We start from the raw sequence: 69,641 nt of genomic DNA, 5'->3' as shown, positions 1-69,641 counted from the left end.
GGAATGTCATAAATAAATCCCTGGACCTGTTCCAAGAAGAATTTCAAGGCTTCTCTGCGTGTGTGTGTGTGTGTGTGTGTGTGTGTGTGTGTGTGTGTGTTTTCAGAAACACAACAATTTTACATGCTGCTTGGTATGCAAACGCCTAAGCAACCCAGGGGGGAAATGAGGGCTGGGCCCCACAAAGAGAAGGTAAAGGCAGGATCAGGCCAGACTGGGTCAGGCAAGCAGCGGTTAACAGCTAACAGCGCAGGTCCCAGCCAGCTCTGTAGCTGGCTCCGATAACCTGGCTCCCAGACACCCAGTCGGCCCCAGGCTCAGGTTGCTTAGCCCCCACCCCCTCGGGTTTGGCAGTATTCTCCACCAGGTTTTCGCAAAGTGCTGGGGTCTTAAAATAGCATAAAGGCACACACACTCAGACGCTAGTGTCAATTGCTGTACCACAGAATGATCAAAAAGGAGGGGGAGTGGAGCGGGGAGAGAGAACTGCAGGGCATCTTCCTGAGCAGAGAGCAGTGTGAGTGTGAGGACAGGTTGAAGACAGGGGTGGGCACTTGGTGTGAGGAAGGGGTTGGAGGAACAGGCAGGAGAAAACTCCCAGAAGGCAAGAACTAAGAACTTCATTCGAACCATTCCCAGGGCCTAGCCCAGTGCCTGGCACATAGACATCCAAGACAGAGACATCCAATACATGTTCCAGGGTAAAGAAATGATGGCTGGACACGTGGGTTTGCTAGGACATAAAATGATAGCAATATAGTTCAAGTTCAAATAGCAAAATTAGAAATGGGTGTCCCAAAGTTAGAAGATTCTATCAATCAGTAAGTATTTACTGAATGTCATGAGGGAAATGGAAGTGGTAGGGATTGTGATCTGTCTGGGAAGAAGACATGAACACACCCAATAGATGGGGGGTGGGGGGTGGGGTGGCTTCCTGGAGGAAACAGACCTGAGCTCCTTCTAAAGGCAGGGAAGAGTTCCTTGAGCTGGTGTTCTAGCCACGGCTCCTAATCTACAAGACAAACACACTCAAACCAGTGGAAGTGAAAAGAGGATTTCCTGGAAAGATGCATGGAAATCTCAAAGAAATGTACTGTGGAAAATACAGCCAAATCTCAAGGGATGGGAAAAGGCAGAGGGCTGGGTATGTGCTGAGGACTGTGACTGTGGGCGAGGCTGGAGGGCATGTGTGCACACACGCCTACCAGCAGGCATACCTGGGTAATCTCTCTCCCTCTCCGCCCCCCCTTCTCCCTGCCTCTGCCCCCTCTCTTCTCCTGGCTCTCCCTGCTACCACATGACCCAACATGGCTTCCAGGCACTCCTCTGTGGCACCCACCACCATCGAAGTAACTTGGTTTCTATGCCTCGTTAGTTCAAATGCTCATGAAAGAGCAGCTGATTAGCTCGGCCAGTTTATTTTATTGCTTTCCCTTGGTTCAGATGCCCAACCCTGGTGCAATCATCTGTGGCCAGAGGGCAGACTGTGCACTCACCTAGGAGAAGGGGGTGTAGGCAGGTGAGAGCCATACACTCTTGTCATCCCGATATGAAAGCGGAAGCAGGCACGGGAAGACTATGAACTGAACGAGGAGGACGTGTGTGTGTGTGTGTGTGTGTGTGTGTGTGTGTGTGTGTGTGTGAGAGAGAGAGAGAGAGAGAGAGAGAGAGAGAGAGAGAGAGAGAGAGAAAGCCAGGACAATTGGGGAGCTGTCAGGGCTAGAATTAGCTGGTGACCTTGGCCAAGTTTTCTAAAATCTCTCTATGTCTCAGTTCCTCATCTCTACAATGGGTGAATAGTAGTACCTCTCTTATGGGCTTGTCATGAAAAGTAAATGAATAACCTACGTAAAACTCTTAGGAGGGTAAATGGTCAGTCTCTGCACACTATTTTTATGTGTAGGGGAAATATTCTGGATGGATATCATGTAGAGGTCTTTTTTTTGGGGGGGGGGTACAGTGAATTTAATTGATAATGGTGCATGGCAATGTAGGGCTTCCTAAACCCCTCTCCTTCTGCAGGGGTTTGGGATGGGACCTGTGGGGGTCAGGAGATTCTTGGTGCGTTGGGGGATCGATCTGGAGCAAGGACTCCCCAGCAGCTGAGGGCCTCTCTTCCTCTTGCTGGGGCTGGTGGTCCAGGGGGCTCTCCTTGGAGGCCTTGTGGACCATAAGGTTCACTACCCTGTTGCTGTAGCCAAATTCATTGTCAAACCTGGAAACAAGCTTGACAAAGTGGTCATTGAGGGCAATGCCAGACCCAGCCTTGAAGGTGGAGGAGTGGGTTTCACTGTTAAAGTTGCAGGAGACAACCTGGTCCTAAGGATGACCCAGGATGTCCTTGAGGGGGCCCTCTGACACCTGCTTCATTACCTTTTTGATGTCATTGGATTGGTCAGCTTTCTCCAGGCAGTAGGTCAGATCCAAACCCGACACGTTGAGGGTGGGGACATGGAAGCCCAAGCCAGTGAGCTTCCCATTCAGCTCAGGAACGACCTTGCCCACAGCCTTGGCAGCACCAGTAGAAGGAGGGGATGTCCTGGACAGCCCTTTCGCCATCATGTCACCAATTCCCAGAGGGGCCGCCCACGGCCCTCTGGGTGGGTCATGTATCCCTCCATGATGCCAAAGTTATGGATGATCTTGGCCAGGGAGGCCAAGCAGTTGGTGGTGACAATCTTGAAGGAGTTATCACACTTGTCATGGTTCACACCCATCACAAACATGGGGGCATCTGCAGAAGCGCAGAGATGATGGTCCTCTTGGCTCATCCACACATTTCTGGTACTGCTATTGGAGCCCCAGCCTTCTTCAAGGTAATGACGACACCAGTGGACTCCACGATATATTCAGCACCAACATCACCCCATTTGATGTTGGTGGAATTTCACTCCTGGAAGATGGAGATGGACTTTCCTTTGATGACAGGCTTCCTGGTCTCAGCCTTGACTGTGCCTTTGAACTTGCCATGAGTAGAATCATACTGGAACATGTAGACCATGTAGTTAGGGTCAATGAAAGGGTCATTGGTGGCAACAAAATCAACTCTGCCAGAGTTAAAAGCAGCCCTTGTGGCCAGGCGCCCAATAAGGCCAAATCCGTTCACTCTGACCTTCACCACCGTGTCTGAGGGTTGTGGCTGGCACTGTGCAGGAAGACGCGGCTGTCTGTGAAACAGGAGGAACAGAGAGCTTCATGGAGAGGTCTTGATGGCCAGTTTTGGATCTTCCTGTACAAGTCACTATCTTCTCTGAACTTCAGGTTCTCTCTCTGTAAAAACAATGGGATCAAACTAAATACTTTCTAAAATCTGCTCCAGATTTAGGATGCATTCATTTGACTGGGTGTTATGGGTCCATACAGAGCCTGTGTGTTTTCAATAAGTCAGACGACAAAATGAAAGGGACCTTCTCGGAACACAGTTATGCGAGGTGTGCCTGGTAACTACAGGGAGGCATGGCCAGGAGGTAGGGCCGTGGTAGCAATAGCAGTACCAGAAATGTGTGGTATGAGACTCTGGACTGTGGCTTCACTGAGGGCCTGGAGAAGAGGGGGGCCAGATAGGCAAAAGCTCAGAGGTTCAAAACAAAAGGAGAATAACCAGGAGAGCCATCCTGCTTGGCCACTGGGCATGCCGGGATAGAAACTGAAATATGAATCATCAAGGCTGAGGGCACCAGACCTGTTTACCAAGGAGGCACTGGGGTAGAACAAGGTCAGTGTGAGGGTTAAAGAAAAGAAAGGCTTGCCTCTAAAATCATGCAATGGCCTCTGGAGCAGAAAGTGAACAAGAAATGCCTCAGGAGGGTTTTCTTCAAGATGGAACAGCTCATCCCCATCCCAAGAGCCCACTGAGCACAGACTGCATGCTGCTGACCACATCAAGTCCCTGATGCTGACCAGGGCCTTTGGGCTTCTCGGGCCGGTAGCAGTCCCTCTAACCAGCTTCCCATCCTCAGCCACTAGTCACATCAAGTTCAAGTTCCTTCCATTGCCTAAGCGGCCCTCCTTCTGCTTCCTTCAACTTCCTGGCCCATCTGCTCTCCCACCAGCCCCTACACCTCACCTCCTACCCCTTCAGCCTCCAAATATCTCCTTTTCTGGTCCCACCCTGGGTTGCTGGCCATTTCCAGAGGAAACCGAACCATCAAACAAAGAGGCATGTCATGACCTTTGCTCTCTGTTTTGCAACCCTAGCCTAATGCCATCTTGGCAATCACTTCCTGCTTTTCTAAGTCTCTGGACACCACTCCATGCTCCACAGTGGCTTTTACAAATTCTCACCCCTCTCTTAGAGCACACCCACCATACATGCCATCCTGCCTCCTGACCATATTGTCACAAAGCAGATGGCCATGACTGAAAACATCCAAGTGACCCTCTCATGCCTAAAAACTTCTTTGTTCACCTCTTTCCTCAAGCCTCCAAGAGGGTAATATTCTCCTCCAGGCCATAGCTACTCCCTGTACCTCTGGGTCTTGATCCTGTGCCCTCATCAACCCTGGGTTCTGGTGTCAGCACTTACTCCTTCTTCCTGTGTCTTTGAGTAACTCTTGGCTCCTTTATAATGATCTGCGTTGCAGTCTCTCCTTCTTAGGAAAGCAACAAAACAAAGGAAATACCTCTGGGATCTTGTGTCCTGGAAATCCCCTTTCCTCTCTTTCTCTTGTCTAGTTTAGAAATCTGTACTTTTAAGTTGGATTATGTAGTCTATTTATATTTATTATAATCATGGATATATTTGAATTTATTTTCACCATCTTATTTTGTGCTTTCTATTTATTCTGCCTTAATATTATCCCTTTTCCTTTCCTTTCTTGCCTCCTTTTGGATTATTTTTATCTCATTCTATTTCCTTCCTTCGCTCACCCTGGGAGTTTTTCTTCTATTAGTCAATATCTGACAATTGACAAAGTATACACGAATTCATACACAACTTATACATTTCAATTAAGCTCTAACTTTTAAAAGATATTTTCTCTGGGCATACAATTCTAAATTGACTGTTATTTATTTGTCTATTTGTTTGGATTTAACTATGCAGATTATATTTCTTGGAATTTTGCCTGTGAGGATTCCTTGTAGTCCGAGTTGAAGATGGGTTCCTCTGAAAAGGGTTTGCTCTTCTTCCTTCCAGGTCCAACCAAGGAGCACCACCAGCCCAGGATCACTTGAATCTAAATAGTGTGTAGTTTTTCAAACCACCCAGGTAGGGTGAATGTGGAATAAAATTAAATCATGAAGGCCACCTGTGGGTTATGAATCCTCAATGAAGATTTTTTCCCCCCCATTCTCACTCAGAGCCAAGATCGAGGTCAGGCAACTTCCCTTCCAGTCTTCTGGAAGAGTTCCTAGTTCATTGGTCACATGAGGGTACTATCACCCTTTGTGGGTCACAGCTTTGTGCGGACGGTCACTTATTAGACTGCCCACCTTGGGCAGACCTAGGTTTTGTGTCTTGTCCCCTGTATCCAGCTCACCTTAGAAAACCAAGGTTCAGCCCTGGCTGGTTTGGCTTACTGGATAGAGTATCGGCCTGGGTTCGATTCTGGTCAAGGGCACATGCCTGGGGTGCGAGCTCAATTCCCAGTGTGGGGCATGCAGGAGGCAGCTGATCCATGATTTTCTCTCATCATTGATGTTTCTAGCTTTCTCTCCCTCTCTGTTCCTCTCTGAAATCAATAAAATTATATTAAAAAAAAGAAAATAAAAAAATAATGAAAATCAAAGTTCAAGTTCACCTGGTATCCAAATGTTCTCAAGGGGAAAGCCAGCTTTGGTGTTCTGCTCTTCTATCTTTGTTCCTTAGTTTTGACTTGGGTGTTCTCACTTTCTAGCTGGTTTATCAAGCATTTTGAGTTGTTTCTTCAGCAGGGAGAACGTGGCCTATCATTCTGAAGAAAACCCAAATCTCCCCTTCCCATCACAGCCAAGTTCTTTTAAAGAATAGATGACCGAGAGAAATCGAAGATGGCGGCATAGGTAAAAACCGGAGATTGCTGCCTCCCACAACCACTTCAAAAATACAACTAAAACACGGAACAGACATCACCCAGAACCACAGGAAGGCTGGCTGAGTGGAAATTCTACAACTAGAAGGAAAGAGAAAAGCATACCGGGACTCAGAGGAGGTGCAGTGTGGAAGTAAAATACAAAGGTGCAGAGGTGCATGCGGAGCGGGCTGGCGGCTGAGGGCGCGGTTGTCATTTTCAATCGGGAGGGAGTCTCAGGCTCTGAGCTCCAGTTCCAGGTGAGCCTCTAGGGACACAGACTCAAACGGGAGAAGCGGGACTGTCTGGCATTGGTTGGAACTCGAGGGCAGCTTTCTCTCCTAGGGGCTTGCAGCGATTACCAGGACATTGAGAAGCAAAGCCTCTGAGGGCAAGACTGAGAGCAGCCATAACTGCTAGCCCTGCCCTGTTGATCCAGTGGGACCCGCTCCACCCAAGCCCTGCAGGGAGGCTTTTGCTGGATAGCCTAAGGCAAAGGCTAGATTAGCACCTCCCTAGAGATCCAGGAGCCAGGAAGCCCAGAGGTCAGAGTGGGACCATCCAGTTTGCAGCTCCGTGAAAACATAAAGGACACACTCAGGGGGAAGACTCAGTGAGCACCAAAGCCCCATTGAAGCAAGTCTTGCCCCAGAGGGGTGTCTCCAGCACAGAAGTTCTCCCACTGCAGACACAGCTGATTCTCACAGCCAATTGGCCTGGAGGCCAATTCCTCCCAGTGATACCTACAACAATCAAGGCTTAACTACAACAAGACTGTGCACAAAGCCCACAAAGGGGTGCACCAAGAGTGTCCTCCTCAGGTAATTGGGGAGACTGAACCACTGGGCCCTAGAGGACACTCAGCATAGAAAACCACTTTATCAACACAGGGAAGCATAAAAAATGCGGAGACAAAGAAAAAGGACACAAATGACAGAAATGGAGGAAAGCAAACTACTGGATATAGAGTTCAAAACCACACTTTTAAGGTCTTTCAATAATTTTCTAGAAACTGCCGATAAACTTAATGAGATCTACAAGAAATCTAATGAGACCCTCGACATTGTGATAAAGAACCAACTAGAAATTAAGCAGACACTGACTGAAATAAAGAATATTATACAGACTCCCAACAGCAGACTAGAGGATTGCAAGAATCAAGTCAAAGATTTGAAATACAAAGAAGCAAAAAACACCCAACCAGAAAAGCAAAATGAAAAAAGAATCCAAAAGTATGAAGATAGCGTAAGGAGCCTCTGGGACAACTTCAAGTGTACCAATATCCGAATTATAGGGGTGCCAGAAGAAGAGAGAGAGCAAGATATTGAAAACCTATTTGAAGAAATAATGACAGAAAACTTCCACTACCTGGTGAAAGAAATAGACTTCCAAGTCCAGGAAGCACAGAGAACCCCAAACAAAAGGAATCCAAAGAGGACCATACCAAGACACATCATAATTAAAATGCCAAGAGCAAAAGACAAAGAGAGAATCTTAAAAGCAGCAAGAGAAAGAAACTCAGTTACCTACAAGGGAGTACCCATACGAATGTCAGCTGATTTCTCAACAGAAACTTTGCAGGTCAGAAGGGAGTGGCAAGAAATATTCAAAGTGATGAATGCCAAGAACCTACAACCAAGATTACTTTATCCAGCAAAGCTATCATTCAGAATAGAAGGTCAGATAAAGAGCTTCACGGATAAGAAAAAGCTAAAGGAGTTCATCACCACCAAACCAGCATTATATGAAATGCTGAAAGGTATCCTTTAAGAAGAGGAAGAAGAAGAAAAAGGTAAAGATACTAATTATGAACAACAAATATGCATCTATCAACAAGTGAATCTGAAAATCAAGTGAATAATCTGATAAACAGAATGAACTGGTGATTATAATAGAATCAGGGGCATAGAAAGGGAGTGGACTGACTATTCTTGGGGGGGGGGGAAGGAGTGAGGGGGATGCGGGAAGAGACTGGACAAAAATCATGCACCTATGGATGAGGACAGTGGGTGGGGAGTGAGGGCGGAGGGTGGGGCGGGAACTGGGTGTAGGGGACTTATGGGGGGTGGGGGAAAGAGGAACAAATGTAATAATCTGAACAATAAAGATTTAATAAAAAGATTTTAAAAAAAAGAATAGATGACTTTCCGTCTTGTTAAGCCTTCACCTCCCATTCACGTGTAGCCCCCTGAAGATAGGCCTCCACACAAATTTCCAGTGAACCTGCTCAGGTAAACATGACCAATGGGCTTCAAGTTATCAAATCCTAGACACGCTTTGTTCCTCATTGCCGGGAGCCGGTCCATGCTTGCTGTTTCAAGGGACCTGGCATATATATGGCATACTGTTCTTAATATATTTGCTCACCTTCTTGGCACTATGTATTTTAACCAAGGTCTCTGAGAAAGGTTGTTTCCCCAGGTAGGGATTTTCCCCTGAAGTTAGGGAGGGAATAAAACCTCTTAACTAAATGCCAGGCGGGTAATTAATCACTTTAACTATGAACAATCATGCTTAAGCTACATAATCTTTACTCCCTGGAATGGAGATAAGAAACGCCCTAACCTTTGGAATAGAGATTGATAGGATTGGAATCAACTGGTATAAATACAGATGTAAGAACACAGAACTTAGAACACAGAACTTAGAAGACAGAACCAAGAGAGACAGAACCTACACACAGAACCTACACAGAACCTAGAGACAGAAGAACTTCGCTGGAGAGAATATGGCAAAAGATCCTGGACAGAAACTGACAACAGAACCTAGAGACAGAACCTAGCGAGAGAACATGGCAAAAGATCCTGGACTGAACCTGACTACAGAAATTGGCAAGAGAACCTGACTAGAACCTGGTGACTGAACCTGGCTGGAGAACCTAGAGAACCTGGCTGGAGAACCTAGCGAGGGAACATGGCTACAGAACCTGGCTGGAGAACCTAGAGAACCTAGCAAGAGAACATGGACACAGAACCTGGCTGGAGATCCGAAGCAGAACTTCGCTGGAGATCCAGACCAGAACTTGGCTGGAGATCCTGGCTAAGCTGCTGATCAACTGAACGCTGTCTCCGTGTCATTCCTTCTTCGCCGACTCTGTCCACACCTTTGGGGACCCCTGGACCTGCTGGGGTTGGACCCCGGCACCTCATCTTACTTGAACCCTTCTCAACATTAGATACTGCTGATCTCTTGAAAACCTCTCCTGCCTTGGTTCCTTTTCTTTTCAGGTTCTCTTCTATTTCTCTGATGGTTCCTTCTCTGTCTACTTTGCTCCTGTAGTATTGATGTACGTCTAGAATTCTCTCACTGCCTCCCTCCCCCCACCCCGAGTTGCTGAATAGGTGTTATATGCTACTGACTTCCAAATCCATATCTCCATGGCTCCAGGTACCTTCAGGAGGCCTCAATGCCCAGTGGGGGAGCTCAACATCTTCCCCCAACCTGCTCTTGCCAATCTGCTAAACGGAGCCACCAAGCAGCCGGGCAAGTCAGGTTACCCTGGAGTCATTGGGGGCCACCCTCATCTCCTCCTCACGCCTCCTATCCAATCGCTCTTGCAGTTCCTACCTCTTTAAAACCTCCTGAACCTATTTCTCTTTCCCATTTCAATTGCTGCTGCCTCGGGTCAGGTCCACCTCCTATCTTGTCTGGGCTACTGGAATGGCCTCTGGTTTCCTTTCTCCAACCATCTGCACAAAGTTCAAGTTTATTTGGATCAGCAAAGCGGTCTTTCTAAAACACAGATACGGACACTTTCGCTCCTAGCTTAGAACCCTTCTAGTGTTCTGGAGAATAGTGTACTTCCAAGTATAAATCCATGTCTGTCTGTCTCTGCAACACTACCTTCAGCTCCCCCACCATCCTGCTTCACGCTGCACTCCCTGGGTGTGCTGCCATGCTGCTCACCGTTCCCTTAAGTGCCAGGCAATTTCATTGCAGTGTCTTGCTCATTCTGCTCCCTGTGCCAGGAACCATCTCCTGCCTTCCCTTGCCCCATACAAGCCTGTCTATCTAGGAAACATTCTTTTATCTTCCAAGAGTCGGCTGTATCATGGCCTGTTCCTGAAACCCTTCCCACCTCCTCAGCTTGTCCCTACAGAGTTTAATATCATCACGCCCTCCTAACTGCCCTCGCTCACCCTTTTCAGGTGTATGCCGTAACACATTGTTCTTATTGGTTTTTAGAGAGGGGAAGGGAGAGAGAGAGGGAGGGAGAGAGAAGAAACATCAAACATCGATGTGGGGGAAAAACATCGATTGGTTACCTCTTGTACATGCCCCAACTGGGGGCGAACCTGCAACCCAGGTATGTGCCCTGGCTGGGAATCGGACCCCAACCCTTCGGTGTACAGGATGATGGGTCGACATTCCAACTGAGTCACAACAGCCAGGTCAACACTTTGTTGCTTTTTAATGCATATTTTTCTAGATTGTAAGTTCCATGCGGGCAAGAACTTACCTATGTTTATACGTATACGTTCTGCCTTGTAGACTGGATGACTGAAGATCCCCCTTCTCGGGATTAATAACGCTGATCATTTGCGCACCAAGGCAAACTGTGCCAAATTCCCCAAGAGGTGGGGTGTCTTGATTTGCTGTAAGCAAGAAGCCAGCTGTAGCACCAGGTGGTCTCGTCAGTGGAGCCCAGGGGGGAGGACTTTTTCCTGGAAAGGGGAATCCTGGCAGCTCTGGGAATCTCTGCCAAAGGGACAGAGCAGGGCTGACGAGGAGTTCATAGCCTGTGATATGGGTCCCGCCCTAAAGTCAAAGAGGCTGACAGAAATGGACACTTCGCTGAGGCCTCAGGGGTGGTAAGAGAGCCAGGCTGCAGCAGGGAGCACAGTCTGTCCCCATGCAGCTTGGGACCTAAAAGGCAGGGCAGAGGCATCACCTAGGACATCTCTGGCTTGAGCGGGTGCCTCAAACTCTCAGGAATAGGGTGTGAAGGCTATTCCTAACCTCCTCCCCGACCCCATCAAGTCGAATTCCCCACCTTCAGCTGGCTCTTGGAGATCAGTCCCTGAAAAAAAAGCATGAGATGCTTCAGTGTTGAAGAAGGACAGGACCAGCAGGCTGTGGCTTCGACACTTAATTATAATGTGAGCCTGGGCAAGTCACTTACCTTGCTTAGGTCTCAGTTGCCTCGCCCATAAACTGAACACACCCTGACATGCCTCAACCACTTCACAGGATTATAGTAAAGGCCAAATCGTCATTGTAAGAATAGCCATTCCCTTTATATCCCTTCCTAGGCATCAGAGACTCTGCTAGGCGCTATGCAATGTCTTCAGCCAGCCTCACCACTCCTCTATGAGGTAGAACTATTATCAGCTCCATTTTACAGACAAGTGAACCGAGGGGTAGGGAGGTGGAAATGTCTTGCTAGCGAGTGGGCTGAGTGAGGTGGCGTTTGATATGGAGACCCCGTGGTCTGGTTGCCTGGGCTGTATATTCAGGTATGCGGCTGACCTTGCAGTTCAGGAGCAGAGCGACCGCAGGGCCCCCCTGGGACTCTTGGTCTTGCGGCCACAGTGGCAGCACTTAGTGAGGTGTAGGAAAGAACAGTCCCTTCCCCTGGGCCTCAGAGACGTGTCCCTGAGGGCTCAGCATTCCCTTCCCAACCACAGCGGTTGGTCCATATACTGTACTGAATAGTGGCCCCTAAAATTCATGTCCACCCAGAACCTGTGACTATGAACTTACTGGGAAGTAGGATATTTGCATATGTAATCAAGTTAAAATTACTTCAACTCCTACTGGATTAGGGTGGACCCTAATTCAGTGACTGGTGTCTCTATAGGAAGAGAGAAATTTGGACAGAGATACACACACAGAGGGAAGACGACCATAGGAAGACAAAGGCAGAGATTGAAGTTATGCTCCCACAGCCAAGGATTGGGGAAGAACACCAAGGATTGTGGGAACCACCAGCAACTAGAAGAGACCAGGCATCTCCCCTAGAGCCTTCCGGGAGAACATGGGCCTGCTGACACCCTGGTTTCAGATTTCTAGCCTCCAGAACTGGGAGAGAATACATTTCTGTTATTTTAAGCTACCCAGTTTGTGGTGTTAGAGCAGCCCCAGGAAACTAACATAGTCCCCTAGTGCTGTGCCCACCACAGCTGGGAGCCCTAGGGCGTGGGTGGTGCAGTTTGGGAGACCAGTTTAATGGACTAGAGAAGGGAGGTGCCTATTGGCGGGGTAGGGAGTAGGGGGGGTGAAGGAGAGCAGTATAAAAATAAGGTGTTTACTCATCTAGCTACACTGACCCATTTGTAGACAGTGCCCCTGCATGACTTTGCATGTGTGTGTGCGTGTGGAGAGGGGGGGTGGCGGGGAGGGGGGATGTGTCTACAGTCTTGTTTTTTTTCTGGTGAGGATGGGGCTTCTTCAGGTAGGTGACAACTTACAAAGTGAGGACTTCATTTGAGAAACTCCTCCTTTTACCTTTGAGCACCGTTTCCAACCCTAGATCCTAGACCTAGATGATAAAATTGGACTTAGAGAGATTAAAATACTTGCCCAAGTTGTCAATTGGTAAGAAAAGGAGAATTCAGATCCATAATTTTGGCTTTTCTTTTTTTTTTTTTTTACAATCTCAAGCTCTTTCTCAAGCCAAAGAAAGTAAACTCTTTTCAGAAAGATATAGGCGATTTTATCTTTTATAAGCATTTTCCCTGAATTTGAAAGTAACACTTGTTTATTTGTAAAAGATTTAGAAAATACTGAAATGTTTAAAGAAAAAGTAAAAAATTATTCTGGCAATGACTACTGATAATATCCGTCTGGTCCTTTTCTATGCCGATATATATTATAATAAAATTAGAATAATACTGTAAACAGCTTTGTGTGTTTTTTTAATCCTCACCCCAGGATATATAAGAGGTCACTAAAAATGTATACATACTTTTATAACTGATAACTCAATTTTGAAAATGAACTGTATGTTAATAAACACTGACTTTATAATCATTTATCATTTTGGGGGACATCCTGTATTTCCATTGATTTGAGAGAAGGGGGAGAGAGGAATGGGTTGCCTTCTTAGGGGTCCTGACCCTGACCAGGGATGGAACCGGAAACCTAGGTATGTGCTCTGATTGGAATCGAACCCTCAATACTCCCCTCCCCACAACCAACTGAGCCACCCCACAGGGCAACATCTTTGCATTTTGCTTTTTAACATGATCTCATTTATCATCATTATCATTCATTTAACATTTTCTCACTTCATGGCTTTTTATAACCATACCTTTTAATTACTAAATAATACTCCATCCTATGGATGGACCATAATTTTTTTTGTCTTCTATAATTGCCTAGTTAAGTTACTAGCCTTTTACAGCGATAAACATGCAACGGTTAAAACTTTTCATAAGCATTTATTCTGTATTATTTCCTGAAGGCAGATAGGGCCAACAGGTATGAGTATTTTAAGGCATTATATACATAATGCCGAAATTGTTTCCCCAAAAGGTTCTACCGAGGAGCCGCATGTGAGTGCCCCTCCAGCACCCTCACCGAGGGTGAGCACTAACTGTCATTAAAAAGCCTTGGAATGTGCTGCAAAGGGGCATCCCATCGTCGATCACACAGGTTGCTGGGCGCCCGGAGGATTGCAGGGCGGAGACCAGTGAGCAGGCGGCGGCGACGATCCTGCTGGGACAGGAGGCCAGGCAGTGGGGCGCAGGGAACCAGAAAACGCAGGGGACTCGCGGGGCAGTGGACACGGGGGAGGAGGCCGGTGCGGATAAGACAACTGCGCTGGGTGGGGTGCAGGGGCGGACGGAAGCTGCGCGTTCCCCCGGCTTCCTCCTACCGCACTCTTATCGGCTGGTGGGGGCACCGAGTGGCACACCCCTCCCACCCCTTTAACAGGGACACTCCCCTTTAAGGCGGGCGCCCGCGCGCACCCGGCCCCGCCCTTCGGGTGCGCGCGCGGCGGCGGCGGCGCCGGCTCCGCCGGGAGCGCACGTGCCGGCGCCGGGCGGAGGAGCGGGAGGCGGGAGCGGGGCCGCGGGAGGAGGGGAGGCGCCGGGGGCGCGCGCGCGCGCTGGGCGCTGCTGGGCTGCGGCGGCGGCGGCGGCGGTTACTATGGCGGAGTCGGCCGGAGCCTCCTCATTCTTCCCCCTCGTCGTCCTCCTGCTCGCCGGCAGCAGCGGGTCCGGGCCCCGGGGAATCCAGGGTGAGTCCGGGGCGGGGGGCGGGGGCCGGGATGGAGAGGGCCGGGCGAGGGCGAGGCCTCGCGCCGCGGCGCCTGGGCTCCAGCGCGCCCCTTCCCCACGCGCACAATATGGCCGGGCGGGGGGCGCGGAGGAGTCGGGGTGACCCCAGTGGCTCCTCCTCACCCCCTAGGCTCGGCCGTCCAGCCCCGACCGAGCTCACGCCGGGCCCCTGAGGACTCGAGCCCTCTGCCAGGCGGAGCTGGATTCGGGGAGCTCTCGGGGGTTGTGCTCCAAGCACCCCTATATATTTCATAAAGGGAGTACGGGCTTCTTTCCAAAGATGTGGGGATCATGTTTTTGCCCCTCGGCTTGTCCAGGGGCGGGGGTCTTGGTTTCCTCTCCCCAGGTGCTCCTGGGGGGGATGCCTTTTCTCCCGCCAAGATTGTGGGGCTGCGGCGGGAGGGTCTTTGCTTCCCGAGGTATCCAGACGCGGGGAGCCCAGGCGCACCTCCGAGGGCAGGGGAAGGGGTCTCTAACCTTTCCTTCCGACCCGGGGCATCCCTTCGCCTCCCTCTGCTCCCTCCCTCATGTTCCGGGCAAGGGAGTCACATTTCCCCTTCGCGCAGCCCCTGGAGTTCAGTGGGGCACCCCCCCCCCCCAATTCACACGCCCTGTGGCAGCTCTTTGGAGGAAGTGGGACGACCAGGCCCCTCCGCTGGGGAGGAGTTTGCCTTCGAGCCTCTCTAATCCTAGGAGACCTGGTTCCCGAATGGTTAATCTTCATCTAGGTGTGTTTGCTCTCCACCTCCCTCCCCCACCCCACCCCACCCCACCCCACCCCAGGGGGCCCATTCAGTTGCTCACTTCGTGGACGCCTTTCAGGTGAAATCCTGGAACCCGCCTCCAACCCTCGGGATGATTTAAAGATCCCACCACTGGACCCGCTCCGCGGCCCGGGGTCAGTCCTGATTTGCCTTTCCGCACGACCCCTCTTAACCCCCCTCCGCGCTCGCCCTCCCCTGCCCGCACACACCCCTCACCTTCCAACGCCCACAGCCTTTGGCTCCCCACCCCACCCCCACCCTCCCAGCTAGAGAGGTGGTACCTTTCTGTGGCACCCTCCACCGGGTGCGTTATTGATGAGGCTTTGTGGGGCTGAGAAGAGCAGATGAAACCCTCAGATATTTCATTTAAGAGAGTTGTCTCCGAGGTGTCCTGGCACGGGGGTAGCAGATGTAGGTTATATTTGGCAGTTATATTGGAGTGATTATTGACCCGCAGATGGATCTGGGAGAGGCTGTCAGGACTGTATATGCTCTGATGTACAAAGCCTGCTGCTTTGACTTCTCAGCAGCCCCCCGCCTTTCAACAGTGGGAGATGAAGTGTGTGTTCTGTGGCTCTCCTCTCTACACTCCAGATAATGATTCTCAGGTGGTTCAGGCTCCTTTAATACACCAGACAATCAGGAAAGGACCTCATCCCACTTTGGAGTGTCAGAAACAAGTTCATTGTCTCCAGCTCCGATATTTGTTCCCAGTGGTGGTGCCTGTGCAAGTGGGGTCTTTGTTCAGTGGCTAATACTTGTGTTCAGCACCTGGCGTGTGTTCCTGGGTCTCCGTGCGCTGTGCTCGGCGATATGCGGTGGTTCTGATAACACAGGGAAGGTGTGTGAACGCAGCCTGACATTTAAGATCATGGCTTTCGTGAATAATGTTTTCTGGGCCTTATTGTGGGCCATGGTTTTGGAAAGTGTAACATCATGTTATTTCTCTACTGGGGTAGTAAATAAGGAGACTTGGGCTTCAGGTTTGTCACCTGATATGTGTATGAATAAATCTTTAAATTCCTTCCATAGGAATTTTTATCCAGTCCCTACTGTATGCAAGATTTTTAACAGCCGTTTCCCTGTTAACTTGGTGTAGTGTCTGTGGGGCTTTTCTTGTTGTGAGCTTAGTTAAGAATGTTTAATTGATAATCCAACTGGTTCTGAATGGGGCAGAGTTCATTTTATTTTTTTTTGTAACCTTCCTAAAATGGGTGTTTGTGGGGGTGAGATGGGTGGTCAAAATAGGGAATTAGTTTCTTTTTTTGGTAAACTGGAAATTGGGTTGTGTGTCCAGCAAACATTCTCGAAGGCCTTTAAACTTCTTGGCCAGACACTACAGTTTTTTCCGGGACACAGCTAGTTGCCAATAGTGCATGCTACAGAGACCACTGTTGCAAAAGGCTTAAAGTAAAACGTCAGTTCTGGGAAAATAGAGGCTGATGATAACAAGAAGTTGATTGCTTTCCTCCCCTGCACTTCCTCTGTCAGCTTCCCTAGGTGGGCTGGAGGAGCCCCGGAGCCCCAGCCCTGCTGCCTGCTGCCTGGGCATGACATGAGGACAGCAAGGGAGAGGTGTTTCTTTTAATTAGTGAACTAGTAAAAGGCCAGCGATAAGGCGAATGACTTCCAGGTTATATATAAACAGCATCCATTTGATAGGTGTACCAAGTTTTAAGGCCTCTCTTTGGAATTTTCACACTATATTTAAAAATGTAAAATTGCATTAGTTGGTAACAGAAGACACTCATTTCTTAAGAAGAAAGCAATAATCATGGCAGCAGTTGAGCTTCTGATAGGAACATTTTGAGCTGCTTTGAACAGACTGAAAATCTCCTTTCAGGCCAAGTCTTGTAACTTCATTCAGTGGACGTGGTTTTGAAGTACAGTTGAAAGTGAACTCTTGGAGAGAGGAAGGGAATCTCTGATTAGTTTTGTTAAAAGCTCCTGGAGCAGATGTGATTGGAACATAATAAAATGGCTACTCTGGTTAAAGGTTAGAGCCAGAGGGAGGGAGGGAGGAAGCTGGTTTTCAGCCCCACAGTGTGGCTCCCTTACAGGCTGTCCTTGAATAAGTCACTGAGCCTCACTGTGACTGCCTCGGTTCTCCCTCCGTCACGTAAGGAAGCAGTCTGTGTCGCTCTTATTGGGACATTTGTGAGACTGACTTACCGATAGCCAGTTGGCTGGGAGGTATTTTTAGACATAGTTTCTGACTTCAGTGAACAAGCGAAGTTGCGTTACTTTTTATGTTTTGGGGCAGAGTAACATACTGTCGGGATTGACAGAAGCGCCACCGCGTCACAGTGTGGTTAATTTCTTCTTATTTGTGCATTTTTGAAGATGAGTCAGATTTCTGTCTTTTGACAGGCTCTTCCATCGTAGACCCGGCAGCATACCTGTGCTAATCAAAAGCAGTCTGGAGGGAGTGACCTGCTTTAGGCTTTATTGGTTTGGCAACGTTTTAATTCTTACGCAACTCTGGGTATGTTTATGGCACTATGTAAATGTTACATAAGAACATGGAAGCTGCGAGGTGGCCGGCATGGTGCCTGTGAACACAGGAAGGTGAGGCTTCATCCTAAAGGACCTTGGGAACCTGCAATCAGTGCAGGAAGAAGCGGCACTTCATTTCCCTCTAGAAACCTTTTTAGTTGATTGTGTCTTTCAGGTGGACTGCTGTGTTATAAATAGGTTTATTCTCCACTGGTGAGCTAATTGTAACCTTGCTACCAAAATATGAATCAGAAGGCGAGGAGAGGAGACGCGCTGCTGCTTTCAGCAGGTCCTGTGGAAGCCGCTTGTTGCATTTTGGAACATGAGTTGAATTGCATTGCAGTCTGTTCTCATAATAACTCAGGAGTACAGGGTGTTGAGGTGGAATGGAATTCTCAGTTCATGGTGCTTTAGGTCTTTCTTTTTGAAGGTTAAATTAGAATACTGAAGTGGCTCTTTTGTTTTAATTTTGAAATCCTTATTGTTTACTGTTCAGTTTTTGCTCAGAGCAGCAGTGAACATTAATTCTGGAATCCCGCCTCCTTGTCTTGAATTCTTGTGTTATTTGTCTGTTATAGTAGGGGTTGATGTAAGGGGGTCTTCTCTCACTTTCCTCTCTGAATTTATGCAATGAAAATCCCAGAGTCCTCTTTCTCACCAACCCTGCTGCTGCTGGAAGTGCTGCAGGCATCCGGAGCCCGTCAGTTCCGCCTAGACTGGGGTTGCTGAAACCTCCTAAGGAATCAGCTGCTCAGACCTGACAGTCCCCCACAGTCTTCTAACTTGCATGCTCTCACTCTGCAGGCACTGCTTCCTGGCCAGGTTCGAATACCTGCTCGTGGTTTTTGCTCACCTCAGTTTCTCACACATGGTTTAACCTGAGCTTGGGCTCCAGAGGCACCATCTCGGCCTTGTGTGTTCTCCCTTCCTCTGGCTTCTCTATCAGGATAAAAGCAGCACCAGGGGAAACTGCCACTGCAGAGTGTATCTTTCTGTCCCTCGCTCTGTAGAGTTGCCAGAATTTAGTTGTGAAGTTTCCATCCCAGGTGATCTCACCTGCTGTCTGGGTTTCAGATGGTGCTACTTCTGGCAGCTTGGGGGTTCTTTTCTCTCTCTCTCTCTCTCTCTCTCTCTCTCTCTCTCTCTCTCCCTCTCCCTCTCTCTCTCTCTCTCCCTCTCTCTCTCTCTCTCCCTCTCCCTCTCCCTCTCCCTCTCTCTCTCTCTCCCTCTCCCTCTCTCCCCCTCTCTCCCTCTCTCCCCACGTAGTCTTTTTTTCCCCTCTCTCTTTCTCTCTCTCTCTCCACTTAGTCTTAAGCCTGCATTTGTCTTGCTAATATGTTAAATTTAACATAATAAAAGTAACTACTTCACCCTCTATAGCAGTGGTTCTCAACCTTCCTAATGCCGAGATCCTTGAATATAGTTCTTCATGTTGTGGTGACCCCCAACCATGAAATTATTTTCATTGCTACTTCATAACTGTAATTTTGCTACTGTTATGAATTGTAATGTAAATATCTGATATGCAGGATGTATTTTCATTGTTCGCGACCCACAGGTTGAGAACTGCTGCTTTATAGTATCAGTCACCCCTAATATTTACACAATTATATACAGGAGAATTCTTTATTCATTCAGATGGGTATGTGCCTGGAATGGTTCTTTTTATTTTTTTTAATATATTTTATTGATTTTTACAGAGAGGAAGGGAGAGGGATAGAGAGTTAGAAACATCGATGAGAGAGAAACATCGATCAGCTGCCTCCTGCACACTCCCCACTGGGTACGTGTCCGCAACCCAGGTACATGCCCTTGACCGGAATCGAACCTGGGACCCCTGAGTCCTCAGGCCGACCCTCTATCCACTGAGCCAAACCAGCCAGGGCTGGAATGGTTCTTGGTATGAGGAAATAACAGAGAACAGGATGGACAAAGATCCATAAATCCCTGATTGTCATGGAATTTACAACTGCAGTGGCTTAGACTGAAAATAAAGAAGTAAACACAGTGGTCAGTTGTGAGTGCTGTGAAGAAACTAAACCAGGATGCTGTGTTAGAGGGTGCTGGGAGCTGCCCTTCCACATCGACCTCAACTCTGTAAAATGGGGTGATTGCCCTCATCTCCTTATTTGTGGTAGTTATGTTCTGTAAAGTCAACTGGAATCCTGGATTATCCAGTACGGAACCATTGCTCCCAGGGGAAACAGAGGGTTAGGTTCCTGTGAGCCGCTGGTCACAGCATTACATCAACCAATCAGTGCATCACCTTGTCTTCTGCGTATTTCTGTTTAAGACACCTTGTTTAACATACATTGTTGATTATTAAATATTGAACTCAAGGCCAATAGCACTATAACGCATGCCCGAACAAAGCTTTTCTAACGTATGCATTTTCTCTGTAAGGCACGTTATGTTCTTAGCATTTCAGCACTACTCTTGAAGGCCATTTTAAACTGAAATCACCAACAAAACCACAGAAAGGCAAAAAGCACTGCACTAAATAGACCATGAAAAGCCACATACTTACAGTGTAAGAGCTGAAACAGGCAGAGCGCTGCCTGTCCACCTCAGCTGGGACATGTGCGTTGGGTGTTCAGACTGCCGTGCACATGTTCAGATTTTTCACCCCTCGGTGCATGTCCACAAATGACTGAGAGAGCACCGAGAGTATTGATTTGGGGGTTACAAGTAAATTTTAGCTATTAGGCTGATTCACAAATACAGAATCTATAATTGATAAGGATCAACTGTATTTTGTTAAAGCTGTTCAAATAATTGTGGGTGAGAGAAAATTATATGGACATTCAAGGACTCCTACTAAATGGTTTCATTGAACCAGGATTTTTATATATATAGTTAGAAGTCCCATTTTCAGCCTGTAAATAAATTAAACATACACACACACACACACACACACACACACACACACATACACACATAGAGAGAGAGGAAGAGAGAGAACTGTGGTGTCTAAAGATTCTTTTAACACGTTTATTGAGCACCTACCATATTCCAAACACTATTGTTTATAGTAAACAAAAAGAGACAAAAATGCCTTTCTTCATGAAGCTTACCTTCCTGGCAGGTGAGATAGTCAATACAGAAATAAAATATTTCTACAGCCCATCCTTTACCTCCCACCCCCCAAGATTCTCAGCCTTACACACACCTCTTCCAGTTATTCAGTCAAACATGAATGTAGGTACTACTGTGAAGGGATTTTGTAGATGTAATTAAGGTCCCTAAATGGTTGATCTTCATATAGGGCAGTTAAAATCCTGATTTCTGGGCCTCATTCTCCGGAAATTCTGTTTCTTTGTTATGGGGTGGGGCCACAACATTCGTAACAAAGAAACAGAATTTCTGGAGGATGAGGCCCAGAAATCAGGATTTTAAAAAGATTCCCAGGTGATTCTAATGTGCAGCCAAGGTTGAGAGCCACTGGTATAGGGAGACTGTTATGGTAGACAGAACCTAATCAAGCTAGCTAGCCCTTTGAAAGCAGAGAATTTTCTCAGCTGATTGCAAAAGAGGAAGGCAGAGATACTCCAGCTGGCTTGAAAGAAAATAAACATCTGTATATGAACGGGCCACAGGGGCCAGGAACTGCAGGCCGACTCTGGGAGCTGAGAGTGGTCCGTGGCTGTCAGCGTGGGGCGGGGGGGAATGGGGATCTCAGCCCTTGTGCACAAGGCAGCGGGGTTTGCCAGCAACCAGTGAACTTGAAAGATGCTTGAGATCTGGTACTCGCCATCCCATCGCTGGACCTTGCATGTATAAAGTACTTTGACCACATGTGGCTTTCATCTACTGCCTGTTGCCTTTTCCTAGCTATTTGTGAGTGTTTGGAGGAGAGAGCAAATTTTGGGTGCTTTGGCTATAGTGTTTTTTAGGTGAATGTGTTGTACACACACACAAACACACACAGGGTGGGGCAAAAGTAGGTTTACAGTTATGAGTATTTGGAACACAGTTTATTCTTGTATTATCGCTTATTAATTATTGTATTATTTTTAAGTAAGTATTTGTGGTGAACCCATCTGGCCCCAAATCTTCATTTATTATCTTGGTATATGTTTGTGTATTACATTTTACAATTGTAGTAGGTAAGATTGACTCAGATTCGATCAGTGTTCGTTTCTAATACCCAGACTAAGCTGAAAGAGAGGGATACTGAGGAAAGAATCTGTCTTTGCCCTTTAGAAGTTTATACACAAATTGACTGTTTGTCTGCTTGTTGGAGCAACCACAAAATTACGAAGAGTTCATACCCTTATTGACTGGACGACAGTAGTAATAAAAGCTTCATATGGACGGAATGTTTACTGCACACTCACGTGTTGAGTGGAGGCACTCTTGTCCCCATTTCATCTAGGAAACAGCTGGGGCATACAGAGGTTAGGCCAGGGGCCGAGCGAGGTCCGTCTGACTCCAAAGCATGTGCCCTAAATACTGTGCCATATACTATGGTGCCTACTCAGTCATTTTCTAACCAGTCTCTGCCTCCAGCCTCCCACTTTTCCTCCATCCCAGGGCTGACTTTAACTTGGGAAAATACACCTTCTGCATCTGATGTTTCTACCGTTTTTATGTAGCCTCCAGGATCAATGCCAGACCCCTTAGCCTGGCATCACAGTCCATCCCATCTGGCCTCATCTCTCTTACTGCCCCATCTGTGGCTGGAACCTTGATATTGTTGCATCTGTCCATTCACTGTGGACCTAACATGCCTTGTGCCTTTCTTGGCCTTAGCCTTCTTTTAGCCAAACCCAGCATCCTGCAATGTAGACTTTCTTTGTCCTCCTGTCTTTCCCCGGTCAGTGATCTCGTCCTCTCTGCTTTTACTCTTTGGTCCTTATTGGTAGTGTGGAGGTTTTTAGTTGTCTGCTCCTCCCATTCTCCCACCCTCCAGCCCCCAAAAATTTATGTTAGAAACTGGCTTATTCTTCTTTACATGGCTTTGTCCTGTCACAGAGCCTTGCATACTTTTTTAAAAAAATATTTTATTGAATTTTTACAGAGAGGAAGGGAGAGGGATAGAGAGTTAGAAACATTGATGCGAGAGAAACATCGATCAGCTGCCTCCTGCACGCTCCCTACTGGGGATATGCCCACAACAAAGGTACATTGCCCTTCACCTGGATCGAACCGGGGACCCTTGAGTCCGCAGGTCGACGCTCTATCCACTGAGCCAAACCGGTCAGGGCAACATACTTTAAGTACGTAATAAATTTGCTTTTTTCTGTCCTCTCAGCAAAATCCTAGGTAAATAATTCCAATTCTGACCTGCTATAATTTTATCATCTCCTGTATATGCAGTTTTTATCCCAGTTACTCAAAAATATCACAGACGTTTTGTGAGTTACTTGGGATGTCATAATATCTCTTCTACCTCACCTCTTTCATCTCCATTTATTCTACCACCTATTTTATTCCAGCCAAATTAACTTGATTTCAACCTCATTAGTTTTATTCTCAGCCCTGGCTGAATTTTTTTCTTCTCTTTCATTGTCCCAGATGCCTGAAACCATTCCTATCCTTTTCTTACTCAAAACTGATGTACACCATCTCCTTTCCACTCATCCATAGTATCATAAATAGATCAGGAAATAAATTCAGAATATCACCATAAATATCCTCCCTGCCCTAATGAGCCACAAATATGTCTACTTATGTACAACAAAGAAAGAAAACAGTGTTTTTGCATGTTCGTTGTAAACTGTTAGTAAAACCAAGTTACTGGTGGATAGTTTAAACATGGTGGCTGAGCCTGCAACATTGGACTTGCTCCATCGTAATGATGCCACTCGCTCTGGTGTTACCTTGACACTCTCCCCAGCAGCAGGTGGGCCCTTGCTGGGTGTTCAGGTATTTACTGTCAGCCATAAATTAAGTTGCATTGACAGGTCTCTTTACCATAAACATCAAACATCTCTTTTGAGCGAGAACAAAGCTTTCATTCTCTAGACCTGAGGCTTAGGGGTGAACTTGTTTAAACAGCTCTCCAAGTAGAATGTCAGAAAGGCAGTTTGTAGAATAGATAGAGTGTGAAGCTGGCTTTTCAAACACCTTTCTCTCATGCAGACTCCATTCCGAGACCTTTTCCCAGATTGGGATTAAAGAGCAAGCTTATCAAGTATCTTATTGTTAAATCTGTGGGTTTTTTCCCTCCTCATACAAATAGCTTCCTTTATGAAGTCAGTTACGTTTTTTCATAAGTGCTTTTACCAGTACATTTTGTGTGTTTTTTAGGTACCACCAACTACACATATGAAATTTGACTTTATTATGGCTCTTGGGAACTTGAGAGGTTTTGTTTTACAATCACCTTGTGAAAGGTGAAGGTGTAACTTGGGTCTTTTTTTACCAATAACATCTGATCACTTTACTGCAAGATTTTTCTAATTCGGTTAGTTAGAGCTTTGGCTGCTTGGTGCAGTGTCAGTGCCCCATTATTGCCCCCCAATACACTTCCCCTTTTCAGGAAAACCTACCTCTATTTTGTGACAGTTTATTGCCAGACACCACCTTCTTTAAAAAAATAATATTAAAAAATTTTTTGATTGATTTTACAGAGAGGAAGGGGAGGGGGAGGAGGGAGGGAGGGAGGGAGGGAGGGAGAGAGAGAGAGAGAGAGAGAGAGAGAGAGAGAGAGAGAGAGAGAAACATGGATGAGTTGCCTCCCGTATGCTACCCCACACACCCAGACCAGGGATCGAATTTGCAACATGGGTATGTGTCCTGACTGGGAATTGAACCTGCCACCTTTAGTGTATGGAATGATGCTCCATTCAACTGAGCCACACCAGCCAGGCAATACCTCCATTTTTAAAAAATATATTTTTTTATTGATTTCAGAGAAGAAGGGAGAGGGAGAGGGAGAGGGAGAGAGAAACATCAATGATGAGAATCACTGATCAGCTGCCTCCTGCATGCTCCCTACTGGGGATCAAGTCCGAAACCCGGGCATGTGCCCTGACCAGGAATTGAACCGTGACCTCCTGGCTCATAGGTTGACACTTAACCATTGAGCCATGCCGGCCAGGCAACATCTGAATTTTTAAATTAAGGATTTTCATAAACACATTGGCTGTTGTCTAGATCAATAATTACTGTAGCCCTAGCCAGTTTGGCCCAGTAGATAGGGCCTGTGGACTGAAGGGTCCTAGGTTGCCAAAGGGGTGGGGGGGGCGGTGGGTTAATTTGCTTTCTGGATATTTAATATAAATGGAATCATACAGTGTGCTACTTCTTTCACTTAACATAATGGTTTTTAAACGTTTATCCATATTGTAGTATATGTCAATAACTTATTTATTTTTGTAGCTGAATAGTATTCCATTATATGAATATACCATATTTTGTTCACCCATTCATTATTTGATGGGCATTTGGGTTGTTTCTACCTTTTAATTATTGTGAATAGTGCTGTTATGAACATTTGTGTACAAATTTTTGTGTGAACGCTTGTTTTTAATCTTTTGAATATACTATACCTAGGAGTAGAATTACTGGGTTATATGGTAATTCAGTGTTTAACTTATCGAGGAACCATCGAGCCGTTTCCACAGCAATGCTTGAGGTTTCAGTTTCTCCGGGTCTTCACCAGTGCTTGCTGTTTTCCTTTTTCATTTCCTTTTGGCCTTCCTAGTAGGTATGAAGTGATATCTTGTGGTTTTTATTTGCATTTGAGTTTGAAATTCTTTTGTATTTGAGATCTTGTTGAACATCTTTTCGTGAACTTGTTGACCATTTGTATATTTTATTTGAAGAAATGTCTGTTCAGGTCCTTTGCCCATTTTTTTAAAAATTGTTTTTCGGCCCTAACTGGTTTGGCTCAGTGGACTCAAGGGTCCCGGGTTCAATTCCAGTCAAGGGCATGTACCTTGGTTGCGGGCACATCCCCAGTGGGGGGTGTGCAGGAGGCGGTTGATCGATGTTTCTCTCATCGATGTTTCTAACTCTCTATTCCCTCTCCCTTCTTCTCTGTAAAAAATCAATAAAACATATTTTTTTAAAAAATTGTTTTTCGTTATTGAGTTGTAAGAGTTCTTTATATATTCTATATACTAGAGTCTAGTGTATATACTAGAATCTAGTAACTAGACCATTATTAGATATATGATTTCTTTTCACCCTCTTAATATTTGTTATCCTTTGGTACACAGAAGTTTTTAATTTTTATGCAGGCCAGTTTATCTATTTTTGTTTTGTTGCTTGTGCTTTTGGTGTGATATCTAAGAGACCATTACCAAATACAAAATCAAAGATTTGCCCCTGTTTTCTTTTTTAAGTTGTAGAATATAAGTTTCACTCTTATATATAGATTTTTAATTCATTTTGAGTTAGTTTTTGTCTATGGTGGAAGGTAAGGGTTCTATTTTTTTTTTTTTTTTTTTGCATGTGGCTATCCAATTGTCCAGCACCATTTGTTGAAGACTTGTCTTCCCCCTTGAAGGTTCTAGACCAGGGGTCCTCAAACTTTTTAAACAGGGGGCCAGTTCACTGTCCCTCAGACCGTTGGAGGGCTGGACTATAGTTTAAAAAAAAAACTATGAACAAATTCCTATGCACACTGCACATATCTTATTTTGAAGTAAAAAAACAAAAACGGGAGCAAGTGCAATATTTGTATTTGCATGTGGCCTGCAGGCCGTAGTTTGAGGACCCCTGTTAGACATTCCTCTCAAAAATCCGTTGATCTTAGATGTATAGATTTGTTTCTCACAAGTCTATTTCATTGATTTATATGCCTATGCTTGTGCCTGGAGTAAGTTTTGAAATCAGAAAGTGTGAGTCCTCCAACTTTATTTTTTAATTTTTCAAGATCACTTTGGCCATTCAGTATCACAGAGTTGTGCAGAGTTGTGGTCCTTGTTCGATCCTAAGGAAGACATAGGGGGTTTGGATAAGGTCCTTGTAAGAATAATTAAAATGATCCTGGGTTGTGATAGGGTATTCCGATAGTTTGGCCTGTCTGATGGAAGAATGAAGGCTGAGAGGGACTTTCTGATCAACTTGTAAAAAATGAAGAGTAAGGGCAGCACAGGCTGATTTGGGCACCAGGTGTATTGGATACGCTACAAGTGGGAGGTTGCCTGGTGAAGTTTGAAGTGGCAAGTTGAGTGTGCAGTGCTCCACACCAGAACTAATTTGATGAAACTTACCTCCAAGAAGCACTTCACATAAGCTACAGATCATAAATACTATAGCTTTAAAACATGTCAGAACATTCACACACCTGTATCTCCCAGGACAGGCATGCACGCTCTGCGGTGTGCCTCTGACCTTTTGAGGTTTGTGCCACCCCTGTGCTCTCCTACACCTCGTCGCCTGGTGATCTGGTCTCAGGCCTAACACTGGGCGAGTGGCAGGAGCCCAGCCCTGTATGGTGGCTCTTAGGAACTGCCAGTGAGCCACAGCCTCACCAGTGTCTTCCCAGTGTCTGCCCGTGGGCAATAGAGGGGACCGAACCCGTGTCCGGCCCGTGGTGAGGCTGTCTCGCCGGGACCTGGCTGTATTAGTGCCTCCACAGCGTGCGGCTGGGCCGAATCTGCCCGAGCTGGGACTTGTCAGCCTTCATCAGCCTTCCTCAAAACACAGCCTCTCTCCTGAGTCAAATTTGCATTTATTTCCTACCACAAACCACCTTCTAACCATATTTTGGAACCATGTTCAAATCCTGCCAAAGCGGTTTTGCCTTTTTAGTTCAGGTTTGACTAGCTTGTTAATAACCAAATTCTGTGCTAGTGGGAATTTTGTTCCGACCACTTTTTAACCTGTTTGTGTGTAGAATGATTTTGTTACTCCTCTGTGATTGGTTTTCCTAATTGTGTTATTTCAACTACGTAACTGTTAGGTATGTGTTGTTTATATTCGTATGTGTAGACTGATTTAACTTGATGAGTCAATATGAAACATTATAAAGGCTGTTATCATTAATCCAGATTTAGCTTTTCAAAGACATTAAAATTAGATTTGTGACTTATAGCAAATTTATAGTAAATTCAGATGTTTGTGTAATTTTATCACTTACTTTGTTTTAGTGAAAAATGAATATTTACAGAAGACTAGCCATAATGTCTGTCTTTAAAGTTCAGGATAAGGTATATAAAATTTAAAGCAGAACTTCCCAGTGTTGGATCAGTGAGGCAAACAATGTGGAATTTAGAAATAAACTGGATTCAAATTTCAGCTGGAGGATTTTAGAGGTCATCTAGTTCAGTCTCTTCTTTCTGGTTAATCATGAGGAAAATGAGGGTCAGAGAGGTTACATGATTTGCCCAATGCCACGCGACTCAGTTACTGGCAGAGCCGAGGCTCAAACAGCAGTTCTTGCTGTGGTCTTGCTTTAACTTGCCACTCCCTAATGAATGGGTAAAGAGACAAATGTTAAGTGTGTTTGAGTTTTACATTGAGAGTTAGGATTAATTTATTGAGCATCTACTTGTTAAGCACTTTTTAATTTCATTTCATTCTTACCTAGTCCTGTGACATCATTATTAACAGTTCCACTTTACAGATTAGGAAACCAGGGTGCATGAAGGTTCCCAACTTGCTCAAGGTCATGTGATTAATATTAGAGCTGGTATTTGAGCCAGGTCTTTCTGACCTGTTTCCTGCTGTGATACCCTGCGTGGCTCCAGTGATAGTAACTGAAACCTTTTCAGGGGTGTGGGCAGTAGTGATGTTTATGTTAAAAATAGATCTTTCTCAGACTTGTCACTCATTGTAAAACATATAGACGTACACAGATAGGTGCAGAGAGAGTCTTTCTCAGAGCACCCACAGCACTTAAGGGATGTTTGGCTAATCTTTATACCATTTCTGTAAGATAAATGGTCTTTTTTGGTGAGGCAGCCAAGGCCCAGATAGATTCAGGGACTTGCTCAATTCCTTATCACAAACCTACAAGGCCCTCCTCCCAGTTCCGGTCTTCGTCCAGTCTAGCATAGATTTCACCACTTTTGTTCTTTCCTGTCTTACACCAAGATTGTTTAAGTACTTCCCAAAAATAATGAGCCACGTGTGGGTGTGTTCGTTCTCCAGGATGAATCACTGTGAAAGGGGCCGTGAACCAATGAAAGGAGGCTAAGTATCTGGAATCAGAGACTCCTGGCTCCCAATTGACGACTCTGAAGTGAGCTTTTTTCAAAAGGCGGCTGCGGGTCTGGCCTGTGTGTCCCACGGTGCTCAGAATAGCCCTCTTGGAGTTGTTCGCTTTCCCTTCTCGCTTCCCAAAATAGACCCAATGCTGTTCTGTTTGCTGCATGGCCTGGTGCATGTATTGAGAGGTGTTCACTCCAAGGGGAACCCCTTTTGTGCTTGAATGTCCCCCTGACACAAAGGAGTGGGTATTGGCTTCCCCAAAGTAACAGGACTGCAGCTTGAGTAAAAGCTTTGGATTGAGTGTTCGGAAGGGCACAGAAGTAAATTTGTTTACAAGGTGAATAAAAGGGAGCAAATAAAGGCATTTGGTAAGAAAAATGGAGAAGGTTCTTTTAGTCTTTGTGTCTGAAAGGATTGGGATTGAAGTTTAGGAGGCATTTACTTTTACAATTCCTTCTAGATTTGGAATGTAGCCTAAAGAGTACCTGCTTTAAACTTCCTGCCTTTAAAAATGTAACACTACCCAAACCCTTCAGCAGGTAGCTACATGTTTTGGAATTTCTCCCTGAAGAAAGGGATCTGATCAAACGCTGTGAAAAAAATAACCACAGGCCCTAGTGCTGTTTACCTGTCAGTGCGCTCTCTCCTTTGTTTCCTTGGCTGGGGGTGGCAGGGATGTGTCCTTTACGGAAGCCTGAGAAAGGAGGGGTGTGACATTGAGATATTTAGAATCTGCCTTTGGATTTGAAAGCCAAGAGGTGCCTCCCATTGTATGGGAGAAAGAGACAAAGATAAACTATTTACAGCCTAAAGGGGTGAGTTACAACAGACTGGGTTTTCATGGGACTGGTCATGTATGTCTCTTCTCTGGGGGCCCTAGTTTGAATACCTTCCCACTCGGTATCCAGATAGTATCCACTTAGTGTCTAGTCTGGGACCTGGGTGGGCCCTACCACCTCCATCCCCTGTGAGTCCCAACCTAAGCATTGTAGTGGCTAAAGCCACACTCCTGCCCCTCCCAAAGGTCAGGGCTCGGTTAGGCTCAGGGGAGACAGTGCTGGGCAGAACCAACTGCTGCTGTCTGTGCTATTCCTGTTAGACAGATAAATCAAGGATTTCAGACTCCAGGGCTGCTGAACTAGCTTTCAGAGGCACAAATTCACTTACAGTAATTTCCTGCCAATAGTCTACACTTATGTATACTACACACCCAGCAAAACTCACTAGGCCCAGAGATGATTACATACACTACCAATTTGAGAAAAAAAAAATATATAGATATAGATATAGATATCATATATAGACATATATTACTCCTTAAAGTGATATCCAGGGACCTTTCAGAATGGGTTAAACACATTGAGTCCTTTTTATGCATTAGCTCATTTAATCCTCACAGTAACTTTATGAGGTAGCCACTGATATTATCTTCTTTGGAGGGTATTGTTTTTGCCTCATGAGAGAGGTATTTGCCATGGACTAAAGGAGTAGTTGGCAAACTGCAGCTCGTGAGCCACATGTGGCTCTTTGGCCCCTTGAGTGTGGCTCTTCCACAAAATACCACGTGCGGGCGCACAGGTACAGTGCGATTGAAACTTCGTGGCCCATGCGCAGAAGTCGGTATTTTGTGGAAGAGCCACACTCAAGGGGCCAAAGAGCCACATGTGGCTCACGAGCCGCAGTTTGCCGACCACTGGACTAAAGGAAGAGGATGTTGGACAGTCAGGGGAAGCTTTTCTTTTTTTTTAAATCCTCACCTGAGGATATGTTTATTGATTCGAGAGAGAGAGAGAAACATCAGTGTGAGAAACAATCTATCAGTTGCCTTCCGCAGCACCCTGACCGGGGTCGAACCCACAGCCTTTTGGTGCACAGGACAACGCTCCAACCAGCTGAGCCACTCAGCCGGGATGGCGGGGGAAACTTTTCAAAGGAAGTGATGTTTAAGCTGAATTTTAAAGGATTTGTAAGAATTCGCCAGGAAAAAGAGCACTGCAGCAAAAGAATATATGGGAGTATGCATACTGACTGCATTCAGGAGACTAGGCATCTAAATTTAAAGAAAAACGTCTTTCCCAGTCACAAAATTACTTGTATTAAGTCTAAGGCAAAGTTCAAAAGGTAGTTTCTCTGTGTCTCAGAGGCATAAAATAGAGCACTTAGAGGAAAATGGTGGGGCCTAGAAGGTCTTGTTTGTGAGCTGAATAAACGGGTGAAAAGGTTGTGTCTCCATTGACAGTATCATCTTTCTGACCTGATCTCTATAAAAGCTCCTTATTTTGGAACATTAAGGATGCTAAGGAATGATATTCTAAGTTTGTGAAAGGACCTGGGATAAGATCTAATCTTTGATGTCAGTGTCTACTCCCAAATTTCCTGCAGCTCTGCTGTGTACATGCACCAGCTGCCTACAGGCCAACTACACATGTGAAACAGATGGGGCCTGCATGGTTTCCATTTTCAACCTGGATGGGATGGAGCACCATGTGCGTACCTGCATCCCCAAAGTGGAGCTGGTCCCTGCTGGGAAGCCCTTCTATTGCCTGAGCTCCGAGGACCTGCGTAACACCCACTGCTGCTATACTGACTTCTGCAACAAGATCGACCTGAGGGTGCCCAGTGGTGAGTGGACACCCTTGTTGGATTATTGGCTCATCTTGGAGGTGGGGCACCCCTGTCATTTCATTCTTCTCTACGCTTCCCAATCCCTTTATTTGATGATAGGTAAACTTTTTGAAGTTCCCTAAGGCAGTAGTAGGCAAACTCATTAGTCAACAGAGCCAAATATCAACAGTACAACGATTGAAATTTCTTTTGAGAGCCAAATTTTTTAAACTTAAACTATATAGGTAGGTACATTGTTATTAACTTAAGTAGGGTACTCCTAAGGCTTAGGAAGAGCCACACTCAAGGGGCCAAAGAGCCGCATGTGGCTCGCAAGCTGCAGATTGCCGACCACGGCCCTAAGGTGACAAGGGATGGGATTGCTCCCACATCAGGTTTGTAGATAAGAGGATGAGGGAGGCAGATTGTTGTCAAGATGGTCCCAGAGGTGAAAGGTGCATTTTGGATGGTGGCCAAGTGGCATAGGCGGCTGTTGAGGAGTGGGAGAACCAGGCAAGGAGGGGGGTGGGAGTGGGTGGGTATGGGACTGATTCTGAAGGAGGCAACCCCAGAGCCTCAGGAAGGGAGCTTTTGGGGTGGGGTGAAGGCAATACTGGAAAGAGGGGCTACAATTAGGCAAAAAGGGCAGTGATCAAGGCTGGGAAGTGTTAGACCTCACCCCTCTACAGGCAGTGATGCCATTTAGAAGGCATCACTGAGGAGAGAGAGGAGCAGGAGAGAGACTGGAGCAGAGCTTGAAAGAGTTACAAGTTGAAGAGTAGATCCTGGCATCTGTCTGGGCCACTGAGATGGGAAAAGTACCATGAACTTACGAAGTGGGTTATGGATTTGACTGATGCAAAGGGCACTAAAGAGGTTTGCATGTGAGAGCAGACAAACTAGCCCCATAAGACTAGAGGTCAGGCACACCTTGAGCATGTGGAGAGGGAACGGGCATTTCACTTAGAGGGAGGTGTTGGGGATGAATAGGGCCAGTGCATTCCCTTGTTTTGACTCTTTGTTCTTTCCCTCTCCTTTCTCACTTGACCCAGGTCACCTCAAGGAGCCTGAGCACCCTTCCATGTGGGGCCCTGTGGAGCTGGTCGGCATCATTGCCGGCCCAGTGTTCCTCCTGTTTCTCATCATCATCATTGTTTTCCTTGTCATTAACTATCACCAGCGTGTCTATCACAACCGCCAGAGGCTGGACATGGAAGATCCCTCATGTGAGATGTGCCTCTCCAAAGACAAGACGCTCCAAGATCTTGTCTACGATCTCTCCACATCAGGGTCTGGCTCAGGTACTGAGTTCTTCTGGCCTTGTGTCTGTCGGCCTTCATCACTGCTTCCCAGCAGGATAGATGGAGCATTTCTGAGATAGGCTGGACCTTACACTTGTTTCTAGCAGCAGTGAGTTTTGGTGTCATACTTCCCCTTCTTGTGGAGTCTGACATGTAATAAGATAAGGGGAGGGGGGTCACAGAAAATCTTTCATTCCCTGGGATTCCAAAGGTCAAGTGCAAACCTTTCTCGTCCAGAAACTCTTGCTCTCTCGTCCAGAAACTCTTGCTCTCTCCAAGTTCTGTAACCAACATCTATTAAAATTCATCTGGTTCCACCTGAGCGGTGGAGTGCTCAATTTAAGGGCCCCTTTTGAGAAACAGGAGTGTGCCGCGTTCCTGTGAGGTGGTGACAGCTAATCATTGATCCCTGAGCAACCACAAGGGGAGTTTAAGGACATTGAGTGAAGCTGAAAGCTGGGTTTGGTGAATCATTGACTTGTTCCAGTTGCCCAGGGGTTTTTTCATGTGGTTAAATAAAGGCAGCTTGGGCTTCCAGCACGGCAACAGCCCCATTTCTTGTCCTGCCTGTTGGTCACCGAGTCTTCCTTAGATGAGGGGATTGAACCAAACACTGGGCCTTGTCGTGAGACCAGGATTGGCAAAAGGGGATTGGATTGTTCGGGTCTCAGGGTATATAGCTCAGCTAGCTATCAGGTATGAGTGTGACTGCAAAATAGTCTTTTCATGAAGATAAACAATTATTTTAGTGATGGTGGTATTCTGTTCTTGTAAAAAAATCATCCACAAAAATCATTATTGTTGCCAATGTAGCGAAAACATACAGAATCATATTTGTGAGAATTTTGTGTTTACGTATTTTTTTATATATTTTATTGATTTTTTACAGAGAGGAAGGGAGGAGGGATAGAGAGTTAGAAACATCGATGAGAGAGAAACATCGATCAGCTGCCTCCTACACACTCCCCACTGGGGATGTGCCTGCAACCAAGGTACATGCCCTTGATCAGAATCGAACCCGGGACCCTTCAGTCCGCAGGCCAACGCTCTATCCACTGAGCCAAACCGGTTAGGGCATGTTTATGTATTTTTTTTTTTGCCATGTGACAAGACTGTTCTGTAGGGAAATTATACCATCAGTCATAGCCAGACATTTCTCCTTGAACACAAGGAATACTTTGACATCTCTTGAATTTTAGTGGTTTTGCCTTTATTAAGCTCTGCAGTAGAGTGTGCCAAAATGATGGATGTATTAAAAGCTGTATACATTTAGGAAGAGAGAAAAATAGATGGCCTGTTCTTTGATGAAGGAGGAAGGGCAGTGGTTAGACCTTCCTGACTGCCTGTGGCTTGATTTGCTGTCAGAGGAGGGTAGCTTGGTTTCCAGAGTCCAGCTGAGGCTCTGGAAGGTGCGTGGTGGTTAGTCAGCTGGGATGAAGGGATTAATAACCATTTCTCTCTGGATGGTTTAGTCCAGTGGTCGGCAAACTCATTAGTCAACAGAGCCAAATATCAACAGTACAACGATTGAAATTTCTTTTGAGAGCCAAATTTTTTAAACTTAAACTATATAGGTAGGTACATTGTTATTAACTTAAGTAGGATACTCCTAAGGCTTAGGAAGAGCCACACTCAAGGGGCCAAAGAGCCAAATGTGGCTCGCGAGGTGCAGTTTGCTGACCACTGGTTTAGTCCATTCTTAATTCAGAATATGCAGAGCTTCCAAGGTGTTGGAGTTCTAATTCTGTGGATTTAAAGTGAATAAGTCCTTGCTGCTTACGTGACTTTCAATTCACATGAGCAAATATATATAGAACACCCTCTGGATGACACAGGATGAACAGAGATGAGAAGGAAGCTGATCCAAAGTTGGATAGAAGGGATGGAGATTGTTGGGAAAGGTCCTGCAGAGGAGGGTGCACTCAGAGGGGTCTTGAACACTGAATTTGAAGTTTTAAGAGAAATGAGAGGACAAGGAACATTCCAGGCCAAAGAAAATCTCTTGAGCAAAAGGACAAAAAGGCATGAAAGTTCACCGAGTGTTTAGAGAACGACAGAGTCCGGCGTGGCGTGGCCACGCTGGGGGTGGAAGGGGCAGGCTGTCCAGGAGGAAAGGACCTTGAGCGCTGTGCTTTTTCTGGCAAGATAAGAGGCATCTACAAAACTTTTCCTGTGGACGGAGTTCTGGCGGTGGTGTGGAGGATGAATTCATTCATTTGCCAACCTCCTGTTAGAGAGGGCAGGGTGAGGTAGGGCTGTCTGTGTGTGGGTTGCGGGGCAGGAGCAGGGTGAGATGGGCGGCAGAAAGACCAGTTGAAAATGTTTTAAAGAAGGGCCTGAACTAGGACTGGCACAGAGAAGATGGGGAGTAGGGGTCTAAGTTGAGAAACTTTTTGCTGGCTCTATACTGCATATAGTTAAAAGCATGAACTTTAGAGTCAGCCAGTCCTAGATTTTAATTCCTGTATTGCCACTTATTGTTTGTATGCATTTGAATGAGTTACTTAACCTTCTCCCTTTGGGCCTCAGTTTTCTCATCTGTAAAATAGGGATAATAAAAATACCCACCTTATAGATGTTTGTGAGGAAATGAGATAATTTATGTAAAGCCCTTAGCATAGTGCCTAAAGCATACAGTAAGTGGTCATTTACATCCACAAGAGTTAGGGATTAATAACATTTTTTTATTTGGTCAGGGAGAGGAAGTGAGAGAGTTAAGAGTCATGATGGTAGGGGTGGATTGGTAAGATAGGGAGACATTGAATGAGTCAAATGAGGCAATAAATGAGTTCTAGAAAGACAATAAAATTAATCTTAGAATAAGCATGGGTAGTCTCCCATTCTGCGTCTGGAGCTCCACCTGTGAGCAGACCTTTGCTCTCTAGATCCTTATATGCCCTGACCACAATTTGGGTTTCATGGGACACGCAGCACTGCCCTCTAGTGGCGAATGAGCAGAGAGCCAGAAGGTGCTCCCAGTGCTCAAGTCCTCATTTCATCTTTTCTTCCCTCTTTCCTCTTCATCAGCAGAAGGCAGATGTGGATGGATTGGCCCACAGGTGGCTGGTTACAGAGTTGATAAATCTGGTCAGATGTTTATATTAAAATCTGTCATCCACGCTAACGGAGAGGATAAATTGCTTAGATCAGGAACAGCTAATCCTTTGCATTTCCCTTTCTGTATTCACTCTCAGGCGCTGCCTGGCTTAGTCTTCTGGTGGACTACCTGGACATGGTACAGGGGCAGCCACAGCTCTGCATGGCCGGTGCAGCAGTGCAGCATGGGGCACGGTGATCAGACTGTTCAGTGTGGCAGTGAAAGCGGGAGTTACAAAGTTTAGCAAAATTACAGTGTCAGCTTTCTTTCCATCCTTTGGTCCATAGGGTTACCACTTTTTGTCCAGCGCACAGTGGCCCGAACCATCGTCTTACAGGAGATTATTGGCAAGGGCCGGTTTGGAGAAGTGTGGCGCGGCCGCTGGAGGGGTGGTGATGTGGCTGTGAAAATTTTCTCTTCTCGTGAGGAACGGTCTTGGTTCCGGGAAGCAGAGATATACCAGACAGTCATGCTGCGCCACGAAAACATCCTCGGATTTATTGCTGCTGACAATAAAGGTAAAGGGCTGGGCGTGGAGACGGCGTGTCCTAAAGCCAACCATGGTCCCAGACGGCGGGGTGACTGGGGCAACACAGCTCTGTTTGCCTTCATAGTTATTGCCCATAGAGAATCTAAATAAGGTAATGATTTTCAAACTTTCCTTCTACAAAAAGCTTATGTGGAAACCCAGGTTACTTAGCAAGTAAATAAGCAGTTATTAAGCAGGTGAACAGGATAAAGCTCTTGCCCCTCCTGCTCACTCCCCTTCCAAGACACTCTCAACACCCCCCCCTGCCCCCAGGGTAGTCCCTGAGGGGCCCCACTGGAGGGAAGAACTGTGTGTGGCCTCAGCTCCGGCCCAGAAAAGCATGTCGCCCACGTTCTGTGGCAGGCACCCCAGCAGCAGGCTCAGTTTGGCAGTGGAGCAGGTGCAGCAAAGCAGTGACCTGCCTGCCGCCAGAGTGCCACCTCGTGGCTCTCATACTCAGCGTTGGGTCCGCTTATACCCGAGGTCCCTTGTTTCCTCCTCCTCCTCCTCCTCGCTCCTGTTCTTGCTTTTGTTTTTGAGTCTTTCTTGTGCGGCCAGGCACGTTGTCATTTTTGAGGGCCTCATTCACTACAAAGGGATAAAGTAATGGTGAATTACAGGGTGTGATCAGGTAACATGCTGTTCTGGTGAGCTGCGGGTCAGGAGGGCACACCTGAGCTTGGCTGAGGTGGGGGTAGCAGGAGCTGGTCAGAAAGCAAAACCAGTGGAAGGTTCACTCTAGACAGGTGAGCAGAGGTGAAGTGTGTTTGGGAACCTGCAGTAACTTGGTGGCTGTGTTACAGCAGAAGACGGCGGTGAGTCCCGGAGGCCAGATTGTGAGGCCTTTTTGAGAGGAGTATATTTTTTTATGAAGTAATGGGTGGTCACTGAAATTTCATTCATTAGTTCAGTAACATCATCTATTGACAACTATAGGCAGGACCTCTGCCCATAGAACAAGACACAGTCCCTGCCCTCACAGGCCCCAGGAAGAGGGGACAGCAGACACACGTGGAGGTAGTCCACTTGGAGTCAGAGACCATGAGGTGATGGGCTTTGCCGTTTTGGAATCGCCTGGCAGTTGTGACCCAGTTTGCTCCCAGGGCACAGCGATTTTTAGAAGTTAGTGTCTACAGAGCCTACGGAAGATGCTAAGTATTTATGTTTCCTTCCTAAAACAGCAGCAGGCTGCGCATTCCTCACATTGCTGTGGGGGTTGGTAGTGATCTCGCCCCCCCCCCCCCCCCCGCCAGCTGAAACATCTTGGTCTCATACACAAGGGAAGAAGCGGAAGAGAATTTTTTACTCCTTCTGAACAAAACAACATCACCTTGGAATAAAACTTAAATCTTACATCTGTTTTAAAGGATCAAAAGATGTCCTCCCTTTTGACGTAGTGGCAGGGTCCTCAAGACTTGGGGGCTGGTTGGAGTGTAAGAGGGGTGTGTTGAGTGGACCCCTGTTCAGAGAAGCCAAGACTAGTGTTGTTCAGAAGCCACTCCCTTGATTGATCTGGCAGCTGTGTGAGTCGGTCTGGCTGTCGAGCCCACATTGGGACCAGGGGAGGGGGAAATGGGACTCCTCTGACTTGCCTTCTTAACACGATATGTAGTACAGTGTCGTGTCCTGGAACCAGCACCGGCCTGGAATTTAGAAGATCTCAATCCAGTTTCCAATTTTCCTATTGACTGCAGCATAACCCAATTAGATTGACAGCTTTTGGTTTTACTTTTTCTCCCTCTCTTCCTCCCCTCCTCCTTCCCACTGCACACACGCCACACCCACAATGTATAAGAGTGTGTGCTGTCCACCTTCCATTGCTCTTCTGAGGGCGAGACGGCCTCTCCGGAATCCTTGGATGTGTGCTCGTCGTGCCCTGAAAAGTGTTTTTTGGTCTGGGATGCAGTAATGCACAAAGGAGCTCTTTCCTGCTCAGAGCTCATAACCTGGAAAGAGCAGTGGATTTAGGAAAGAAATGCTACAAATGAGACAGGTGCTGGGCTGGGCTGTGCTCAAAGCGTCTTAGAGAATGGGGTGGGGGAAGGTAGAGGAAGATATAGGGGGGATAGATGGTGATTTAAGGAGACTGGAGCACAATACAATATACAGATGATGTATTATAGAATTGTAACCTGAAACCCATGCTACCACGATAAATTCCATTGTTGAAAAAGGGTCTCGCTGCAGAGAGGGCCTGCGGAGCCTCCGCCGCGGGTGTGGGCGCAGCCAGTGGTGGTTGCTAGGTAGAGAAGCGGTCGCCTCAGGATCGGGAGCAGTGTTACTCTGAGCGTACGCTTCCTCTTCTGGAGGCCTCTCACTTCAGAGTTGGGGTTACAGTGGGATGCTGTCCAGACCCTACAGCCACCTGCGAGAAATAAGGGGGCGGGTCTAAGAACGAAATGCTGTTCTGTCCTCCCTGGAGCCTGAAACACCTGCAGGTGAAACGGGCGCAGAGGAGGCCTCCGGAGGTGTGGCGGCGAGAGGTGGGAGTTCAGGAGCAACTGGAGTCCATGGGGTGCACATCTTCCTTCCTGCTTTAACCTCTGTGGTTGTGCCTTTTCTGGAACTCTTCTGTGGTTCTCTGCAGATAATGGCACCTGGACACAGCTGTGGCTCGTCTCGGACTACCATGAGCATGGCTCCCTGTTCGATTATCTTAACCGGTACACAGTGACGATCGAGGGGATGATTAAGCTGGCCTTGTCTGCTGCCAGTGGGCTGGCACACCTGCACATGGAGATCGTGGGCACCCAAGGTGAGTGGACCCAGCCGAGGGGCAGCGATGCTGGGTTGCCTTTAAAAGCTTGTACCATCCTGATTTGGTTCCCAGACACCTTCTTCCTGAGCACGTTGGAGCTGGACCTCAGGAACTGTCGTCTAATCTGAAGGAGGGAGGTTTGGACTTGACTTGAGTGAGAACAAGAGGGTCTCCGGGGTTCTCCCACCGCCTCCAGCACCCCGCGGGGCTCTCGTGGGAAAGTGCGGGACTGGAGCTGGCGTTCACGGAGCAGGCATCTCAGAAGTCCACAGTGCACAGGAGCTGAGACGATGCAGGAGGCTCTTGTGCAGCAGCATCGGTTTAGTGATTGCACACGTTCATTGCGGGCAGCTGGCTGAAAGACTGCTTGTGGATTACGCCCTGGGCTTCCTTAGTCTAGGAAGGTTTTTCTGGAGGCAGAAGGCCTTGACCAGCCCTGGTTATTGACTGTACTGTCAGCTCTTTAGGAAATCCTGGATCTTGTTTGTCACAGTGGCAGGGTTCCCTGATGCCTGGTTGACCAGGGCAACAGCACTTGCTGCCATGACAGAAAACCAGCCATTAAAAGTTTGGTCCTGTTTCTAGCGTCTGTCGGGTATCAGCAGTCTTTATTAACCCCGAGAGTGCCGGGGAGCACAATTGTGCTCCTCCTGTCTTTCGCCAAAGGTGCTGGGAGCACCTTCGCGCTCCTCCTGCAGTGTCACTATTAGATGCTAGTAGTTCACTCTGTATTGACAGATGGCTTTGCTGTAAAATCAGCAAAAATGCCTGGGCAATTTTAGCATAGTTCCTAGGATATTGGTTGGCACTCAAAGGGTCAATTGTTGGTGATTTTGTTTGATTCTAACAGCTAGCCAACACAGCAGTTTTTCTTTGAATTCCTCAGCACTTCAGTACTTGAGTGTAATAGTTCAGGGAAGGCGAGTAGTAGTAGTAGTCATGGTAATATCATCTAATACACATGCCCTTCTGAGCTCATCACTTACCTACATTAATGCATTTACTCCTCACAACATCTCTGTGAAGTCAGTACTGGTGTTAGTCTGTATAGTTGGGTTAGGTCGCTTTTCCAGGGTTACTGGGCTAGTGGGAGGCAAAGCCAGGACTCAAACTCATGGGACTTCCTAACATTCAGTCCGGCTGTAGACTTGCTTGTAACATTTTTACGATCTTTCTTTAAAGGTCCCTGTTTTTTTTCTCTGCCAGGGAAGCCTGGAATTGCTCATCGAGACTTAAAGTCAAAGAACATCCTAGTGAAGAAAAATGGCATGTGCGCCATTGCAGACCTGGGCCTGGCCGTCCGTCATGATGCAGTCACAGACACCATTGACATTGCCCCAAATCAGAGGGTGGGAACCAAACGGTAGGAAGGCCCTCTGCCTGTCCTGAGTGGTCCATGTGTGCCTTCCTCATTGTGCAGGAAGAAGTAAGAGAAGGTCTGCTTATCAGTTGAATCTCAGTGAATTTCACTAAGTTGTTTTACTGCTTTTCCCTCCGCTTTGACATGAATGAATGAATGACCCTGGGCCCAAATTGTGAGGCCTGAGGTGATCCGCTAATTTGCCTTACTGTGTGTGTGTGTGTGTGTGTGTGTGTGTATAGTAGTATTAATTAGCTGAAAGGGACTTTGATGACTATCTAGAATAATTTTCACATTATCTGCAACCAGGTAAGATAAAGAAGTACAGAATGAAATTTAAGCTCAACCCGTCACTGTGGCTACATCTAACAAAGTCCAAGACCCCAGTAGCAACTAGATATTACATATTGTTAGTGCCCTGTGACCCACAGTACAAATACCTCTGCCAAGAAATCAAAACATGCTAAAAATAAATCTTGATGTTAAAAAGTAGAGGTACAAATAAGAGTAGCCTATGCTACTTCCTAAAGTTATGCTGAAGAATTTAGATTCGAATCCAAAATATGGGAGTTTGCAATAAAAACATTGATCAGTTCCTCGTCCCCAAGGGACTTTTGGGGGGTAATACTCACCCACATTCTGAGGGTCTCCAAGTCAGTACCTTGATTTAAGGAGAGAAGTCATCTTTTCCTCTGCATGATCATGTTTCCTTTGCTGTTGCAGATACATGGCCCCTGAAGTGCTTGATGAAACCATTAACATGAAGCACTTTGACTCCTTTAAATGTGCTGATATCTATGCCCTCGGGCTTGTATATTGGGAGATTGCTCGAAGATGCAATTCTGGAGGTACTTTTCTCTTCTGCCTTTTCTTGCTCCTGCCTCCCCGTCTAGGATGCTGATCACCTGAGGATGCTGGTGTTCTACTGCCTCCTTTCTTTTTACAACCTGCCGGATGCCTAGTGACAGACTCCGTCAATCACAGCGTTCTCATCACATATGAGGGAACCCGGGAGGTAGCTGTGCGAAGGGTGTGTTTGCTCTCTGGACCAGCTTCTAAAGTCGTGCTTTCATTGTGGTGAACATTCTGGAGGCCTATTTGGCTTTTTAAAAATTTTAAACAGATTGTTCTTATTGGGCCTGGAGGTTGCGAAAGTCCTGGGCAGGAATAGAATGGAGCTACTGCAGGGGTCTCCTTGATACAGGAGGCATTGTATGCTAACACACTGGCTCTCAAGCTGCGCTCCTGGGGAACATGGGTTTCATTGACAAATTAATAGTGGTAATTTCTCAATTTGTAGGATAAAGCTTACCAGTGTGTAGAATTTTCTCAAAATGAGTTTTTCTCATGTACTTTTTCTTAAATCTTTGGAATTTGCAACTATTCACTTATGTCAGAATCCAGTAAAAGGCAGTGTCAGGTTTAGCTGAGAACATTTTTATCATCAGCTTAGTACATCAGTATTTTACAGTGACTTTCAAGTATGCTGCCCTCAAGTTCAGGAACCACTAGAGCCCTGCCCTCAGCCAGTTATCTCTAATGTAAGAAATTCCAGTCAGGGGAAATGAATTAAGTGAAATGAAATGAAATGAATTAAAAAGAACTGGTGAGCCCTGACCGGTTTGGCTCAGTGGAAGAGCGTCAGCCTGCGGACTGAAAGGTCCCAGGTTCGATTCCGGTCAAGGGCATGTACCTGGGTTGCGGGCACATCCCCAGTGGGAGGTGTGCAGGAGGCAGCTGATCGATGTTTCTCTCTCATCGATGTTTCTGACTCTCTATCCCTCTCCCTTCCTCTCTGTAAAAAAATCAATAAAATATATTAAAAAAAAAAAGAACTGGTGAGTCTTCCAGCTAGATCCTTTTCTGTGTTACTATCTTTTTCTGTCTATAATATTTTTGGTAAGATCCAAATTATGGAGAAGGCACCCAGGTATTCATAGAATTGTACATCTAAAATTTTGATCCTTATATACAGAAAACAGATTAAGAAAATCTGGTCACACAGATCTTAACCTGAGTAACTTAATTTGTTCTTCCTCATACCATCCAGAAATTGGGGCTAAGTGTATAATAATAATAATGCTAACATTTATCCCTTTTTATGTATAAATTAGTTTAATCTTTACTATAAACCTGTAAAGTGGGTACTAATATTGTCACCATTTTGCAGATGAAGAAACAAATCATAGAGAGATTAGCTAATTTGTCCAAGATCATATGGCTGATAACCTAGTATTCAACTTGTGGTAAATTGAGGTCAGAGCTCAAGCTCTTAACTACCCCTGAGATAACTACCAAGTCAACTCTATTGCTTTTTGTTTTTTTATTTCAGAGAGGAAGGGAGAGGGGGAGAGAGAGAGAGAGAGAGAGAGAGAGAGAGAGAGAGAACGAACCACCAATGATGAGAATCATTGATCAGCTGCCTCCTGCACACTCCATACTGGGGACTGAGCTCGCAACTAGGGCATGTGCCCTTACTGGGAATTGAACTCCCCCTAATTGTCTCTATGGTTACCAAGGTGGACCTCCTGATTCATAGCTCGATGCTCAACCACTGAGCAACACTGGTCTGGCTGGACTCTATTTAAAAGTCTCTCCTATTAGCTCCGGATAGCAGAATTCTTCCTGGAAAAGGGCATGAGAAAGTTACATTGGATTTTTTTAAAATATATTTTTATTGATTTCAGAGAGGAAGGAAGGGGGAGAGAGACAATGATGAGAGAGAATCATTGATCAGCTGCCTCCAGCATGCCCCTTCTCTCCCCACTGGGGATCGATCGAGCCTGGGATCCTTCAGTTCGCAGGCTAACATTTTATCTACTAAGCCAAACCGGTTAGGGCACATTGAATTTTTTAAATTAATTTTTTATTATGGAAAATATTTCAGTGTGTAACTCTGACTTCCAAAAATAATACTCTTGTCACGCTTTTTAAAATGAACATTAATTCTTAATATCATTTAACATCAGTCAGTGTTGAGATTTCCCCAATTTTCTCCTGAACAGTTTGTTCAAAATTAGGGTTAATGTTCATTTGTTGCAGTTGATTGATGCATTGCTTAAGTCTCTTATAATCTACTAGAGGCCCAGTGCATGAAATTCGTGCACTGGGGAGGGGAGTCCCTCAGCCTGGCCTGCGCCCTCTCACATTCTGGGAGCCCTTAGGGAATGTCCAACAGATGGACATCCTTAGTTCTGCCATGGAGGCGGGAGAGGCTCCCGCCAGTGCCACTGCGCTCGCCAGCTGTGAACCCGGCTCAGGGCTTCTGGCTGGGTGGTGCTCCCCCTGTGGGAGCGCACTGACCACCAGGGGGCAGCTCCTGTGTTGAATGTCTGCCCCCTGGTAGTCAGTGTCTGTCATAGCGACTGGTCATTCCACCATTTGGTCAGTTTGCATATTAGCCTTTTATTATATAGGATAGGATAGGTTTCACATCCCATTTCCCGCCCCCCATGGTTTTTTAAATTGGAAAATCCAGTCTTTTGTCCCATAAATTTTTCTGTTTGTCTCTTCATAGAGTTCATGTGTTCCTGTGAATTTTCTGTGATAGTTACATTCAATGACTACAATCAGATTTTTTTTTTTCAAAAGTTCTTCTGTTACAAGGCACATAGTGCTGGTAACTCTATTTCTGTGATATTAACAGCCATCAGTGATCACTGTCCAAATCCAAATTCATTAGAGGTTGAAAAATGCCAGTATTCTGATTCTATCAGCCTTCATGTATTAGCTAGATTTCTTCTTGGAAGAGAAACTTCCCCTAATTGTCTCCATGGTTACCAAGGTGGATAGTTTGAACAGGAGCGGCAGGAAAAATACTTGATGTCCATTTATCGAAATAACAAGTGTTACCTATCATCTTACAAAGATGACTGTGATTTTGAGGGTTTTGCTGTTTAGTATAATTATGAACTGGAAGACTTTTTTTTGAACTGGTGGATTTTAAATATTTGTTTCCATTAAAGTTATTAATCTTACTATTGCATAAACGTTCTCATCTTTGACTGGTTGGGAGCTTTTCAAGTTGGTGCCTGTCGACTTGACCTCAGTAGTCTTTGATAGTTTTCTTGCCTTTTGGTATGAAAAAGATGTTTCTGGCTAATCATCTGCACCTCTTGCCCCATCCCTAGATCCACCGAGCTCTCCAAGGAGCCCATTCCCTCCCAGTGGGCCGTGGTGTGTGCGGGCCACCGTGTGCTTGTTCTCATTGGAGTTTGACTCATCTCCTCCTCCTCTTGGTAACTCAGGTGGACATTTTCTTTTCTTCCAGGAGTCCATGAAGAATATCAGCTGCCATATTATGACTTAGTGCCCTCTGACCCTTCCATTGAGGAAATGCGCAAGGTCGTATGTGACCAGAAGCTGCGTCCCAACATCCCCAACTGGTGGCAGAGTTATGAGGTAGGAAGCTCCCCTACCTCCTGCTGCTTTTCCGTCTGCATGGTTCTTCTACCTTACTTGACAGTGGGCCCAACCCCTGAGTGTGTCTGTTACAATAATACCACTGTGCTATGACATTATATACTAAGCCCTGAGAGGCCACAGTCCCTTGTCCTGGGCATTGTAGGGTCCCCTTTGGAATCCACAGCCTAGTAGAAGCAGTTGGCCCTGGGGACACAGATAAGATAGGTGGTCAACAGGAGACAGAAACAAAAGCCTAGTGGGAGCTCTTAGACCTGTCTAACTGGAAAGATGACTTAGTGAGTACATGTCTGTGAGGGAGGTGGCCTTTCTAACAACTCAGAAGAGCGGAGGGGGATGCGGAGAATTTGAATTTGGGGAAGATGGCAGATGCAGTGAACAGGGAACAACGTGGCTGACTGGTATAGCTCAATAATTGAACATCAACCTGTGAACCAGGAGGTCAGGGTTCGATTCCAGGTCAGGGCACATGCCCGGGTTACAGTATGGGGCGCGCAGGAGGCAGCTGATCAGTGATTCTCTCTCATCATTGATGTTTCTATCTCTCTCTCCCTCTCCCTTCCTCTCTAAAATCAATAAAAATATATATATTTTTTAAAAAACAGAACATTTTGTGTAAAGAATTGAAATGACAAATTTATTGTACAGAGTCCTAATGAACATGGAGTTCCGGGGTCTTAGAGTCTTCAGGGGGAGCAGGTTTTGCCTAGCTAAGTGCACTTGGGCCTCTTTTTCCCTCATAGCTCTGCTTTTTTTCTTTTCTTTTTTCCCAGAGAGGAAGGGAGAGGGAGAGAGAAACATCGATGATGAGAGAGCATCATCGATTGGCTGCCTCCTGCACACCCTCACTGGGGATCTAGCCTGTAACCCAGGCATGGGCCCTGACCCAGAATGGAGCGGTGTCCTGGTTCATAGGTGGCTGCCCAACTACTGGCAGGCAGCTCTGCCTTTTAGGAATATAACCACTAGAGGGCGCTTCTGCATTGACCAAAAAATTACTTCGTTCACATTTTACATGATGTCCTCTCATTGCATAATACAGCAGCATTTTCCAAATGTTCCTTGGAACCCCAATTGGGTTTACTTCAGAGGATGAATGTGAGGCTGGAAGAGCTGCTTTTACTGCCCTGCCCCACCCTCTGTTCAGTCACCACTGTTTGTATTGTTGGGACTCTACTCAGGAAAGTAGGGAAAAAAATATTTTTCCTCTCTGAAAATTCCACTGTTAAACGGAATTTTGAAAAATAGTGGCCTTGAGCAGTGATCGAGGAAATTTATAGCCCTCGATAACCAGTAGCGGTCCTTAGGCGACCTTCCACGTCACCTTTTGGCCTGACTATAGTGGTCGCCTGTGTCATCTTGGCAATGACAGTGAAGCTTTCGGCCTCTGACAAGATTGCTTTCAGGGTCTAGTTTCCACTGGGGCCTTACTAATTGTTCTTTTAAAAAGTAGCATATGGCCCTAACTGGTTTGGCTCGGTGGGTAGAGCATCAGCCTGTGGACTGAAGAGTCCGGGGTTTGGTTTTGGTGAAGGGCATGTACCTTGGCTGCAAGCTCGATCCCCAGTCCCCAGCCCTGGTCAGAGCATGTGGAGGAGGCAACCAGTTGATGTGTCTTTCTCACATCGATGCTTCTCTGTCTCTGTCTTTCCCACTCCCTTCCACTATCTCTAAAAACAAACAAACAAAAAACAACCAATGGAAAAAATATCACTCCGTGAGGATTAGCAAACAATAAAAAGTGGCAGATGAGCCCTGGCCAGGTAGCTCAGTTGGGTAGAGCTTTGTCCTGATGTGCCCAAATTGTGAGTTTGATTTCCGGTCGGAGCACATACAAAAAAGTAACCAGCCCGTCCGGCGTGGCTCAGGGGATGAGCTTCGACCTGTTAACCAGGAGCCGCAGTTCAGTTCCCAGTCGGGTATATGCCTGAGCTGTGGACTCAATCGCCAGGGCGGGGCAGCCAGTCAGTGATTCTCTCTCATCATTGATGTTTCCATCTCTCTCTCCCTCTCCCTTCCTCTCTGAAATCAATAAAAATTATTAAAAAAATAAAAAGTTGAAAAAGTTAAAAAAGCAACCAGTGAATGCATAAATAAGCCAACAACATATCTCTCTCTGTGTCTCTCCCTCCCTTCTTTCCTCTCTCTAAAACCAATAAAAAAAGTTTTTAAGTAAAATAGAACAACAATCATGAAAATGGATTCTCAAACCTGATAGAAGTGATTGTCAGACCACAGGTGGTTGTGGGTGTTTCTTTCCAGGTTGCGCAGATGATGGGGCGGCTCGCGGTGCTTGCAGGGAGCTCCCCCTCCTGCGGAAGCTTTCTCCTTGTGCCTGCACAGCCCGGCCCCTAAGGCAGGGCGAGCCATGGGGACAGGGACGCTTGCAAGGTGTTTGCCTAGGTTCAGAGGGGAGAGGAGATCCTGGCAGACTTTCACGGAGAAACGAGGGGCCTGGGGACCAGAAAGGCTTCCGCGGGGCAGGGTCACATTGATGCCTCTGGGTCTCCGTGCAGGCGTTACGAGTGATGGGGAAGATGATGCGAGAGTGCTGGTACGCCAACGGCGCAGCCCGCCTGACTGCTCTGCGCATTAAGAAGACCCTTTCCCAGCTCAGCGTGCAGGAAGATGTGAAGATCTAACCCTGCTTCCCTCCCCTACATGCAACCTGGGCAGCGAGGACTACACAGAGCTGCCATGTCGAGCGTACGATGGAGGCCTACCTCTCGTTTCTGCCCAGCCCTCTGTGGCCAGAAGCCCTGGTCCGAAAGAGGGACAGAGCCCGGGAGACCCGCTCACTCCCATGTTGGGTTTGAGACACAGACACCTTTTATACTTACCTCCTAGTGGCATGGAGACTCTGAGCGAATGGTGTGAGAACTCGGTGCCACAACTCTGAACGGGTTGTAGTGGGGAGTCCCGCCCAACCCGGTGCGCCTGGGGTACATCCAGGAGTGGTAACAGCGGCCTGGGGGGCCCAGGTGAAGCCGAGTGCTGAGCAGCACTGAGATTTTCCTCCAGGAACCGGCCCCAACACCGAGGTGGCCCAGAGGAACCTGAAGCGCAGCCCCTCTGGCAGGCAGTTCTGGGCCCCGTGCTCCACCCTCGCCCAGACATCGGCAGGGGCTGCCAGCGGAGACGGAATCCGCCCCTGTCTGTCCAGCCAGGTGTGCATGTGCCGAGGTGCGTCTCCTGTTGTGCCTGGTCCGTGCCACGCCCTTATGTGTGTGCGTGCGTGTGTGTACGTGTGTGTACGTACATACGTGTGTGTGTGTGTGTGTGTGTGTGCGCGTGTCTGTCTGTAGGTGCGACTTCCCTGCTTGAGCTTTCTGTGCATGTGCAGGTCAGGGGTGTGTTCTTCATGCTGTCTTCGTGCTGGTGCCTCTGTTCAGTAGTGAGCAGCGTCTCGTTTCCTGGTGCCCTGCCCAGAGGTCTCCTCCCTGCCCCTGCCCCTGCCCCAGAGCTCTGAGCCACGGTACCCTCCTTCCCCACAGGCGGCTCTGCCAACCCTGCGTGAGCACCGCTCTCCATTTCAGACTGGAACCAAAGCTGGCCCAGCAGGCTTTGGGGTCCAGATGTGAGGGAGGGTGGGTGGGCAGGGAAAGCAGCTCGGTGTGAGTCTTGGGCGTGTGGTCAGCTGCCACCGTAGGAAATGAGCCAGCCCAGGGCATGCATGGTCCTCGCAGCATCCAGGAAGGCCCAATGCGTTTGCAGCCCAGATCGTGGGGCTCGGATTAGAATGTCACATCTGTCTTTCCTGTCCCAGATTCTGGAAACAGCCGTGTATATTTTTGGTGGTGGTGGGTTTAGGGTAGGGAAGGGAAAGGGGGGCAGGGAGTGGGGAGGGAGTGCGGGTGGGAGGGAGGCATCTGCATGGGTCTTTTACTGGATTATCTGATCGTGGTGGAGGGAAGGTAGGAGGCTTGTACCCACTTCAGGGGCCCTGCTAAAGGGAGCAGCCTGAGCCGAATCATATTTAACCTGAATGTAGTAGTGAACGATGTCTAGAAGCACGGTTGTAGGTGGGGTTTGGTCACCATAGCTTAGGTATATAATGACTTTGAAGCCATAACTTTTAACTGGAGTGGGTTTTTTGTTGTTTGTTTTTTAATTTTATTGGGAGGGTCTAGATTTTAACTTTTTTTAATATTATTAAGTTTTTATAAAAGGAAAACCATCTCTATGTGATGATTACCTCTCAATTTATTTGTTTTTAAAGAAACCCTTACAAAAACAACCACAAAAAAAAAAAAAAAGCTTCAATCAAGCGCACATAGCTCAATCACACTGGAAACGTCCGTCCTTGTCCTGAGCCTGTCCCCACTCCACGGGAGCGGCCCGTCCTGCCCTGGGGGTTAGTCTCTCTCGCTTCTGCCCACCCACCCCCAGTTCCAGGAGTGGCTGGGGGCCAGGGCCCTGGCCTGTTGTGCACTGTCCAGCTGGTTGCTCCTTCTCCAGGCGTTTACTCAGCTAATGTTGAGTGCCTGTTGGGTGCCAGGCACTGTGCTAGGTGCTGGGATACGGCTGTGAACAAGACAGGCTTGGGTCCTACCCTTGGAGCACTGAGAAAGGACCTGGTCCAAGTTGGTGGGTGCCTGTTTTGAGACCAGAAGTTCCATACAGTCGTTGGTTCTGAGAGCCTTTGAGCCCGGAATGATTGCTCTCATAGAAGACCACCGAGGAGCAAGGATGCCTCCCACGCCAAAGAGACCGGTGGTGGGCAGAGCGCCCAGTCACTGCGTTCCTTCTGCGCCTCCTCCCTGCCCAGGGAGCATGGTGTGGATGCAGCTGCACAGCACCCCTGCCTCCAGCCAGCGACTCGCTGCCAAAGCTTGTGGAGGAGGGAGCCCTCTCCCTGCTTCTGTCTCCCCGATGCCCCTGGCCTTTCTATTTATTTTCCTGATGTGTTGCCTCTTTCCTTGCATTAAAGGAGATTTCCCCCTAACTGTTTGGGCCAATTTACTGGCTATTGACTAATTTCCCTTGAATACCAATTGTGTCATCAGGGGACTTCCTTTCCTCACCTCTGCCCTGCAGAACCTGGCGGGTTCTAAGTGGTTATGGGATTAGACTCCCCGTGCCCATCACAACCAGCCTCTGGGATCTGCCAACACTCCTCGACCCAGGGACTCCCAAGCCACTAGCCTGCTCCTTAGGTGGCCCTTCTGTCCTCACCACACGTACGTCCAGTTCCTCCCCCCTGGGGAAGACTGAGCAGTTTTTTGGGAAGCTCCCATCCTCACCCTCGCCACTCTTAACCATAAGCGTTAGGAGTTCAGAGGGCTGGGGAGAAACTACAGCCTGAAGCCGTGGTGTTTGGCCCCCTGAGGCTAACCCTGACCCTTAGGGCGACCTGCACCTCTGGATTCCGGGTTCACAGACCAAGGCCAAGCCCGTTCTTTTGTTGCCATCAAGGCCCCCGAACGGCATTCTCGGTACTTCTGTTTGTTTTTGTACATTTTACTAGAAAGGATTGTAAAATAGCCACTTAGACACTTTACCTCTTCAGTATGCAAATGTAAATAAGTTGTAATATAGGAAATCTTTTGTTTTAATATAAGAATGAGCCTGTCCAATTTCTGCTGTACATTATTAAAGTTTTATTCACAGAGCTGATCTGGTGCCATCTGTTTTCCATCTGTGGATTGCGCTCAGCTGTTGTCAGGGGAGTGGGCCCGGGCAGATGTTCTCAGGTGGCGTTTCCACCCTCCCCCTGGGCTGGGCAGCAGGTCACAGAGAGGAGCTGACCCGCCCCTGTGGGGTCTCCCTGAGACTGTCCTCTGTTCTGTGGAGGGAGAAGGCCTGGCGCATGAGGGAGTGGGACACTAAACACCTTTTCCTGGGCTCTGTATTTTAGTCTTGTAGCATTTTCCTCTTTAGACAAAAGAGGGTCTTGATCCTGCTTAGTTGCAAACCACGTAGTCTCGAAGAGCTCTCCTCAGTTTCTGCTTCCCCTCCTAAACTGGCGTGTAAATGTGAATCTGGGGCTTTAAGACGTGAGTCTCCAGTGGTTCCTCTGGCATTTTCAGTGTGTGGGTGGCTGTGAACGTCTGTCTCTAGGCTGAGGGAACCTGGGATAAAAGTCCTAGAATCATAGCATTTCATGTGTAGGTGGCACCCTAGAGGTCCCCTAGCCCACCACCCCGTGGGCACTTGCCTCCCGACAGCATCCCGCCACGTGCTTGTGGGCCACGTGATTCCAAACCTGCTGAAACACTCGGGACCACAACTTGCACCTGCCGGCAGGCGTCTGCTGCGGAGAAAGCTCTTCCTCATGCAGATCCGGGCAACCTCCATGTGACTTCCATCCTCAGGCGCTTCAGAGCAGCTTCCTCTCTTCCATATAAGGCCCTTCCAATACTTGAAGGCAGCTGTCATGTTACCACGAGTCTGGCAAAGCTTCGAGTTCCTTCAGTTAATATTAGCAGATACTTACGTGTGCTGAGCAATGTGCCCAAATTTGCTTTACGTATATCAATTGCTTTCATTGAAAAGAGTGTGAGGTGGGCGTTATTGTCCTCTCTTTGTGGTTAGGAAACAGGGTTAGAACTCAAGTAACTGGCCAGTAAATCAAATAAGCTTAGCTCACAGGCTGGAAGAGACCTTGGGTTTAGGATGTCGGACCGCAGGCTGCAGCCCTTTAGCCTTGGCACCGTCCAGCCTCCATGGTCCATGGTTCTTCCCCAGGCCAGCTGCTCTCCACCAAGCCAGCTAGAGCCGGGCCAGGAAGGACACGTAACATTTCACCTAGGCGTTAACTGGCAGCACAGTCTAGAACAGGAGCCCCGGACTGTGCTTGACACCTGCAGGTCACATCCCATGGCTGCATCTCATGTCTTGGATTGAGTAAAATCCAGCCACCCTCTCCTTCCTCCATCCTGTATAAGGGAAGTTGAACTCAGGTGCAGAACCACATATGTTTACCCTATTAAGTTTTAGCATAGATAGAACCTGCCCATTGCTCCAGCCTGTCGATATTTTAAAATTCTGATTGTTTACCTAGACCCGTGGTCGGCAAACCGCGGATCACGAGCCACATGCGACTCTTTGGCCCCTTGAGTGTGGCTCTTCCACAAAATACCACGCGCGGGCGCACACGTACAGTGCGATTGAAACTTCGTGGCCCATGCGCAGAAGTCGGTATTTTGTGGAAGAGCCACACTCAAGGGGCCAAAGAGCCGCATGTGGCTCGAGAGCCACGGTTTGCCGACCACTGGGCCCTATACTTTTTCATTGTTTTCTCATCTGAGACTGTGGGGCTGGAGAAAATCAAGTAACTTTTAGAAGTTGGCTTTAAGTTTGGCATATATCCCCATTACCCAGGTTAGCTGCTAATTAAATGCTCCCTGGCCACAATTCTTTGATGCACAAAGAAAACAGCAGAAGCCCAGGTAGCTTGCTGAAGTGGGCAAGTATTACGGCCGCTGCATCTCTTTGACCTACCTGTCTGTCGGAAGGAAAGGTGAAGTGGCTTGTCGTTAATCTCAACCCAGTTCAAAAGACAGTCACCCTGCAGGCCTGGACCTACAATTCACTAAGCTATGGATTGCAGGTTCAACTTCATTCTGGAAATCAGAATGCCAACCATTCTGGTACCTGTTCATGTGCCCTTGGAGGTTACTAACGGGGTTTCACCTTTGTAAGGCCCCGTACAGGAGACCTGAATTCATTTGACTGGTGTATCACTTGGGTTTTCGTTACACACATTTTACAGTTCTGCTTCCTCCTTCGTCCCAGGCCATGTCTTCTGTCTGGTCTTTGCACTCTGGAAAACATGACTGCTAAAAACAACCAAAACAAAATAAATAGAGTAGGAGCCTTCAGGAGACACTCGGGAACATGGAGGGATGCAGAATGAAGGTGGCGGGAGGGGAGGAAGCTTTGGATCCAGCCAGGAATGCTGTATTAGGGTTCCCCAGAGAAAGAGAACCAGTAAGGTAGGTAGGTAGATGGATGGATGGATGGATAGATAGATAGGTATTTTAAGGAATTGATTCATGGTTGTGGGGGCTGGCAAGTCTGAAATGAGGTCAATGAGCTAGAGAGCCAGGGAAGAATTGATGATGCAGCCTTGTGTCCGAAGGCAGCCTGGAGGCAGAATTCCTTTTCCCTCAGGGACCTCAGTGTTTGAAGGCTTTCAGCTGAGTGGATGAGGCCCAACCGCATTTGCAAGGCAATCTGCTTTGCTGAAATTGTACTGATTGAAAGGTTAATCATATCGAGAACATGCCTTCACGGCAATGTCTAAGCTGGGGTTCGACCAAACGCCTGGCAGCACACCCAGCGGGAAGCTGATGGGCACCCCATGGTCGGACAGGAAGGCAGTGAAGGGATATGGCAGAGAGCCCTGGGTCTGTCTGGGAATGCTCTTTGGAAGCCAAGGATGAGGCTAATGGGATAGGAAGGTTTAAGGAACAATTAATAATAGATTGTGATGAAATAAGCATTTGTTGAGCAACGGTAGTGTGTAAAGCAGAAGGCAGAATGAACAGTATGACCCCTTCTCTTCACCACAGAGAGGATCTGTACGAAGAGAACAATGAAGCAGATCTTGGCAAGTCCCATTACGGAGCAACACTTAGGGAGTGATGGAAGCACCGATGACATGCCTAGGGGGGCGGGGGGGGGGGGCCCACTGGTGGAACAGACTAGTAAATAGATAACTACAATGGACTGAGATGAGTGCTATAAGGGTAGACAAATGCTCTGGGAACAAAGGACAAACGAGGTTGGGGTCAAGAGAGGTGACATCTATTTTGGAGCAGACATTGGCCTGCTGATTGAGGAGAGGAGGGAGTTTTAGTCAAAACGAGTGTCACCAAGAACCACATACGTGCAGTACGGCTAGTGCAAGGGAGCCAGGGCTGCACTGGAGCTGTCACGTGCTGAAAAAAGAATTCATTCTGGGGCCACTAATGCCATCACTCCCCCTGTGACAGGTACCCCAAGAGGTGCTAATCTACCAGTAACTTTTCCTCTTGAGTCTAGACTTGGTCTCCAAATTCTTCTCAACAGCATGCTTATGTGGAGTTGTCCCATAAAGCCTCTCTGTCGTTCCTGATGTAGGGAACGGGCACTTTAAAGCAAGGCTTTAAGCAAGGGCGAGACGTGATCCTATAAGTCAGTGGTTCTCAACCTGTGGGTCGCGACCCCTTTGGCGGTCGAACGACCCTTTCACAGGGGTCGCCTAAGACCATCCTGCATATCAGATATTTACATTACGATTGATAACAGTAGCAACATTACAGTTATGAAGTAGCAACGAAAATAATTTTATGGTTGGGGTCACAACATGAGGAACTGTATTTAAAGGGCCAGAAGGTTGAGAACCACTGCTTTAAGTGTTTGGGGACAATCACAGCACTGACTCCAGGAAGCAATTGCAGTGGTGGTAGCAGGATCAGCTGCAGGAAAGGGGGAGACTGTTGGTAGGATGCAGGGGTTTGGGGCGTGAGCAAACGCAAACAGTGAGAGAAAGAGGCGAGCCGGCCAGTGTAAACAGGAGGATCTTAGCCTGGTGCCCAGTGCCCTCCCTGGGAGAGGGAATGAGCAGCTGTGTTAGCCAAGAGGGTGGAGATCTGGGGAACCTGGCTCCCTAAGAGCTGCTACTTGCTGTCCTAACTGTACCTGTTCTGAAACGAAGCAGGTAAATAATGCACACCCTCTGTCCTAGGCGGGTGCTGTGAGGAGAGCTGCAGAGTGGCCCTCCTTCCTTCCGCCGGTCTGACTTGTTCAGGCTGGAGACACCTTGCCACCCCGCGCAAGATGGTCTCTGACCTCTGGGTGGGACCAGACTCAGAGGCCACCCGTATCCAACGGAAATAAGCTGTCCTATCTGCCTTGCCCCAACACTCAAACCCCCTCGAGTCAAGTCTGGGCTGTGGTGGACCCCCCTGCTGCTGGGCTCCCTGGGCCACAATACTGCACTCGCACTATCCTGCAGAAACTGTAGGAGTCATTCAGAAAAACAACCACTCCTTCCCTGTCAGCTGCCCACCGGCTGTCCATGCCTCCCTCAGTGTCATGCAACTGGGGGCCCAGCCCCTCATTCCTGACCAGAGAGCCAGCTGAGTCCCAGGCCCTCGCCCTCCCACCCCCCTGCTTGGGAGCAGTGGCAATACCCAGGGAAGAGCCCCAGTGGCAGACTGGTCGTCCCTTCCAGTCCTGCCACTGAGTGAGACTCCATAGGGGCCTGAGCTTCTGGAGCTCTCCCCCCCTCTCCCCCCCCCAGTGCCCCAACTTCCCTGGAGCTTGAGCAGGTCGCTGGGGGTGAGATCCAGCTCTCCCACTTCCGCCATGGGGGCTGTTGAGAGTCTGGGCAAGGGCTTGTGCTGAAGAGAAGGGGGGTCTTACCTTGACCTTGTCCATGAGCTGAGCCCCTGTTGTCTGTGCCCCCAGCACAAGCCAAGCCCTACCCGGAGAGCTGAGAACTAGGGCAGCGGGGGCAAAAGGAAGCCAGACTTGGGGAGCTCGTTCTGAAAGGCAGGGACTTGCCCTTGGGCATAAAATGCAGATCGAGTGCAGATGTCTGAGGAGTCAGAGCAATGGGGCTTTTGCAAGGAGGCTTCCCAGAGAGGAGAAAGCGGGACGATGTGTCCTGGTATGAGGTGCGGGCAGTGTGCAGCGCGCTCCCCCAAGCTTTAAGGAGCTGCAGGAGATGGGATGAGGAGAACAGATGCTAGACCAGAGGCTCGGGCTGAGGAGGCAGTCGTGGAGGCTTGGAAAAGGCAAAGGCTAAGGGCCTCATGTACCATCTGGCGGAGGTCACAGCAGGGAGGTTACAGCATCCAGGCGGCCCCCCAGCGTGCCTTCCTGATGAATTTCACCTGCAGCAGGGCAGCGCTGGCTGAGTTCAAAACACAGCTTCCTCCCTGCGACAGGTCTGAGATTCCAAACTCAGTGGCTAAAGTGGAGCTGGGCTCCTCAGGGGAACACAGACCCTCTGGGCTGGGAGAGTTGTGGGGGATCCACAAAACCAGCTGGGATTCCAGGTGGAGTCCTGGCACCAGCCCTTCAGTCTGATTTGAAGATTTTCCACCAAGAGACTCGCGACCACCAGAGGGCATCACCACCCCATGGTGTGGTATCGTCACCACCTTCCCTGGAGAAACTGGCCGGGGTTGGGGGTTGAGGGGGTGGAGGTGGGAGCAAGCAGGCACAGGTCTCTAGGCTCTCAGGGGAGCTACCAGCAACGGAATTAAACAGCCCCTGGGTCTAGAGCCCCGGGATCCCGTGGTCATAGCACCTGTTCTGCCACCCTCTGGGCCTCCGTTTGCCTCCTCTGTTAGACGAGGGCTTTCACCACATGGTATCCCTTCCGGACCATAAGGCCCTTTCCAGCTCTGAAGTTCCTGCGTTTGGGGAAATCGTGCAATGGCCCCGACAGAATTGCATCTCCCGTGCCACCCTTCTCCAGGGTTCTCCGGGGCTCTCTGCCTGGCGGGAGGAGGACCCTGGGTGACCTTCTCTGGGGGTGGCCTCTCACCGGGAGGCAGGGAGGCAGACTGACTGCACACTGAGGGGTCTGCCTCCACCTCGGCCTGAAGGAGGAGTGTCTGAGCAGGGCTGTCCACCAGCTGCTGTGCTCCCACGGCGTCCGCTTCTCCAGGTCTCAGGCAGGGAGGTGTCGGTTAGGTAGCCTCTGGGATCGGTAGGATGGTGGTCCTTCCCGGAAGGGTTGTACCAGATGCCCTCTCGCAGGTCTCTTCAGGGATAAGCACAGGAATATAGAGAATAGAAACCATTGCCTCCCCACCCCCACCCCACCCCCAGCACAGATGCCGTCTGTCAGGAGCAGGCAGCAGACGGTCCAGGGGTCCATCTGTGCTAATGCTTCACAATAGAGTCCCATGTTTCCCCACCGACACCCCCTCACCCCCTCAGCTGATGGCCACTTGCTGGTGCCAAGGGGAGAAGTGGGAGGTGGAAGATGAAGGCACTATGGGAGTTAGCTCTTCGCTCCTGGCAGTCCCCACTCCACCCCTGCCCCCCACCCAACAGGCATCCTGCCATCTGGACTTGTGTAATCCCTGAGGGGCAGAGACGTACCCCTTCCCTCCCACACCTCCTGCAGGGCAGGGCCAGCGGCCGGGGGCCAGGGGGCCTGGGGGTGGGGAAGAGGCAGACACAGAAAGTCAAGAAGACAAGGAAGCAAGGAGGCTGTGACAGACCCTGAATGAGATAAACAGGAGACAGGCTGCCCCAGGTGGATGTGGCCACTTGTCCCTCCCTCCCTCCTCAGGCCAGGTGTCTAACTCAGCACTTGTACAGGTACCACTCCCTACCAGCCCAAGAGCCTCTGTAACCCCAGAGCCCAGCCAGGACCTGGCATGGAGCAGGGCTCAAATGCAGAGAGAATGAAGAACTGAAGATGACAGCATCATATCGTGGGAGAGTGCAGGCTCTGGGATCAGGCTGTCAGGGTTTGAATCTCAGCTCTGCCACTAAGCAGCCTAGAGCGAGTTCCTGCGCCTCCCTGGCCTCAGTTTCCTCGTCTGTAAGGGATGATAACGATACCTGTTTCATAGGGTTGTCATGAGAACCAGCGAGTGAATTTGTGTATGTAAAGCACAAGCAGCACAGTGTGCACAGCCCATGGCCCATGATCAGTGAATGTGAGCGGTAGAGGCTCACACAGGCACAGCCCTCCCTGGCCTTGGCCTCTGCGTAGCGGCTGATGTGGCGCTTGACACCCTGTGGGGGTTACCGGCTCCTCAGACGCCAGCCCTGGCCTTCCACTTCCTCCTCTCACTTCTTATTCAGGCACCTCTGACGACAGAGCCTTAGCTGGGCCGTCCCCACTCTCCCGTGGCCTGGGAGCCCAGGGATGGTCCCTAAGACGGGGTCAGAGTGGCCGAGCACACCCCCTCCCCATGCGTCAGCTCCTTAGTCGGCTGGGGAAGGGGTAGGTGAGCTCTGACGTCAAGAGCTGAGAGATTGATCCAGGAGGGACCAGTCTTCCCCTTTGAGAGGCCGGGACGAATGAAGCCCACCGTCCTCTGGGTTTCCACCGCGGCCCTTGCCCTGACTTGGGAGGGGAGAAAGCCCCTCCGACCTCTGCTGGGGGAACCTGGGCCTCTCGCTCCGTGGGCTGCGGCACAGCCCTGCAGGGCGCCTCTTCCCCAGGGGCCGCCCCCTCCCCCTGCACAGCCCGGCGGCCACCCCCCTTGCTTACAGGCTTCTGCAGCCCCCAGGGTCTCCCAGAATCTTCCCTGGGTCGCCAGACCTGCTCCCAATGACCCCTTACTGCCGTCCACCCCCACATGCTCCACGAGTCTCCAAAGCCATCCATCGCACATGTTCCAATCTCTCACTCGAGCCCCTTCACAGCACCCCCCGCCCCCAGGTGTCTCGGAGACCCTGGAACCCGCCCAGGATGCCCTGCTTCTCCCCCCCACACACACCCCTCCTCCCCGGCCAGGCTTCCCCCTTCGAGTGCTCCGGTCCCCGACTTGCCCCAGCCGCGCCGGGCTCCGCGCGCCGTGGGCCGGGCTCCAGGCAGCGCCCCCCGGGGGCGGGGCCTGCGGCTCTGGGGGCGAGGCCGCCGGGAGGCCGCCCCCGCCCCGGGCCCGCCCAGCGAATCCTATAAAGGGAAGCCACGGCCGCCCGCCCGGCTGGCACCCCGAGCTGCAGTCGCCCGCGGCGGAGCGAGCGCCTCCGAGGGGCGCGGGCCGCGGCCGGAGCGATGACCCTCCGCCGACTCCGGAAGCTGCAGCAGAAGGAGGAGGCGGCCGCCGCCCCGGACCCCGCCGCCCGGGCGCCCGCCTCCGAAGTCGCCCCGGCCCGGACCCCGGCCTCGGGCGCGCCCGCCGCAGCCGCCGGCGCCGGGCCCCCGGGGGACGCGCTGTACGCCGCGCTGGAGGACTACCACCCCGCCGAGCTGTACCGCGCGCTCGCCGTGTCGGGGGGCACCCTGCCCCGCCGGAAGGTGCGTCCTCCCGCCGCCAGCTCCGCGGACCGCCCTCCGGTGCCTCTGCCGCACCCCAGGGTCCCTTCCTCCTGGCCTCCAGCCGCAACACCCCCACCTGTGCCTGGGACCCCTGCACCCCGCTGACCCCTGCACCCCCCGCTGATCCCTGCACCCCCCGCTGACCCCTGCACCCCCCGCGACCTTCACAGCATCCTGCCCAGGGCCCCCCAGCCCTCCACCATGTCCCCCAGCCCGCACCCCCACGGCCAGGGCCAGGACCTGCCGCTCCCCTTGGCCCTCTCCCCGAGGGGGCAGCCCTGGCCCCGCAGCCCACGCCTCCACGCCGCCTCGCCGCCGCCCCGTCTCGCTCCTCTCCCTCCTGATCCCCCAGCGCCCCCTCTTCCTCTTCACCCATCTGGCCGGCAGCCTGCCTCCCGGGGCCCACGGTCTGGAGACCCCGAGGGCCCCTCGCCCGGCTCCTGCGGTTGGAGCGGGACGGGGCTGGGGTCCCGCCTCGCCGCGCCCACTGGAGGGTCCCGGGTGGAGAGGGAGGGCGGCGGGTGCGCCGAGGCCACGAGCGCTCACCCCGCGGAGGGAACCCCGGATGCCTCGGCAGGCCGGCTGGGGCCTGCGGTGCGGCCGAGGTGCGGGGTGCGAGGTCAGGGCTCCCTGGACCTGGCTGGGCCGGACTGGCTGGACCGGACGCGGTGGGAGGGGTCCCAGGGCGCCCGCGGGTCAGGAAGGATGCGGGCCTCGCCTGCCCTCTGAGCCTCCCCTCCTCCGCGGGTTCTTCCTCTGGCCTGAGGGAAACCCGAGCTCCCAGAAGGGGGGGTGAGGGGGGACAAGACCCAGGTTAGGAGAGGGGGCTGGTGGCCTTTCCTGGCTCGGTCCCCCTCCTCCTCCCCTGGCCCTTGGCTCCCCCCCACACAATGAACAGCTTGTTGAGAATTTGCATTTTATGAAAATAGGGTGGAAAGACAAAGGGGTCTCTCTCTGTGCTGCCCAGTCCTTCCTCCCTGGCCGTTTGGGAAGTGTCCCACCCCTGAGGCCAATCTCTGGTTCTGGAGAAAGAGGGTCCCCTTATCTTCCTAGCTTTGGGGAGGCCTGTGAGGAGAGGTAACCAGGGCACCAACCAGGGAGGCCCTAGGCTCTTTGGGGCTCATGGGACAATGGCTGGTCTGGGACAGGGCTTCTTCGAAGGATCAATACTTGGGGGGGGGGGGGGAGAAAGAGAGAGAGGAGAGAGAGAGAGACTGCTTTCGTTTCTCAAGTGCCCTAAAGAGGCAGGAACCCTCAGCTCTTTCATTCCCCCCCAAAAAAAGCAAAATAAAAAGAACTCCCAGTCTCTCTCCTAAGTATGGTGAGACTTAAGGATACATTTGAGGGCTAAGATTTTTGTTTGTTTGCTTGTTCTTGTCCCGGAAAGCATCAAATGTCCAGGCTGAGCTGGTCCCTGAAACACCCCGTACTTTGGAGGAGGCGATGGGCTGTCCCCTCCTTCCCACAGTTGGGCTGGGATGGCCCGCCCTCCAGACCTGGGCCCAGCGCCCAGCTCCCCAGCCACTGTCTGCGGCTGAGAGATTAGGAGAGACCTGCCTAGCAGGAGGTCTCGGAGTGCCTTGACAGGAGTCTGGGCGGCCTGAGCCCTGCAGACATGCACCCTGGGGTGGAGACGATTCTGCCGAGATGAATGAAACGCCCACCCCCAGTGTGGGTGTAGAGGTTCGTGTATCTGGCACCCAGGAGGACTGTGTGACTCTGCAGTCCCAGTTATGGGGAGAATGCCATGGGTGACACTGATAGCGGACTTGGCAAGTAGTTACACCAGCGCCAAAGCAGGTGTGCGACTGGGACCAGACTACAGGGAGTGCTGGGGCCAGGGCTGGAGCCCAGGGGAGGGACCTCCCAGAGCAAGGCTCTCAGCATCTGCTCAAGGACAGCCCTGTTCTCACCTGCTCCTTCCTGATTCTCTATCTTCCTGCCCAGGGTTCAGGATTCCGCTGGAAGAATCTCAACCAGAGTCCCGAACAGCAGCGGTAAGTAGCTACCACCCCAGCCCCTGCCCTGGTTCAAAGGCAGGGGGGGGGGGGGTGTTCCTGGGTGAGGTGGGGGGTAGCCTGACAGTATCTCAGCCCAGCCAGGGGCAGTCATTCTCCCACTCTTTCAGCGTGGCTCCCTCCCTTGAAGTAAGGGGCAGGTGTGGGTGTGGGCTGTGTGAAGGGGGTGGCAGAGAAAGAGTCCCTACTTTTGAGTCATCAGATGCTCCTCAACCCACCCCCGTCCCTGGGAGATCTGGACCTGGGAGGTGAGGAAGTTAAGAGAAGTTTTCAGGGTCCTGAGCCCTCGAAGCCCCAACAAATCCAGAGGGCCCAGGCCGTGGCCAAGCTGTGTCCAGCTGCTTCAGTCTTGCTGCCCCGGCTTCGAGAACCTCAGTCCCTTCCTGGGGCAGCCCTGTTAGGAAGGATCTGAGGGAGGGCAGACATGAATGCTGATTCAGGCCCCACTCAGCCCGGTTCCGTCCTGATTTGGGCCTGGCTTTTTCTAAAATGGATCAGCTGGCCAGATTGGCCTGTTTGGTGCCTGAGCTAAGAGTTGTTTTTATATGTCTAAAGGGTTGTTAAAATAAAAACAAAGAACCATATATTAGAGGCTGAATGAACTCCGAAAAGAAAGCCTAAAATATTTACTATCTGACCCTTTGCAGAAAAAGTTTGCCAACCTTCCAGAAAACCAGAGAGCGCTGGCATAAACACAGACTTCCCAGTCACCCCGCTCCCTTCCCCAGCTCACTCAGAGGGCTCAAAGTGGGGAGGCGCTCAGGTTGGGGCTGGGAATTACCACTCAGCATTTGGGGAGTATCTGGGTCAGGCTGAGAGCTGGGGACCTGGGTCTCCAGGGCCTTTCTGAGGCGAGGAGCCGCGGAGGGGCCTTTGGCAGCTGCTTTAACTCTGCCTCTGGCTGGGAGGGAAGGAAGGGGGTGGAGTGGGCAGAGGAAACTCTAGGCTCCCCCAGCAGGCGAGGATCTGGAGCGGCTCCAGACCATTGTGTCCAGTGGGCAGGCCTTCAGTGCGGGAAGGGGCGGCCTTGAGGCTCCCCCCCCCCCCAGCCCTCACATCTGGTGGGCCGGCCCCACCGAAGCTGGGAGGAGCAGCTGTGGTCTGGGCTCAGCCTCGTGACTGGCCTCTGGGGGGCAGGGCCAGCCCTCTTCCCAAGGCTGTGGATCCAGGAGGCTCCAGGCTGGGGCTGAATTTAGAGCCTCTGCTAACTCAGTAAGTGGCTCTCTGGGGCTCATAGGAAGGAGGAAGTGACTGCGAAATCCAGCTAGTCCACTGGCTCTGGGGCTGGACATTCCCAGTGCCTCCCCCCGCCGGAGGCTGGATTGACTCTAGGCGGCTGGACGAAGCTGATTTCAGGTGGACGTGGGACGGCCATTCCAGCAACCTGTGCTGAGAGTGAGGTGTCACTGGAGACAGTGCGCCCTGACTGGGTGTTCTAGGGCTGACTCCAGCAGCAGGCCATGCCATGGGACTGCCAAGCCCCTTTAAATGCTGACAGTCTTGATGAGATGGCCCTTGTGTCTCCTGCAGGAAAGTGCTGACTTTGAAGAAGGAGGAAAACCAGACGTTCGGCTTTGAGATCCAGGTGGGAGAAGCTGGATGCCGAGCAAGTGAGGGGCTGGGAGGCCAGTCTGAGGATGGATGGACCCTGCCCCGTCCCAGGACTCAGGGTCCCCTTGTCTATTGCAGACATACGGCCTTCACCACCGGGAGGAGCAGCGTGTGGAGATGGTGACTTTTGTCTGCCGGGTTCATGAGTCAAGCCCCGCCCAGCTGGCTGGGCTCACGCCAGGTGGGGCCTGAGCTCAAGACGCAGGGCTCTGGGGCGGGGTATAGCCTTACTCCCAAGCAGAGGGGGCAAGAAATCTTTTCTAAAATCAGTTCCCCTTCCTTGTCCTATTTTAGGAAGGCCAGAGAAAAGAATGGGTAGATTCCGGGCTTTGGACCCAGTCTCATCAATATATGGGGGCAATAACATGTCCTCACATTACAGTGTGGCGAGGGGGTTCCCCAAACACAGAGCCAGGGCCTGGTAAATGCCTGACAATGCTGTGGCTGCTCTGCCTCCTCCTGGCAGTCTGGCAACCCAGCACCTGCAGGAGCTGGGGAAGGGGCAACATTCCCTTAGATCTGCCTGATATTAGGGATCAGGGCCTATCCTGCCCCTGACCTGGCCCAACTCTGGGGTACCTGTGTTACTTCCTCTAACAAGGAAATGATGCCTCCAGTAGGAGACTCTGGGGATTGGCCAAATCTAGAGTCCCAAGTCCCAGGAAGGAGCAGCATGAATCTGCACAAATGGACCCCTCCCAATTCTATTACCATTTTCTTCCCTAAGCCCTCACCTGCTTGCCCACTTACCAGCAACCCCTCATAGCCAACTTTGCAAAATAGTTTCACACCCACTCTCCTTCCTGATCCCCAAGGCAGCACAGCTGGGATCATGCCCCTTTTGTGCAGCTGGGAAGTGAACTCTCAGAGATGGTGGTTTGCCCTGCCTGAGGTCAGGAGGCTATGCAATGGCACAGGGTATTAGAAGCACTCATGCCCAGGGCCAGTGTCGGTTCTTAGCTTGGTGCTACTCACCCTGCCCCCCTCCTGTCTGTCTGGGTCTCATGGCAGCCTTTGGGCTAGACTGAAATAACCATCGCTGGGGGCAGCCCAAAGTTGCTGGTAGGGCTCAGCCTTTGGGGTCAGAGCAGGGGTGGGCAAACTTTTTGACTGGAGGGCCACAATGGGTTCTTAAACTGGACCGGAGGGCCGGAACAAAAGCATGGATGGAGTGTTTGTGTGAACTGATATAAATTCAAAGTAAGCATCATTACATAAAAGGGTACGGTCTTTTTTTTTTTTTTTTTTAGTTTTATTCATTTCAAATGGGCCGGATCTGGCCCGCGGGCGTAGTTTGCCCACGGCTGGGTCAGAGCTTCCCGAGGGTGGAGTGTGGGGGTGGGTTGAAGAGGGCCTGACCCCTAGGCTGAGGTCTGGGCCTGGACAAGTTCTTCCCGCAACCATGGGGAAGTGGAAGGGGAGTTCAGGATTATTCTGTGGGGTTACTACCCCTGTCCTTTCTGGCTGGGATTTCCCCCATTGAGCAGATGTTGACCCCTCTCTTCCTGGCAGGGGACACCATCGCTAGTGTCAACGGCCTGAATGTGGAAGGTATCCGTCATCGAGAGATTGTTGACATCATTAAGGCATCTGGCAACGTGCTCAGGTATGTCCAGGTGCCAGGGTCCCCGTGAGTCCTGAGCTCAGCCTGTCTTGGTGTTTCCGCACCCCGGGCGCTCACTCGGCCTTGGGTTCCCCAACCTCCTCAGGCTGGAAACTCTGTATGGAACTTCGATCCGGAAGGCGGAACTGGAGGCTCGCCTGCAGTACCTGAAGGTAAAGCAGCCCAGATCATGTCCAGCTCCCACCGTCCTCTTCCCAGGCCGCTGCCCCTGCAGGCCCCGCTCTTTTTCGGGGATCATTTATCTAAACCTCCGTTTAACCGCAAGGTTTCCTCTGTGCACTCCCCGATCGCTCAGTCTGTACCCCGCTCCGGCTAGTTTCTGGCTGGCTCCTGACAGGGAGGTGATGGTGTGTCTTGCAGCAAACCCTGTATGAGAAGTGGGGAGAATACAGGTCCCTCATGGTGCAGGAGCAGCGGCTGGTGCATGGTGAGTACACTGCGCTGTGGAGGGCAGTCTGTGATACCCTCACTCTCGGCCAGGCTTCCCCCTCAGAACTGGTCCGTGGGTTACCTCCCCCTCCAAAGTGAAGAAAGGTTTGTTGAGCTACTCCTTTGGGTACAGTTCCGCCCGGGGCTGATGCACACACATTGCTGGTTTATTCCCAGTAGTCCTCTGAAGGTAAGTACAGTGGGGCCTTGACTTACGAGTGTCCCGACTAACGAGTTTTTTGAGATACCAGCTGTCTCTCGGCCAATTTTTTGCATTGAGTTGATAGAGTAATTTGAGTTAATGAGCTCCTTAACAAGCTCGGTCTCGGAACGAATTAAACTCGTAAGTCAAGGCCCCACTGTATTAGTCTCTCCATTTTACAGATGGGAACACCCAGGCTGGAAGAGCCGGTTTTAGAATCTCTTCCGTGGCTCATGTGCTACATAAGTGGTCCGCATAAGGATTTGAGTGTATCATTCATTTTACAGACAGGGACGGGGCTGGGGTTGGGACTTGCCCAGGGCCACATAGATGGTTAATAGGAAGTTGCTGTGCCCTCTGACGGCCCTCCCTCCTGTCTTTGGCCCTGGCAGGCCTCGTGGTGAAGGACCCCAGCATCTATGACACGTTGGAGTCGGTGCGCTCGTGCCTGTACGGGGCTGGCCTGCTCCCCGGCTCGCTGCCCTTCGGACCCCTGCTGGCCGCGCCCGGGGCCCCCCGCGGGGGCTCGCGGCAGGCGGGGGGCGACCCCGAGGACGCCGTCTACCACACCTGCTTCTTCGAGGGCGCCGAGCCGCCCGCGCCGCCGCCCCCGCCGCCGCCCCCCGCCCGCGCGCCGGCGCTGGGCCCGGCCGAGTCGCTGGCCCCGGGGCTGCGGGCGGGGCTGAGCCGCAGCGCCAGCGTGCGGTGCCCGGGCCCCGGGGGCGGCGGCGGCGGGGGCGCGCCCGGCTCGCTCTGGACTGAGGCCCGCGAGCAGGCCCTGTGCGGGCCCGGCCTGCGCAAAGCCAAGTACCGCAGCTTCCGCCGGCGGCTGCTCAAGTTCATCCCCGGACTGAACCGCTCCCTGGAGGAGGAGGAGAGCCAGCTGTAGGCGGGGCGGGCGGGAGGTATTTATTTATTTATTCGTTCCAGCCGGTGCAGAAAGCCAGGGGGCGCGGGCCAGGGAGGCTGGCACCCGGCCGCGGGGGGACCCCAGGAGCCCAGAGCAGCGGGAGAGGGTCCTGGCCAGCAGCTGGGTGGCCGGCTGGACTCTGCCCAGCGCTGAACCCCGGCCCCAGACGCCTTTCCTGCTCCCTTAACCACCGTGGGAGCTGGCGCAGGGAGAGCCAGCCGGGCTCGGGGCGGGGAGGTGTTCGGGGGCCATCCTACATCTGGTCAGCAGTGCCTTGTGGGGTGTCCAGGAAAACTCCTCCCGGAGGAGGACCCTGTCCCACGAAGCCTCTCCTCAGCTTTACTCGCCCCCTGGGCCTTGCTTGGGGAGAAATGGCCTATGGCCTGTAGTCCCCCCACCTTCCATACGCACAGTTCCAGCTAACGGTCCCCTCGCCCAGAGGCCTGCAACTAAGCTGGGTTCTCTGCCCCTTGGGGGACAGAAATGGGCATGTCCAGGTGGGGTGAGGGCAGGACCGGCTGTCCCACCATTTTGCATTTTGTTGCTTCTGAACCACAAACTGTATAAAATGGACGGTTTTTGCATCTGTGTCCGCGTGGTGACTGCCCGACGGAGGGATTGGGCTCAGGCGAGCGCTGACTCCACCATGCACCCACCCCCCAACACACACATGTGTACGCACAGACGCTGTACTTGACACCTTGTTTACTTGGAGCCTGCAGCCAGGGGAATAGTCGGGGGATTTTTGACGGACATGTATGGGCCTGAACCGGAGGCCCACGCCCTCTGCAGAACTTAAGCCTCTTGTTTCAATACATTTTGAGTCTCCCTCCCCAAATACCCACAACAGGTGTCGGCCAAGTCTCCTCTGCAATCCTTCGCTATCCTTGCCTAGATGACTGTGCTGGGCACCCTCTCTTCCCAGGGCCTGGGGCCTCCTGCAGAGGAGACCTTAGCCATCGTCCAGTCATGGATCTCCTCCGTGGGTTTCCAGTGTCCCCAAAGTACGATTTCTAGCTCTAGGCTTGGATTTCTGATCCCTGCCTGGCTTGTCTCCCCCTCTGGGTCCCTGCTCTGGCCACCTTGTTTTGCCTGGTACACAGCAGATCCCTCCCCTTGGGGGGTCTCTGCACTTGCCCCTCTCAGAGCTGGCCCCTTCGGCCGTCAACTCTGCCTCCCAAAGGTCTTGCCGCCGGGTCTGAAATACAGTCACACCCCTCGACGTGAAGGAGTCCTGTTTTATTTCCATCATATTACCCATCACCACCTGAAATTGTCTGGATTTTTATGGGCTTTGTGTTTTGCCTGGCCTCCCTCCTTCCTGTACCACTGCCCTTGCCTCCTGAACGGCCTCCCTCCTCCCTTTCTTATCCCTGGACCATCCCTTCACACAGCAAGCTTTCCAAAAAGGAAATCAGATCATAACCCTTCTCGGCTTAAAACTCATTATGGCTTCCCCTGGAATAAAAGAATAAGATCTAAACTGTTTTCCATAACACGTCCCTCTGGGCAGACAAATTATAAAAAGGCCTCCCTCCCCCTGGGTTGACAGCAGCCACACTGGCCCAGCCACTTCACATCGCGAGCCCTATGCTGTGTGCAACCTGCACGAAGCCCTCCAGGATCTGGCCCCTGCCTCTTTCTTCAAACTCAAACTGTTTCTCCTTCCACATCACTTATATTTAAGCCACTCTGCTCTTTCTAGTCCTGTTCCTCAAATATACCAGCTTCTTTCCTGCCTCTGGCCTCTGTCCCATGCTGTTCTGTCTGCCTGGAATTCTCTTCCTTCCAAGGCTGATTCCTCCATCCTCAGCTCTCAGCTTAAACATTACCTCCTCAGAGAGGGTTCCCTGACCAGAAGTAGTTCCCTGTCCCCATTATTCTTTATTTTGAGCCCCCCCCCCCTCCATTTTCTTTATAGCATTTACTACCAATTGGTAATTTTTAAAAAATAGGTTTTTATTGATTTTAGAGAAAGGAAGGGAGGAGAGAGAAACATCAATTGGCTGCCTCAGATACACACACCCCTACAGGGGGGATTGAACCCACAACCTGGGTATGTGTCTGACCAGGAATCGAACCAGTGAGCCTTCGGTGCACAGGACGAAGCTCAACCTACTGAGCCACATTGGCCAGGACTACCAATTGGTAATTTTACTGACTCCTTTTGCATCTGCCTTTTGCCTGCCTAAGGCAGGAAACTCTGCCTTGTTTACCTTGTACCTCCAGGGCCTAACACAGCCTGGCACACAGTAGGTGATCAACAAATGGGAATGCCTCCTTGGGGCCAGCCCTGTATAGAGTTGACCACTGCCTCCCGCCTCTCAGCCCTGGGTGGGGGAGGAGCCCGCCCCTGCTCCGCCTGTAGTTGGCATCTGTGGGCCCCTTTCACACAATCCCTTGGGGGCTGGGTGTCAGCTCCAGACAAGGCACCTGCACCTGGTGGCCCTGCCCTCCCTGGTCTAAGGGAGGGGGGACATTTGATTAAGAAAATGGAGCTTCCCCAGCTCCCTGTTGGAACAGCTGCTCTGCTGTGGTGACAAACAGAGGCTCCCAGGGGCTCAGGTCTAGGGGAGGGGCCCTCTCACCTTTGTTTCCAGACCCTGGGCTGCCAGGAGACCATTTGCCTGGGCACAGCTGCCACCTTACTGGGGGCGGGGACTACACAGCCTCCCTGGTGTTCTCCTCCCAGAATAGATGCCCAGCCACTTTCCTACCCGCTGGTTCTTCCCCTCTCCATGCAGCTTGTCTTGGGGGTGATGTGGGGACTCCTTGCCCAGGCTGACGGGGGCTCCTGACTAGCCCTGTGTACCCAGAGGAGGGGGAGAAGGTGCCCAGGGCGGGGCTGGATCCCACCTCTCAGCTGATGGGATGACGGCACCAGCACAGCAGCCTCCTGCCGTGTAGGTGGGTGACAGGGAGTGACTAATGTGTGAGCTGCGATGCTAAAAATTAACCCAGGAATGGTGTTGCGGGGAGGGATGGGCGTGGGTGGGAAAGGAGCAGGGACTCAGTACCCTGTGGTCGGTATCCCCTGCCCTGCCTCGCCTCCTTCACCTCCTACCACCCTTCTGGTCCTCTCAAAGCCTCAGAGGACTCTAGGGGAGCCCTTCCCCATCAAGGCCAAAGGGAGCCCCAATAATTCCAGCGAGGAGGAGGAGGGTGGGCACCACTCCAGGTCTCGGGCATGGTAGAGTGAGGACACAGGCCTGCAGACGGAGCTCTGGTCTAGGTCCCCACGCAGCACTGCATGGGCCCCATCGCCTCAGCATGGTGGCTGCCATGCATGCCCCGAGTCCCCTGGCTCCTCCCCCTCTGCCGGGGCAGTCAGCTGATCAGAAGCAGCAGTGCACACAGACAAGGCAGTTCCCATCAGCAGGTGGGCGGCGGGGGGGGGGGGGGGGGGGGGAGGGTAACAGTGGGAGTGGAGCCGGACCTTAAGGAAAGAACGGCGAGTGTCTCCCCAGCACCTCTGTGGACCCAGCACTGTACCAAGCACTTCCACATCCATCACCCCACTCAGCCTCACAGCACAGCTGAGCCAGGTACCAGGGCCCCGTTTTACAGGTGAAGACACAGAATTAGAGAGGTTAAGGGAGCTCAGCCGGTGCCTGGCAGAGCTGCATCTACTCATACCTGTTTGTCTCTAGACCAGTGGTTCTCAACCTTGGCTGCACATTAGAATCACCTGGGAATCTTTTTAAAATCCCGATTTCTGGGCCTCATCCTCCGGAAATTCTGTTTCTTTGTTACTAATGTTGTGGCCCCATCCCTAACAAAGAAACAGAATTTCCAGAGGATGGGGCCCAGGAATCAGGATTTAAAAAGATTCCCAGGTGATTCTAATGTGCAGCCAAGGTTGAGAACCACTGGTCTAGATCCTGGATTGGGGAGGAGAAGCCTTCTTGGAGCGGGTGTGAGGACAGGGTCAGAGTGGGAAAGGACTGTTTAGAGGAGCTTCATCTTTAACGTTGTGGGACTCCCTTTTGGGGGGAAGGTGGGAGTGTGGAGTGTATATAAAAGGTGGGCCCTGGAGGAGCAGGGTCCGAGATGTGCCAGATAACAAAAGGAGGAGATCGGGCCCAGAGGGATCAAGGTCCCACAGATGTGGGTGCTATGCTGGGGTGAGCTGAGAACATTCCCATCAAAGGCGGGAGCTCTTGGGAAGGGGTTCTAGGGGCCACAAAAGGGGCTGGGCTTGGCCAAGAGATTTGTTGGCCCACATAAGAAGACCTGTCAGGGGC

At 50.0% G+C, this 69,641-nt stretch overlaps 2 protein-coding genes and 1 pseudogene across 8 annotated transcripts; 2 read left to right on the top strand and 1 right to left on the bottom strand.

Moving 5' to 3' along the window:
- Positions 1–2,190: 2,190 nt before the first annotated feature.
- Positions 2,191–3,001, bottom strand: LOC118651972 (annotated as a pseudogene).
- An 11,000-nt stretch (positions 3,002–14,001) lies between these two features.
- Positions 14,002–50,271, top strand: ACVR1B (activin A receptor type 1B). 5 transcript variants are annotated; one of them, XR_004965878.1, is made up of 10 exons: positions 14,004–14,175; positions 30,967–31,206; positions 32,241–32,489; positions 35,874–36,104; positions 38,703–38,870; positions 40,080–40,236; positions 40,957–41,081; positions 44,504–44,634; positions 47,172–47,838; positions 48,875–50,271. XR_004965878.1 is itself a non-coding variant. In XM_036298053.1 (9 exons), exons 1-9 carry the CDS (start codon positions 14,085–14,087, stop codon positions 47,295–47,297), a joined length of 1,518 nt encoding a protein of 505 aa, XP_036153946.1. In that variant the 5' UTR covers positions 14,004–14,084; the 3' UTR covers positions 47,298–50,271. The 5 variants fall into 5 exon arrangements, 3 of the variants coding, with proteins under 3 accessions (XP_036153949.1, XP_036153946.1, XP_036153948.1); XM_036298053.1 differs by having other exon boundaries at positions 47,172–50,271; XM_036298055.1 differs by lacking the exon at positions 14,004–14,175 and adding an exon at positions 15,094–15,113 and having other exon boundaries at positions 47,172–50,271.
- Positions 50,272–58,269: 7,998 nt separating this feature from the next.
- On the top strand, positions 58,270–65,983 carry TAMALIN (trafficking regulator and scaffold protein tamalin). Of its 3 annotated transcripts, none has more exons than XM_036300561.1 (8): positions 58,270–58,582; positions 60,551–60,600; positions 62,152–62,206; positions 62,311–62,413; positions 63,745–63,838; positions 63,942–64,008; positions 64,217–64,283; positions 64,880–65,983. In XM_036300561.1, exons 1-8 carry the CDS (start codon positions 58,340–58,342, stop codon positions 65,374–65,376), a joined length of 1,176 nt encoding a protein of 391 aa, XP_036156454.1. In that variant the 5' UTR covers positions 58,270–58,339; the 3' UTR covers positions 65,377–65,983. The 3 variants fall into 3 exon arrangements, with proteins under 3 accessions (XP_036156454.1, XP_036156455.1, XP_036156456.1); XM_036300562.1 differs by lacking the exon at positions 58,270–58,582 and adding an exon at positions 59,792–60,286; XM_036300563.1 differs by lacking the exon at positions 58,270–58,582 and adding an exon at positions 60,312–60,403.
- The last annotated feature ends 3,658 nt before the right edge of the window (positions 65,984–69,641 follow it).

Source organism: Myotis myotis, unplaced genomic scaffold (assembly GCF_014108235.1).
Source record: "Myotis myotis isolate mMyoMyo1 unplaced genomic scaffold, mMyoMyo1.p scaffold_m19_p_3, whole genome shotgun sequence".
NCBI classification, from domain to species: domain Eukaryota; kingdom Metazoa; phylum Chordata; class Mammalia; order Chiroptera; family Vespertilionidae; genus Myotis; species Myotis myotis.
Note: the sequence above shows the minus strand (reverse complement) of the source record. Positions and strands in the feature narration are given on the sequence as shown.

Coding starts and splice junctions, on each gene's coding strand:
- ACVR1B (XM_036298053.1), top strand. CDS start 14,085: ATGGCGGAGTCGGCCGGAGCCTCCTCATTCTTCCCCCTCGTCGTCCTC. Junction 36,105..38,702: donor TATTGCTGCTGACAATAAAG/GTAAAGGGCTGG, acceptor GGTTCTCTGCAG/ATAATGGCACCTGGACACAG. Junction 38,871..40,079: donor GGAGATCGTGGGCACCCAAG/GTGAGTGGACCC, acceptor TTTCTCTGCCAG/GGAAGCCTGGAATTGCTCAT.
- TAMALIN (XM_036300561.1), top strand. CDS start 58,340: ATGACCCTCCGCCGACTCCGGAAGCTGCAGCAGAAGGAGGAGGCGGCC. Junction 62,414..63,744: donor GCTGGCTGGGCTCACGCCAG/GTGGGGCCTGAG, acceptor TCTTCCTGGCAG/GGGACACCATCGCTAGTGTC. Junction 63,839..63,941: donor GCATCTGGCAACGTGCTCAG/GTATGTCCAGGT, acceptor CAACCTCCTCAG/GCTGGAAACTCTGTATGGAA.